At 39.9% G+C, this 55513-nt stretch overlaps 3 protein-coding genes across 8 annotated transcripts; all 3 read right to left on the bottom strand.

Moving 5' to 3' along the window:
- Positions 1-5056: 5056 nt before the first annotated feature.
- Positions 5057-18962, bottom strand: tars2 (threonyl-tRNA synthetase 2, mitochondrial). 3 transcript variants are annotated; one of them, XM_044358606.1, is made up of 18 exons: positions 18792-18962; positions 16550-16728; positions 16344-16458; positions 15729-15850; positions 14702-14810; positions 13726-13790; positions 13559-13637; positions 12680-12826; positions 12464-12562; positions 10563-10732; positions 10324-10486; positions 8799-8936; positions 8238-8315; positions 7215-7315; positions 6076-6177; positions 5901-5973; positions 5652-5766; positions 5057-5296 (listed from the first exon to the last, which is right to left on the bottom strand). In XM_044358606.1, exons 1-18 carry the CDS (start codon positions 18945-18947, stop codon positions 5154-5156), a joined length of 2154 nt encoding a protein of 717 aa, XP_044214541.1. In that variant the 5' UTR covers positions 18948-18962; the 3' UTR covers positions 5057-5153. The 3 variants fall into 3 exon arrangements, 2 of the variants coding, with proteins under 2 accessions (XP_044214541.1, XP_044214543.1); XM_044358608.1 differs by having other exon boundaries at positions 18651-18847; XR_006404439.1 differs by lacking the exons at positions 5057-5296; positions 5652-5766 and adding an exon at positions 7584-7735.
- Positions 18963-20742: 1780 nt separating this feature from the next.
- On the bottom strand, positions 20743-37454 carry rprd2b (regulation of nuclear pre-mRNA domain containing 2b). 3 transcript variants are annotated; one of them, XM_044358603.1, is made up of 10 exons: positions 37107-37454; positions 29285-29414; positions 28901-29094; positions 28685-28737; positions 28463-28589; positions 27547-27722; positions 26990-27272; positions 26605-26862; positions 25085-25252; positions 20743-24959 (listed from the first exon to the last, which is right to left on the bottom strand). In XM_044358603.1, the coding sequence occupies exons 1-10, from the start codon at positions 37282-37284 to the stop codon at positions 22954-22956; spliced, it is 3573 nt and encodes a 1190-aa protein (XP_044214538.1). In that variant the 5' UTR covers positions 37285-37454; the 3' UTR covers positions 20743-22953. The 3 variants fall into 3 exon arrangements, with proteins under 3 accessions (XP_044214538.1, XP_044214540.1, XP_044214539.1); XM_044358605.1 differs by having other exon boundaries at positions 25085-25249; XM_044358604.1 differs by having other exon boundaries at positions 26605-26859; positions 37107-37453.
- Positions 37455-38173: 719 nt separating this feature from the next.
- On the bottom strand, positions 38174-47489 carry prpf3 (PRP3 pre-mRNA processing factor 3 homolog (yeast)). Of its 2 annotated transcripts, none has more exons than XM_044358083.1 (17): positions 47403-47489; positions 46232-46384; positions 45270-45400; positions 44774-44938; positions 44573-44659; positions 44182-44456; positions 43964-44082; positions 43670-43857; positions 43375-43541; positions 43210-43292; positions 40866-41009; positions 40677-40776; positions 40433-40546; positions 40221-40339; positions 39303-39380; positions 39153-39208; positions 38174-39043 (listed from the first exon to the last, which is right to left on the bottom strand). In XM_044358083.1, the coding sequence occupies exons 2-17, from the start codon at positions 46374-46376 to the stop codon at positions 38894-38896; spliced, it is 2121 nt and encodes a 706-aa protein (XP_044214018.1). In that variant the 5' UTR covers positions 46377-46384; positions 47403-47489; the 3' UTR covers positions 38174-38893. The 2 variants fall into 2 exon arrangements, with proteins under 2 accessions (XP_044214018.1, XP_044214019.1); XM_044358084.1 differs by lacking the exon at positions 47403-47489 and adding an exon at positions 47292-47393.
- Between the last annotated feature and the right edge of the window lie 8024 nt (positions 47490-55513).

Raw genomic sequence — 55513 nt, 5'->3', positions numbered from 1 at the left:
AAACAGTTATGAAATCTTAGTTTCCCCCCCAAAAAAACACTGAACCGTATCAAACATGTCTTGGGCCGTATCTACGCCAAGGTTTTGGACATGCACTCCAGCACCCTCCCCTCCTTTAGCCTTGTATGAACTGACTGGTCCGTCTCTCCTCTCAGCCTGGTTTAAGTTACCCTCCGAAAGCTGGAATCTTGAAAACAACCTGAGGTCAAACTCGGAGGTCAGCCTCTACTCGTCTTACTCCCCAAGGCTTCACTAGTATCTGCAGAGAATACTGAGACGAGGAGAGGGAGTGAACGTTTATTCAACATGCACTACAAATAACTACATACACAATCAATCAACTGGCTATACTGGACTGAATTTCTGAATGAAAACATTCTGGTACAAACTAGTTTTAGACTGTGGTTTTAAAACATCTGCAGCATGGTTAGAAAATGTTAAATATTTAACAATTATTTCATCTGTTGTAGAATTTTATCACAAATATTTTCTTGAATCATATCTCTACCATGAACGGTATGTTCAATAACTTCTGGTAACTAATCTAATATTCATTCCAAGTTCGTGCAGTGATAGATGACCATGTCTGCAACTACTAAATATCACATTATTTAAACAAAAAGTGTTTGAAAATGTTTGGCAAGGCTGTATATCTGCTGATTTTTGCGTATGAAAATAAATAAATATCTTGTTGATGTTTCTCACATCCAAAATGTTGCATTTTTGTTACACACGCAAAAATGAATCAACTCTCGCAACTATCTGTTGCCAGTTGGGAATAGTTAACTCGCATCTCAGAAGTCTTTCAGTGTAGATTTGCATCCAACCCTAAATGTTTTCCGTCTGATTTCATATGTCTGCCTTGTTCTTTTACGTCATGTAAGATGTGAACAACACAGGCAGTACAGGATATCAGAGCGAGGGCGTCTTCCACATGGGTTGGCAAAAACTCATGCAGGCAAATTCGAAACTGATGCTCGCCTCCCGAGCTTTTCTTTCTTGCTCCTTTTCACCCCTCCTCATAAAAAATGTAAAAATTTACAGTGAGCTGCTGTGAGAGGAGAAGGGCAACTGCAAATATTAGGGGCTGGTTTATTCGCTTTGCTTACTAAACTGGCCTGAGAGTCAACATGACCTCTGACCTTCTACTGAACCCATAAACTCCTCCTTCCTGAGAACGATTCAACAGGTTGGCTAGAACAATAAACCGAGTGCCTCTTCCACACAGAGGCGCTTGATTGTAGAGAGACCTTCTCTCTCTGGCCCCTGTCTGCTCTCTCTCTAGGTATCCCGCTCTGATGAGAGCAGGATAGGAAATCAGGTCAGCAGCGTATTGAGCATAGCAGACATATTTGGGAGCAGACTGAGGCCAGATTGAGACTGTACACTACTGTGCTGAGTTATGAGTTATCTGTGTGTCTTCGCTGGCCTGGCGCAGTCACCAGCTCAGTGTGAGTCTGTGCATGCGGGAGCATCCATTAGCTTTAAACGAATCTCAAGCCAAAGTGCAAGCACAAGTCTAAATCAAAGGCGCGAGCTTCGCACCGGTGGATTAGAGTGGAGTCCGTCTGACGGGTTGAGAGAGCAGCCAGATCAAATAAGGAACAACATATGCAGAAACTCTCCTTGTATAAACTAAAAGTCGGGACTGAGCTGAGAGTTACTGGACCCAGAAGAGTGAGAAGGAAGGAGAGACAGAGAGGGAGTTGGCGAGAGGGAACGGGGCCGAGACTGTTAGGCCAGGCAGCGCGGGTGGGCTGAGGTTTTGGGGTATCCAGTCAAAGTAGAAAGCTTTCTGACAACTTAATTCCGCTGTCTTCCATTTACAAGAAGGAATGTGTTCGATTGTTGCTCGGAACAGCACACAATCAAAAAGAGTCCCCACCCGTCTACACAGACTCTTGTTATATGTTTCTATCTGCGTGCTAGTGCTTTTGCATATTTGCAAGAAAAACATTAACACCAGGCACACCTGTTGAATAAAGTAAACAGTCCAAAATAATCAAGTGATATTCCCTAAGGTGGTAATTTATGAGCCCTTATCCAAACATCACCGCTTAAACACACACGCAAACACAAAAGCAAAGGCAAGGCGGCATGAACAGATGACTTGGAATAATTAAGCCTTGAATACTGAAGGGAGAGGGAGTGTTCTATTACTGCAAGCATGTTAAAGACTCTAAATCTGTGGGTTTGTGTGTGTGTGTGCGGGGGGAGTTTAGAAGAGGTCACTGGGGGGTCTTGACCACTGGGTCCCTGTCACTGTTTGGCTCTGACTCTCACAGACCTCCTGTTATTGTTTCTCTTTCTAAGACTGCCTTGGCAATGATCACATTTCTCTCTCTCTCTCTGCCTCTGCTCACAATCTCTTTATGCCCCTACTATAAAACACACACACAAACAGTTGCATGAACACAGGGCGGGCACACACACACACACACACACACACAGGGGTTATTTATAACAGGATGGAAGGGAAAGGCAGCCTGGCTTCACAAGGTCTATTTTGGGAGGTTGAGCCTTCAATCAGTCAGGCTGACAGGTTCTCAGTGATACCAGGAGAACAATACAGCGCAGCCTGTTTATCTTCCTCCTCCTCTGCCTCGCCGCCTGGGTCACAGTCACTCTGCCTCCCTCCAGGAAAACGGGACTTCCAGGACAACAGTGATCCTAAAATCTGTCACTTAACAACAACTGTTGAGCTTCTTCATTAGTAAATACTTTCCCTAACTAATATTCTGCTGCCGCTGTCGTGTTTGTTCTGTTTGTCACTGGAGAACACGATTAACTTTAAATAAATGGACAGTTCTTAATGGTTTTCCCATGAGAGCTTTGTCCTTATATTACACTGTCGTAGATATCCATCTATCCCTCCCTAAATTAATTCTCTTTATCTTTTTTGGTAAACCCCTTTAGCTAAAAATAATTTCCTATGAACTCTGTGCGACTCTGCTAGTTGGATGAAGGATTGCTTTGTGCTATTTGTATGTGTGTGTGTGTACGCGGTGAAAAGATAGTAGGGACTGAGGGTGGTAGCAGTGGGGAAGTGAGTAGGGTGAAGGGAACCTGATATTGTTATCTTTTAAGTAAAGATTTCAGGAGTGTTTACTGGAGCTAATGGTCTATGTCATCACTACTACGCAATACTGGCTTCCTATGTCTGAGCCCTATTTCACCTCCACATTTTGCACAAAGCCTTTAGCAGACTGAGTTCACAGGCTTAAAACAAGGAGAACTATTAATACAAACATGTATGATATCAAGAACAAAACAAGTTGAAAACAGACTAAACTTATTAAAGGGTCAGTTTACCCAAATAACAAGAAAACATATCCCTTCATTCGCCTCTTGTGGTTTTATTTGTTCATGTTTTTAGTCATCAGTCTCAGATTTCTGCCACCGCCAAAACACACTTGAATTTTGTTTGCGGTGTTTATAGCATTGGGAAATTTAAAAATGCTTTCTTGTCCATGTCACTCTGGACAATACACAGACTTCACTGTGAACAGTTTTCATAGGGACTATTTCTTATTCACTGAAAACAGTTCACGGTGAGGTCTGGATTTTCCAGACTAGCATGGAAATAGATGCTGCTATTGAATTTTTTAAGCAGAAATCTTAGATGTAAATCTGAAAACCATGACACATAAAACCAAAAATAATAACCTTATTTGTATAGCACTCTTTTAAACAACAGCATCAAAGACAAATCATGAAACAAATAAATAAATATGTAAATAAAACATATATATATATATAAATAAAACATATATAAAATATGGAAATGAACATAGGAGAAAAACACTAAAATGAACATAGGTGGAAAAAAAGGTTATGACTACACAAAAATATCAACATAAAATAGAAGCTACATGAGAAAAAATGTTTAATTTGAGTGAACCAACCCTTTAATGGTCTGTTGACACTTTGATTCCCCTCTTACCTTTATTGGCAGCTAATATCTGCTCAACTACATGGATGAAACTGACTTATTGTGTCACAACTCCATACTTCAGTATATACTAATCGTCTTAGTGTCCTGTTTTTGCAGTTAGTGTCCAAAAAAAGTTTAACAAAACAGGAAATGATACAATACACTGATACGTGTCAATCAAACTGTCATCGAAAATTAAACTTGACAAATGGATTTCAAAATGTTTTTCCACTGATTCAATCTTTGTTTTCCTGTCCATCCACAAGCTGCTTCATCATTTCGCAGTCGTGTGACACCCCTCCACTTCCTTCCATTGTGGGAACATAGTATATGATTATCACAGGTACTTCATTTTAACACTTTTCCCGTGTGAAAATACTCATATGTACTCAAAACACGCTTAAATTTTGTGTGTATTCAACTGGGACTCTGATTAACTTGTAGTTAAATCTGCTGATGTGTCCAGCTAACAGCAGCGGCTTTGTCATGAACCTGACACACCTTTCCTCTCTGTCCCACCGAAAAAAGCTACGGAAGAACTAAAACACACAATCCGCTCCACCTTTTTCACAACCGGCTGAAGCAGTTGCTTTTGTCCGGTTGACTCAGTTTATTCTCTCGTAGCCAACACCTCCCTCTCTCCCTCGCCTTCTGTGTCACTGTTGTGACTGATGTCTTTTCCATCCTGCTGCCCTCTCTCAATTAAAAAGGAAAAACTTCCAATCCTTTTGACCTTTACCTTGACTTGGGTGTTTCCACTAAACACACATGAAAACACACAGCCCTGACACTGCTGCTCCCTCTCCTATTTTAGTCAAATCCCCCTCCGTATCCTCCCTTTCTTCCAGTCTTTTAAAGGTATGCCTGCTTTTCTATTCTGATATCATGACACAGGCTTACGCACGCAGGAGGTTTGCATATTTAATGGCCTTTAGTGAACAAAATTGCAACTGTAGCTGAGTAATGCTGATATGAGACTGATAGTTATCTTAAAATAACATTTAATCTCTACTCTGCTTTTTAACACGCATATTTATCAGTGAATGCCATTAATGGACAAATCAACACAGGGTGAAGAACATGGACAACTATTTTTTTTTTTATATGTACTTTTATTAAAAATTTTAGCAGCCACCTCTTCAGACAGAGCTAAAGTACTGCTTGAAACATAAAACAAACAACTTTTACATCAGTGACTCATTATTTCCACGACTTTTTGTCAAAACTCGTCTTGGTTGCTCCTGGTGTCTCGTAGCTGTGTGAGAGACGTCAGCACCTCCTCCGTCGGCCTCCTCCCCAGCTGTTTCCCCCCTCTGCTCCGCACATTCACCGTTCCACTCTCACTCTCCTTATCTCCTACAACTGGAGAAAAACACAAAGAAACACTAAGAGAACGCCTGATTATTTCAAGTATAGAAACGTTAATTGCAATGAACAAGGAGACTGATTTAGTGTAGTAGACTTTAAGAACGTCGGAGCGCCCCAGTAGCCAAATGGTTACTGCACATGCCTCATAACAGCAACGTCCCTAGCTCATTCCCAGCCAGGGACCCCCTGTTGCATGTCATATCCATCTCTCTCCCCTTGTTTCCTGTCTGCCTCCTCACTGCCCACCACCCAATAAAGGCAAAAACGCCAAAAAAAAAAAAAAAGAACATCAGTGACAGACTTTGGTATTTTAAGTAGCTACAGTTTTCATCCTATTATTCATCTTTACCAAATATGTAGTTGTACTGGGCCAGCTGAGCAGAACGAATCTTCTTATTTAAGGTCGCTCCCTGATCTTCATTCAAATCAACCATGAAGCCAGCTTCACGGAACTGCCGGACCACCTTATGAGAGCAGAGAAGTACGTCACTTAAGACTGTATCTGTCATGTGCCTCTTACATTAACAAATTAATAACGACAGCCAGAGAGAAAGTCCTCTGCTGCTGTACCACTAGGAAATCTTCATCATAGACTGACCTGCTTGGCGTATGACTCACTGTTGCCACCCACAGGAATAACCATGACCTGCGCAGGAGACAACCACAGTGGCCTTGTTGAGAGAAAAAAGACAGAGAAGTGAGGGTATAGCTATAGTGTCATAACATCCTAATAAAATCCATCTGACTCCACATTTTTATTATTGTCTTCTCACCATTTCCCTCCAAAATTTTCAGCCAGTATAGCGATCATTCTCTCCAGTGATCCCAGCACTGCTCTGTGGATCATCACCGGTCTGTGTAACTGCCCATCTTGTCTGAGAGAAAGGAAAGAAGGGTTATAAATAGAGTGAGGGTTGAGTGATATGACGATATAAACCATCAGGAGATATTAATTTGTCTACAATCCGAGATTTTTGAATGTTTATACCGTAGCATTTTCCCCATAATATCTCTGGGTTTTTAAGGACATTGTGTGCAAAGCTGCAAATTGATCAGCAGGACTGTTTTGGATCAATGTGAATAAGTAACTTGATCTGCAAAGTATTTGATCAGTTAGATTGACCAAAAACTGTCTGGTTATTTTATGCATTAAGGAATAGGTTCAAAATTTTTCAATTTATCCTAAATTAATAGTCAATGTCCAAATGAACATTGAAAATGAATGAACAGGAAAAACACTGTCTGTAGAGACACAGAGAGGGACATTATTACTAAAAAGACTGTAACTGTGGAAGATATCCACTTTATCTGACTAACTCAGATTGCTGAAGCCTCATCTTATCTTCAGATTTACTTGAAATACATTTTTCCTCAAAACGAGGACTGTGGATTTTGTCCCCCCTCACTGACATTGTAAGTTCATCTGGAGGGCATCCTCTAATGGTCAGTATGAACAGGAAGAATGATTACAGCGAGCAAAATGTGTTTCAATTGCATTTACAGAAAATGTGCTGTATCATGACAAATCAATGTCACAACATATAGTCACATATACAGTGATAAAGGATTTCATCCTTTTTGTTCACTCCTACTGTACATGGAGTGTTGAAAAACTCTTTGATACAAAGAGACCATGAAGGAAGTAGGGCAAACATATAACACGCATAACGAGGTTTAAGGCAGAAACGAGGAGCGTGCTCGCCTGAACTGATAAATTCAATAAAAGGAGCAACCTTTCATAATCAAATTAGGCCCCAATGAAGTTAGATCTGTGCAATTCTTAGGACAATTACTAGACATCATATATAGCAAGCATGTAGGTTTATCAGGCACACAAACACATGCTAGACAACTGCCAGCGTGCACTACAGATGTAAAAGGACAGAAGGTCAAATCACTGTGACGGACTCACCCGACATACTGGAGATCAAATCTGATTGGCAGCTGGAAGTCCAACTGGATTGTGGCACACTGGTGTTGTCTGCCAATGGCATCTTTGATCTGGATGTCGACCTATGATGAAACATGTAGGCGTGTTGTTATCAGGTTTCACTTCTCTATTCAAGCCAAAACCAACACATCTGTATTCAGAGCTCTGAACTCAGAGACGCTGCTGGGGACAAACTGCATTTTTGTGGACAGCGATTATTACCGACGATTTGCCAAGATAAGCTTAACTAGCTAATTGTGGCTAACACACCCTAGCTTGATGGCTACGAGGAATGTTTGTTTGTTTCATTGAGTGTGTTCATGTGTCTAACCCCACCCTGACTCGACCTACCTCAACTTTCTGTGCCTCCACATGAGCTTGATCATGTAACGTCTGCCTGTCGCCAACTTCCTCTTGATGTTTACCGACTTCTTGCACAAGTATTGTAAATATGAAATTGCCTCAAAGAAAACCAATGTCATTCTCATGTTACGCCTTTTTTCCTATTTTCAAAGCAAAAACACGGGCAACTATAAATACACTGAACAACACATCACAGCTCTCTGTTTTTATTTGTGTTTCTGTGGCTTTGGATGGTGTGATTGGTATAATTTGGGGCTCAAAATGTCTCTCTCTGCGGAGCCAGAAGGAAAACAAACACATCTGTGTTACTCTGTAATCTTTGAAACATCAATTACAGATCCTAAAAGATTGAGTTAGACATGAAAGTGAGACTATGATGTGTGCTATCTACACGCTACTTTTCAAGGAAAGGTGCAACATTTTGGGGAATACGCTGATTCCCAAGATCAAGTTCGATTAATCAACTAATTGTTGCAGCTTTTTGCAGTTGTTTTTAGCATGAAGGAGAACTCTGCCAGTGAATAAAGTGAGTGGAGGACCCAAAGTGTTTTTTGCTAATTGCAGCAGAATCCAAGACAAACAATATTTGCACTTGTGTGTGGAAATCAGTTTCCTAAACTGCATGTTGCCCTTCCCACTGACCTTTGGTCCGTAGAAGGCTCCGTCTCCTGGGTTCAACTCCCACCGCTCACCAAACTGCTGCAGACTCCTCTCCAACCGCTGCTCTCACACACACACACACACACACACACACACACACACACACACACACAGAGAGAGTAAGTAGGCATAGTAAAGAGCACATTAATGCGCGTTATGATTTGTGTGTATGTGTGTGTGTATAAAGGAGCTGTGGGACCTTGGAACCATAATGTTCAATTACACTCAAGTGAATCAGCTTAAATTGCTGCTGTGCCTATTTAAAAAGGCGTCCATGGGGAGATTTAGAGATATACATCTAACCAGCAGCTCGCCACGGAGCAGCCCTCGACTGGAAAGTACCACTCGCATAACTGATTGCTTAAGTGGATATCATTACACCGTGTCATTTTGTTTAAAGATTTTTTTCTGGAGCTGTGATTTACAAGTCATATGCATTTGAACAGCTGGCCCTGTTGACGACTATGTATGCTTGTGGCTCTTTACTTTATATGCAGCAAGTCAAAATATTTCATTATCATCGTTATCAAAATGTTTGTGTACCTGTTCAGCATTGTCCCACTGTTCAGGCTCTCCGAGGCACGGAGTAGGACGTGTAGACAGGAGGCAGTGGAAGGAAAATCCAAACACTTGATAAACACTCCTCACAAAGTCCAAACAAGCAACAATCTCTTCTTCCAGCTGGAGAGAAATCAGGAAACAAGTATTAGACAAGGGCAACAAGAGGACATAACAATGCAAACAGTTTAGCATGAAGTTTAAAGGGTTAAATTCAAACCAAGATGGGAAAAAGAAGGAAAATCTTCCAGTGTATTTACTGTAAAGCCCTGAGTGCTCCAGAGATTAAATTAGTATTTCAGAGGCTAACGTAGCAATGCTTATCATATGACTATGATCTCTGTGACTTGACAGGATGTCAACAGAGAGGCTGGAGGAGCACAATCAGTATCATGGGAACATTCCAGGGAACTATATAGGGGATCGGGATTACACAGACTGTACAGCCGCAGAGATGCACATATGGAGGTGTAATGTTTGAAGAGGACAAAGACCTTCATTCATCCAGGCTGCGGCCTCCTGGAATGTCTCAGGAGTTATTTGTACAACCCATCTAATCACTGTAATATGGTTCCACATGTGTCCCATTTTCAGTTTCTATAGCAGGTACAGCACCTTAAAGAATAGGCTCATAATTTTCCAAGTCAGTCCTAAAACGATATTGAGGTGCTCGAACGAACATTGGCCCCTTTTTTTCTTGCTGTAATCATTCCTCCTGTTTATACCGACCGTTAAGAGATTCCTTCATAATGCACATTTAATGTAAGTGATGGCGGACAAAATCCACAACCCTCACTCCATGCAAATGTGTATTTAAAAGTGTATTTGAAGATAATATGAAGCTTCACTCAAAAAGAGGCTAACTCAAGACAGCTGAAGCCTCATATGATCTTCAAATAATCTTTTGCTTAAAGGTGCAGTGCGCAGAATTTAGTGGCATCTAGCACAATGGACTTGGTAGCAATGGAATATAATATTCATTATTTTAATTAGTGTATAATCAACTGAAAATAAGAATCTTTGTTTTTTTGTTACCTTAGAATGAGCCCTTTATATCTACATAGGGAGCGGGTCCTCTTCCACAGAGCCTGCCATGTCCGCCAGACAAACCAAACACTGTCTCTAGAGAGGGCCTTTAGTGTTTTTTGCGGTCACCATAGGTTCTCTTACACGCTTGGAAGGGGATGAGGAGGGGGGGTATTCAGTTAGTTGCAATCTGCAACCTCACTGCTGAACATCAATAAATCCTACACACTGCACCTTTAAAACAACAACTGTGGATTTTGTCCCTCATCACTTACATCGTAAGCACTTTTAGAAGGGATCCTCTAATGGTCAGTATGAACAGGAGGAATGATTACATCGAGCAAAACCTGTTTCAATGTTCATATGGGCACCTGACGAGACTTGGAAAACTGTGAACTCCTTTAAGAAGTATGCTGTGGTCTAGAAAAGAGAACTTGCCAAAAAAATAAATAAATATCTGAATATTTATTTGTGTTTGATGTACCTGTTCAGGTGTGCAGAAGATGTGAGCATCATCTTGGCAGAACCTGCGAACACGAGTGAGACCTCCCAGAGCTCCAGAGAGTTCATTACGATGCAGCGCTCCGAAGTCGGCCCATCGCAGAGGAAGCTCCCGCCATGAGCGTACACGCTGCTCAAACATAAGGCTGAACACAGGACAAGAGGTGTCAAACAGAGCGCTGGAGTATAGGAATATGTGTGTGTGTGTGTGTGTGCTCTCACCAGTGTGCGGGGCAGTTCATGGGTTTGAGTGCGTAGGTCTGAGAGCCCTCTGATGTCACTGTAAACATGTTCTCGCTGTAGTGTTCCCAGTGGCCCGAACGCTCCCATAATGCAGTGCTGTACAGAGTCGGGGTCACAACCTCGGTGAAGCCTCGCCTTCGGTATTCACTCTGCAAGAGGTCAGGAAGGAAGGATGTGTGTGACAATGAGTGCAGGACACGGTCAGACTGTCACAACACTGTAATAATTGAAGGCTAACAAGAGCAATATCCTGACAGCTAATATGAAGACGTACATCCCGAGGGTGCAATCAGCGCAGTTCATTTATTGTTGTGTTAATGTATAGACATATGTGTTCAGGGTTTCCACCAGAAAAGTTGTTAGGCTACGCAGCCAAATGTCTTTTTGTGTCTGTGTGTGTTTTGGGGGGGTTGGGTGCTGAACAAAACTTGGCGGAGCGGCTTGTCACTAAAATGAAGAACAGTCCACCTTAAATGTCAGTCCACTTTAAGTGAGCCTGGGCTGAAGTTGTCGCAAACGTCGGTGCTGACCTCCTTCATTTCATTTGGGTGGCGAGCAAGACATGGGAACACGGGTTGAGTCTTGAGGAGTTGAAGCGTTTTTTTCCACCAGCAAACAGCCTAAACTGTACACACACACTGCACTGATACATTTGCAGCTATGACATTACTGCTGACTTCATACTCGCCTTCACACACACACGTTCTCTCTCTCGACCATACACACAACCTACACGCTGAGCTATTCCATGTTTAAAAAACATCTTAAAAATTAATTTTTTAAAAAATTGCCTGTTGCTTAGGACTGACAGGGAGTCAACTTAGGTCTGGCGGGCTGCCAGGCTTGCAATACACTGGTGGAAACCCTGTATGTTTGTGTGTGTCTATGTGTGTATGAGAGACTCATTATGTTTACATGGACAATCATCCAATATTAACCAAATGAAGGAAAGACTGAATCAGCTGCATTTTGTGATTACACAGACAGAATTATGGTCACAGTTGAAGTTTGCATAATCGATTAAGACATGTGGGGTTTTTCACTTTTAGTGGCATAAACTCAACACGGTTATCAAGTTTCAGTTCATTTAAGGTGGTTGCAGCAGTACAACACATAGCAGAGGGCAGAGGTGAAGTGTTGCAACCCTGTAGGATTCATTTATTTTTAATCATTTTATGAAAACTTTTACTATCTTTGCTACCAAAAAATGAGTAGAATTTATGTCTGAAACAGCCAAATATAGACTACAGGGGTTAGGGTATCTTTGGTTTCATATTTCTATCACTGTGTCATCATTTACAAATAATCTCTTCTAAGGGTTCAGTTTAGAAAACAAGCTTGTGTCTGTGTGGTCAACTGAGTGTTGTTTTTGTAGCAGTTTTCATATAGATATATATTTAGCTCTACAAGTCATAAGGGTTTACAAAAGCGACAACATGATAGTAAGATAGGGTTTGAAGTTAAGTATTAAAAGGAAACACACACGTTGAAATGAAATGAGGAGGGGAAGGTTTTGGTCATTAATCAGGCTATAATCTGTAGCATGTAAACAGGAATATGAATATTTAGAGTTAGAATTAGAGTTCCATAAACCAGGAAAATCCCTGATATTTAGGGAGTACACCTGCGTATTTGAGAAAAGTTGTATAGAGCCTTTCGTGGCTCCAGATGGAGCTGCACAAAACCTCATAAACTACCTCAGCTGGAGCTGAAAATTACAAGTTTGAAAATGAAAAAAAAATCTGGGAGTGTGAAGTTAGAAAGGTCAGTGGGGTCACCAGACCTCAGCAGCCTGCTCCTCATCTCTGCTTCAGGTTAGCAGCTCGAGGCTACATTAGCTGCTACTAGCAGCTACTAACTGCTACTAACTGTATGTTCACCTTAATAAAGTCAGTGAGGGTGTTGTAGATGTGGGCTCCTTTAGGGAGGAAGAAACAACTGCCTGGACTGACGTCATTGAAGAAGAACAGCTCCTGGTCCTGCAAAAAACACAGATACATGACATTTATGACCACAAATCCCTTTTTTCACCATTCAGTTTTACTCATTAGTTGATTTCAATCTATTCATCTCTACTAATATGAATTTGATTTTACCGTCCCGATGCGTCTGTGGTCCCTCCGCCGTGCCTCCTCCTGCTCCTTCTCCCATTCCTCCTTATCCTTCTCTCCTGGAAAGGCCACACCTAACAGACGCATCAAACTTGCGGACTCTGTGTGATTGACCAGGGTCACGGTGGACAGCTGGGATGCGAGAGGGCAGACGCAGAGGCAGAGTGTGGAGCGGTGGAAGTAAGAACACAGAGAGGAAATAATGAGTAAATAACGGAAAGAGAAAGGGAGAGTGAGGGTCAGCCAAAAGAAGGAAGGCTGAACCGATGACGGTGACAGTATGTGTGATGGATGGCAGTGTGTTTGTTACAGCCGAGAACAGGAAACTGGCCTCTGACAAACACAACATCCTGCTGCTGATATTTCCAGCATGGCTGCCATAGAATCCCAGTCTACCCAGTGACAGCCCAGTATGGAAAACTCTCCCTGGATCAATAAAAACGAGGAAAATTCCATTTACCCAGCATGCGTCCCACAAGACAGATGGTCAAACGGGTCCAAAATAAACATATTTTTAACGATTGGACGAGATTAATCCTGCATCTTCGACCATCATCTGCCACATAAATTCTAAACGTTATTGTTTGTTTGCTGCTTTTATTATAAAATAGGTTACAAGTATCGAATTATAATAAAATAATAGAATTATAATAGATAAAACAGTGTTTGGCTTTCAAGGGACTGGCCATCAATCTGCAAGCTGCAATTTAATAAAACTGCTAATGCACAAAGCTAAAGGAAATAATGACATTTAGGGAGCAGATGTGGCATGAAAATTCAAGGACAAAAAACAGAAACGGTACACAAAAGCGCACAGATGCATGCAGAGGACAGATGATTACACAGACACACACACACACACACCTGGAGCATCTTGAAGACCTTGAGGAGGCCTGTGTGTGGGAGGAGGGGACCATTACAAACTGCTATGCTGTCTCCACACCTGCGTCACACAGAAAGGATGAAACGAGCCTTTTAGTGAGCGTTTACGAGACACTGAGTCAACATCAGGTGTGCGTATTTGTACATGCCTGTATACTGAGACGGTGGGGCCATTCATCTGCTCTTCCAAAAGCTGCAGTCTCAGCTTACTGTTCTGTAACAACAAAACACACAGATAATTCATATTTATTGCAGTTCAATATGGACAACAGGACAATAAGAAGGAGTCTGACCTTTATAAGCAAACACAGGGACAGCAGACAGTATCATTTGTACTTATAAACATGAGCCACGCCTACACAGTGAGTAATATCACTGCTACTCGCACATTAGCAAAAGGCAACGTCTTTAAACGCTCAGTTACACAAGCTGCAACAGGTACAGTGTAAGTCAATATGGCAGAATGACAGCAGGTCATTGATATACTACCTACATTATTATATTGGTCTATGAATTCTTTGTCTTAATGTGCTTTGTGGTCTATTATGTTTGGGCAGAAGACATTCACCAGGCCTACATGAAGATATATTCAGCGACAAATAAACACCAGAAGGGCAGCATTAGCAAAGTGAAAACATAAACCACTGATCAACTGAATGAATGATGGGAAAATGTGAATTAACATCCAAAACAGATGTTTTTCTGTTGTTTTTTTTTGTTTGTTTTTTCTGTGTGTGTGTTTTTGTTTTGTTATGTTTTTGTTATTTCCATTGTGTAATGCTGAAAATATGTTGTCAATAAAAATTTAAGGGGAAAAAAAAAAAAACACTACTAAGTCAACAAACTATATCCTTAAAACAGACCCTTTTCAAGGCGTCACGCATTTTGACACGTCACTGCCGGAGAAGCAAAGGTGTAATTAATGACATCAGTAACGACTGCAGCTCATTTATGTGGTATTGTGCATGCTGGCTCACGCTGGGACACTATAAAAGAAAAGGAGCATTTCTTAATGTTAGTAGTTACGCCTGTGCTTTACTTGCTATGACAAGTCAAAGTGTCTGCTACGGAAAAAATTATCTATTTGTCGTCCCTGTTTCAACTCAGACAGAGTGTGTTTCTGACCTGGAAGAGCTCTTGGATCTCTTCTGCATTTAGATCCAGTCTGGACAGAGGAAGTTTGAGGGCAGCAGCTGCTTTACATCTCTCCTCTACATCGCTCAGAGACAGGCCGCTGTGGGTGAGGACAAATAAAAAACATCAAGAGCTGAAAAATCTGTGACAGAGCTTGAGGGGGGGTTGTGTTGTAGAAGCACCAGTTTAGAGAACAGAAACTTAGAAACTGAACCAAATATCATGAAATTATCACTTTTGTAACACTTAACTTTAAGTCCCTATATTTAGCTTTTATAAGCAGTAATCAAGCAGTTAATTAATTGTTTTTAACAAACTATAATGAAGTTTTACGCAGATATATGGACATATTATATAACATCTCCTATAAAGACATATTTTATAATAAACTGTATTTTACTACATTGGGCGCCCACAGGAGGAGTTACAGCTGTTGACAAACACATTAATTAACACTTATGTCTGCTTACAACTACATTATAATGTGTTATAAACAATTTATTTACTGTATGTAAAATGTGTATAAATGCTATATAGGGAGACTTGAAGTTTAAGCGTTACCATTCATTTTTCAGTTGAAGTTCTCAGTTGCTAAACATTAAGGCATTTGTCTCATCTATAAGTATAACATCATATTTTCTTGACTCAAGTCACTGTTGTTAACTCTAAAGCCTAAAAGATAAAGAGGGAAAAGACGGGAAACTGTTCACAGCCTTCAAATCAACAGCAAAAAGGCGATTTAGTTTAGTGTTAATAAAAAGAGGCATTTCATTGCTTATTAAAATGTTAAAGTTTAAGCATTTTGACATTTAACTGAGGCCGAATGACTGGAAACAATTTTCAGGGATGAAAGCAAATTTCAATTCCGCAAGTGCAACCACACAGAAATTTCTGACTTGCTTAAGTGTCTTGAAATCATCATCGACTTGAAATTCAATGCGAGAGCTGACACTGAACTCAGTGATGACCTGAAAGCGACCTGCGTTCCTTTATCAGTGTGATTACATGGACGTCTCACCTGTTCTCCAGCAGATGGTCACAGTAAAGCCCGAGCTCTGACGCTCCTTCTCTGCACACCTCGGCACCAAATACGCCTTCCAATACCCCGCCCAGGACACACGCTCCTGTCCTCCATGCTGCCTGTGGAAAAAGAAAAGCGGGTGGTACAGAGACGTTTAGATACAGAAATCTAGTAGATGTTGTGTTGTCTTTTTAGAAAAGGTTTCTATGTGGGATAACTGGTCTGGAAAGATCAATGACAGCTGGTCTCTAAATGCAGAGAAAAAGTTTCTCCAGTGCCTCTTTAACTACCTCCTCTGGCTTCTGAAACACAGCAAGCATCCTTTACAGAAGGTTTTAAGACTCTATAATCCCACAATTACTTATTATATTTGAAACAGAATGAACAACATCCACTCTTAGCTATGTAATGATGTGACTTTAGTTATCTTTTATTGCCTTCTAATGTTTCATCCCAGTTATCCTTCCTTCACTTTTAAGATGTTTTCCACTCAAGTCATGAAAGGGTGACGGGGAGAAAAAACACTTTTATAATATTTTAGAATATTAAGATCCACCTTAAAAGGTAATGTGTGAAAACAAGCTAAAGAGAACATTAAAGGAGTGCGAATACCTGTCTTCCCTCAAGTGTATCAAACCCAAGAAGTTGTAGTTCACAGTCTGCCTCTAGAGGCCGTCCGAGCTCCCACAGCTCCCCGTTCACCTTACCAACCAACGCTCCCTTCACACTGCAACAACACACGCAATAACACTGTTATATCACTGGAGCCAGAACAAAAACAACTGTAGAATATATATCTGTATGTGTCATGTATTTACCGGACACTCTGAGCGACAGAAACAGGTGTGGTGACACCAGCTGTTCCCTTTACTGTTCGGCCATCAGCCAGTCGGATACTGAGAGGCTTCTTCTCTGTAGCTTCAAATCTCTTCTGGTTGCTTTGTTTCTCCCTGAGAGACTCAAAGACTCGCAGTTGCTCTGATAAAGCAGAGGACACCTGCAGCCGGACAGGAAAAAACGTAGGTAATGAAAAGATGAGCAGGTGACAGAAGTGAAATGTGAATTAGGAGGTAGATGCAGAGAGAAGAGAGAGAGAGAAGCATAAAAGCAGTTTAAAATACATGTGAGGAAGATGTCGTTCACAAAACTACTTTGTACAGTAGAGCTGGGATATATACTGTGATACTGCAGCTGTATACACTATATTCTAGATACTCTAATAAAAACTACCTATTGTCAGGTTGTAATTTTTGTTACAACAATGTCATAAAGAATTTAAATTTAAATCTTTTTCTCAGCTTAAACTCTGAATTGTGGCTCCGACACACCATATTATTATTTATTTCTCTGTTCTTGCTGAGTGACTTCACAAATAAATGTTTCGGCCAGTTTTGACATCTTTTCTGAGTACAGTAACTGTATCCCCACACTTAGTTTGAAATGAATAATAACCTTATTGATATAAATAGGGTGGATAAAATATTAGAAGATCATCTCTCAGTATATATAAATGCTGCACCAAGTTTGAACTAAAAATCTGACTTTCATGAACATGATAATCTTTAGTTTTTGTTTAAATTGTGGATTCAACTTTATGGTCATTTTGGAGGCTTTAATTTGAAATGGTTTTGAATTATACTGTGTTATAAAAGGCAGCATTTATAATAATTTGTCCTTCCCACTTATATCAGTAATGGTAGACAAAATATTAGAAACACCTCTCAGTGCAACACAAAACAAATCAACAGCACGACAAACTATGACCTCAAAAATTACCATAGAGTTGAGTGAACACCTGTTTAAAGCAGTTTCAAAGAAAAACTGTGCATGAATTTAAACTAGGTGTACCTAATAAACTGGTGTGTATTGATACATCAAAATCAAATACTGTGATGGAGCTATCTAATCTGGTTATCAGCAATGTAATAAAGCTTCAAGGTCGTCTATTACTCAGCTTAATGGCTGCTTTCTAGTAAAATGATACCTAAAGATAATCCACTATTCTACTTAAATGTGTGAACTAACTAATGAGTAAACAACTCAAACTCCTTCATACTAGCCTAATGATTTTCTTCTAATTATATCACCCACTTAACGTAGTTTACATAAAGTAGGAGGGCTGCAACTAACAATTATATTCATTATCGATTAATCTTTCAATTATTTCCTTGATTAGTTGTTTTGTCTATGAAATGTCAGAAAATGGTGAAAAATGTTGATCACTGTTTCACAGAGCCCAAGATGCTAACTTAAATGTCTTGTTGTCTCAACAAATATTCCACAACCCAAAGACATTCAGTTTACTGCCATAGAGGAGAAAATATTCAAATATTAATGCAGAAATATTCACATTTAAGTAGCTGGAACCAGAGAATTTTGACATTTTTTTGTAAAATAAATTACTCAAAGCGATTAATCAATTATCAAAATAGTTGGAGATTAATTTTCTGATTAACTAATTGTTGCAGCTCTATAGAGTCATATATATATATAAAAAAAAGTCATAGCCAGAAAAATTACAAATTAATATTAGTTTGATTACTTCTACTTTTTTAGAGAACCTCATAAACAAATGAGAGAGCAGAGAGAGGAAGAGGAGGGTATGGTCGGGTCCATCTCACTCATATCAAACACTGTATATACTGTAATACACTCTTATCACTTTATACTATTCATCCCATACATTACAGCTGTCTGTCCAAAACACAAGTGTCAGGCCTTTACTAACAACCTGAGAATGACAGAAATTATAAATAAAAGTAGAAAAGTTTAACCCAGCAGACAAAAACACATCTGTATTCTCACTTCAGCCTTTGACAGGAGAAGCTGACCAGCAGCTGCAGCTCACAACACATCCTGCAGTTGAGGCTAATGTTAGTTAGCTCAAGACAGTGTGTTACAGTAATAACACCCTCGCACCTTGCTGTACCTCCTGTGCACGCGGATTGTCGCGCGAGCCGTCGACCGACAGACAACCAGCCGGAGCAGCTGTGTCACCGCCATCCCAAACACACCTGCCTAAACACACATGCGCTCATTTCCAAAAACACAACCACTCACATTCACTGCCACCCTTCTCTGCAAGCGGCCATAACGCCGGAAGCACGGATTAAGGACAGCGGCGGTGACGTAGTAGTTAGCGGAAACCTGCGACGCTGCGTGCGCGCTCCAGAGCGGATACACCAGAGCGCGCGTCCGCAGAGCAGCTGCACACATGGATAAAAGGATGAGACATCTGCAATTTTTTTAAAGAAAAAAAGGCTGATGAATAATAACCCGATTTAACACCTGAAGGCATGCACAGTCGGGTATTTCACTGGATTAAAAATATGCCGAAACGTTCACGTACAACTCGTTTTCACTTTGGAAGTTAGCGACAGGTGAAGCACAACACAAACCATCCATACTCATAGCAGATCAGCTAAACTGCGATCCTCTGAGTATTTGTCACACTGAGCGCCACCGACCTGATGCATCATGAGCTCCATGTCGGGAAAACTGCGCACTTATCTTTACGAGACATCCACTGTATTTATATCTGCATTTAAAGTCTGCTGCCCGAAGCACAAGATCAATAGATCAATAACTAAATGAATGCAAGTTATATCTCACTCTCGACAAAAACTAGTTTAACTGTAGCTACTGTTCAAATTGAAAATATTACCTTGTGGAAACTACTGCAACAAAGACGCAATGAAAAAAGTTATAAAATGTTAAAACTTAAAAACTGAGCGCATTGATCATTGCAGGATATTTTAAGCAAGTACTAACTCTCAGGTCGACTACTGTAACATCAGGACGCCTTCTGAAGTTAATGAACAACTCAGTGAATACGGAATAGGGGACGTGATGTTTTGGTTTTCACCATTTTCAAAGGGACTGGCCTGGTATGTGTGACGCCTGAAAAATAAAAAATAAAAAACTAAAAAAAGATGGAAGTACCACGGATTGACCACATGGGGGCGCCACAGCACTTCTACATAAATACTTGTGCATTCAAATAGAGAAGTTTTCATCTCACTGAGTTAGTGACATCACTCCAAACTTCCAACATCAGGACCATTTCACTGTGGTTGGGTTATCTGCATTTACTGCACCCTTTATGGGGTTTAAAACATGTGTCTGAGTCCAGTATGTTGTCACATATCATCACATGTGAAAATGATTAAAAAGAACAGACTGAATGTGGGATTTAGTGGATAGAAGTTTGATATGTAAACAAGTTACATGTTTACTAGCAAGATGTCTCTAAGATAACTACCGAACAAGGAGAGCTGGGATATGAACTCAGCATTAAGAATTAACAGTTTGTCTAATATCAAATATTAATTATTTATCGGCAGAATGATGGCATACAGGCCAAAATTAAACATTTCCCTTTGAATGTTCACTATCCCTGAAAGATTGTGCCGCAACATGAATGCAACAAGTTCTTGCATCCTTATTGTGATAATTTCAAAAAGTGGTATTCCAGTAAAAAGTTCTGAATTATGGCTAAACTGGGTTTACGTCACAATGTGCACGAGGTGTTAAAGCTGACATCACTGGTGTTACATGACATGTCTAGTATGTGGCTCTGCAACAACAGTGTGCATTGTAGTGTTCAGGTGTTTAAAGAAAGAAAAAGAAACAAAAATCTGTCTTCTCGAGGAGGTTAAGTTATAGAAAAAATGTTAAAGAAAACAGCAAATAACCTCTGATGTTAATCTAAGACAGAGCACCTGCTGCTTACAGTCAACAGTGCAACCACAAATGGATGTGTGTGAAAACTGGATACAAGTATTTCCATGAAAGCACTGAGACTCGAGTGATGTCTTTAAAAAAAAAAAAAAAGAAGAAAGAAAGAAAAAGCAAAGTCTTCCTCACATTACTGTGATATACTCTGTGTGGGGGGAAAAAAAAGAAAAGAAAAAGTATCCACCCCTTAACGTATGCATATATTCACTGTGACAAATACTTGCTGCAGAATGTGTGCATGTTCATCACACCAGAAAGGATTGGACACTCAAACACCAGTGATATAGCATCATTGATGAGAACAGCAATAGCAGTTAAACTTGTCAGATACACACAGACCATCAGCTTTGTCACATCTTCAGTCATTTTCAAACTCAATTTGTCAAACAAACTTGTCGTGAGGTCAATATATAAAAACAACTCTAATGTTAAACTCGGCAGGTGATGAGTAAGCTGTCTATAACAATTGATTCTAGCTTTCTCGCTCTTCTCTTTCAAACAAATGTGATCCAGTGAGTGATTGCCGAGATGACAGACACCATTTACAGACAGTAACAGGCTTGTATAACATTCAGTAACACATCATGACTCTGATGAAAGTGAGAAATGTGATATTTGTTGTTACATTTTGACAATGTAAGTATCTATTCACTAACGTTATGCAGGAACGTTTGCAAGTGCTCATTGTGTCTTTTAACTGCTTTTTTTTTCTCCCCCCCCAAGTCAACTTGTAAATGAACACAGAAGACGACACACACTCCATGATCAGATAAACACAGGAGACACACGAGGCTTTGAGCGGCAACACTTGACATGCACCTCTCGCTACGCGGGTACACGTCATCTGAGTAAAAGACCTCTGCGATTCCTGCAGAGGAGGGAGGATTATTGCCAATGAGCTGACCTTTTTGTAACCCCCACGATTGTTGAGAGGTGCAGAAGTGTTTTCGGACAAAACCATGTGAGTACAAGGTAAGCACAGGGGCTTGAGGGCAAAAGCATGAAAATTAGCAAAAGAAACAAAAGGAGAGGAAGGGGCCAAAACAACTGGAGTATTTTAAATGAACCATTTTCAAAAACAATCCTAATTAGCTCAAATCCTTTCACCCTCTGATGCCATCTGTGGGTGCTGCTGCAAATGGAAAAAAATACGCCAATTCTGTCTAGTAGAAAAATACAGCGCAAAAAACATAAGAGGTGTTAATGCATTATGGAAAATGGCAGCAGCTGTGCAGGTAAATGACAACAATTTCTCTGAAAACATGGCAAGAAAAAGGTTTAGCTGTGGTTTAGCGCACATAAACTAAACAGCGCAATTCAAGTGGTAAATATTGACCAAATAAAATACCCCCCCCGCCCCAGTTGAATTGAAACTCTGGATTTTATTCAAGTCAGTACATGTTGAAGCCTAGCATGAGTGTGGTTCAAACCCCCCCCCCCCCCCCCCCCCCCCCCCCCTTCACACCACCGCCCGCTATCCACTACTGAGGGTCTTCATGACTCAGTCTAACTTGAAGCGCGCACAGGCAGACATTTATGTTTGAAATAAAAATACATAATTAATCTTCACTCTCCTCTTCTGTCTGGTGGTTTTTCGAAAAGGAGGACAGAAAGGTTGCAATAGATACTGCAGCGAATATTCTTCTGGAGCTAAAAAGCTTATCCAAGGCCTCAATCACAGTAAAGACGGGGGGGTGCGTGAGTGACCTTCATTGTCCTCTTTTTTTTTTTTTCTTTTTTTTTTTACAGAAAGAAGAGCTTGAAGAAGAAAAAAGCTGTCAGTCAAGTCTTTATATTTACAAGCTTAGAAATATACAGTGGGAGGGACAGATGGGTGAGAGAAAAGGTCTTAGCAAGAGAGGAATATTATTTACAACAGGTACTCTGGAAAGAAGAACAAGTGTTAAACTCAGCTGCAACACAAATCTCATCACTTCAAAATGAGAAATACCTTTTTTTTTAAGACACACAGCACACACATCCATTTTCTTTCCTCTGTACCCCCCATGAGACCCATACCTTCTCTTTTGCTCTCCTGCTCTCTCTCTCTCTCTCTCAGGAAATGTAACCCAAGAATTCACACAAGTAGGAAAACTGTAAGGGATTAAAACAAGATGACCAGATGTGTAGTTTCTATTCTGTGTTTACTACCTGTGTTTTCTACCAATGGTTATGTGACTCCTAATGAAACTTATCTCCTGTGTATGGAAGGATGGGAAAAATAAGGGTAGATTTAGGGTTACATGACACTCTGCACTATGTAACTGATAACTTCTTACTGTACTGTACAGTGTAAGATGACTGGCTGGCTTGAAGCATGATTTAATCAGCTATTTACACACAACTGAAGGTAGTTTTAATTCAAGCTAATTAACAGAGTAAAAGATATCTAGGCTCATACCAGCAGGGCTAACACACACACTGCGCTGGGTTTAGCTAGATGTGTGGCTTGCGCTTCTCATTCAGCATGTCGTAGATGACCACTTCAGTAGCGCGGGGGTAGGAAGGGTCTCTTCTGCGCATGGAAGGGACCGCCTGTGAATGGAGGACCGGGTCGCTTGCCGCCGCGAAACCCCCCTACGGGGAGATCTTTGTTAAACTGCTGAGAGGGGGTTCGGCCTCGCAGCAGAGGTCTCTGCGGGATGGGGACTGAGAGGATGGGGGGGCGAGGGCTAGGTAGGTTCAGGAGGGGGACAGGGTTAGAGGTTTGGTTGCGGGGCTGAGCTGGAGGACTGGCGGGGGGTTTCTGGAGAGAAGGGGCACCGGATTGAGCGAGAGGGCGAGCAGGCATGGTGTCGGCTGCGGGGGAGTTGGGAGTGGAGGGGGAGGGTGTGGAGGATGTGGGAGACGGGGATGGAAGAGGTAGATTCAGGGGCTCCTTCACTCTGCCCAGTAAGGGTGGAGGAACACCGGGGGTGCCTGGGCGGTGGAGTGGGGGTGCGTGGCGGGGGACAAAAGGCTCTTTAACTGTGCCGGGACGGGGAAGCTTAGGAGGCTCGCCTAACAACGACGACATGAGGGGAGGAGGGGTCACTTTGTTTCCTCTGGGCCCCATTCCCCCTCGCTCTGCACCTTCAGGTCTGACTGGGGGAGGAAGAGATAGGGGACGGTCAACGGGGACCAATACTCCCCCAACCATGACCGCTGAGGGCACAGCGGAGAGTGTAGGTGGAGGGGAAGGGCGCTGCGATACGGGAGGCGGAGGGGGTCGAGGGATTGGCGGAGGGGTGCTGAAGAAAGGGGATGTAGGAGGAGGATGCTGGTGGAGGTGTGATGGAGGAGGAGTCTGCATGTTCTCTGTGTGGTAAGGCATTTGGAACGGCGCTTGGGGGGGAGGCGGATGCGAGTGAGGATGGGACGGAGGAGGGTGAAGATGTGGAAGGAGGAGATGGGGGGGAGGAGGAGGCATGGAGGGGGTCATGTCCTCAGTGTTAAGAGGAGGGGGGACAGAATGTGGTGAGGGAGGCTGAGGTTCCATGTATTCCTCCTCTTCATACCACATCGCGCCGCCTGGCCGACTGCCGCCCCCTCCCCCTCGCCGAGAGCCTCGGCCAATCACGCGGATGCTCTCTACTGTCTTGATGCGCTCTCCTGCAAGCGGCCGGTTTGAGTAGCCCAGAGTTTGGATGGGTGCCCCTTCGGTGCAGGGCGACACTAGTGTCTCAATACGATGATACTGGCCGTCCTTCCCATCCCCACCTGGTGACTCATGACTTTTCCCCTTGTCCTCTCTTTTTCCGCTCAGACCGCCATCATCTGAGCCGGTGCTCGCCTTACGAGAGCCTGCGGAGGGTCTCCTTTCTCCCATCACTCTGGCGTTTCCCATCATCTTCAGCTGGCTGTGTTGTCCATCTTTCTTACCCTTCATCATCTCATTACTAGGGGAAGAGGCGACAGCAGCCTGCTTCCTCATCGCTTCATCGTCCTTTAACTTCGTGCCGCTCCTTTTCCCAGCTCCGTACCGGGAGAAGGAGGAACCCGCAAAGTCTCCGTCGTTGTTGCTTCCTGACGGGGTGATCACAGCATCCCAGGGTTCGCTGCGGTACGCCGTGGGTGAGAGATTATGACCTCCGGATGACCCTAGAGACTCTGGCACACTCCCGGGTGTGTCCATGATCTCATCCTGGGTGGGGGTGCCAGCAGCCTCATCTCTCACTGGGGTCCCATCCACGCCGTCTGGACTGACATCACCTAGAGCCAGACTAAAACCTGGATTACCCTGCAAGAAACTGTTGATTTTGGATTCTAGGCTGGGGGGAGAGGCAGACAGAGCTGAGGGACGAGGAGGGGGAGGAGGAGGGGACAGCTGTCTCTCTTTCTCCCAGTCTCTGGTTCTCTCAGGTGTGTCTCGTTTGAGGCTGTTCCCCAGTGCGGGTTTTGTTTTTGGGGTGGTTGGGGTGAGTGGGGTTTTGACTGTTGATGATTCTGGGGAGGTGCGGGTGGGAGGAGTGGGGGTGGTGTTTGTCACACTTTGCAGGAGAGAGGACAAACCTGCAACGAGACAGAAATAGACGGGGGCAGAGAAGAAGAGATGACAACATACGAGACGATTAAATAAGGTGATTAGTAATCATTTTTTTCATGTGAAATACAAGAAAAGTGTGCTTGTGTCTTACCTGGTGTGTTTGTTTTAGACAAAGCATTGAGTATGCCTTCAGGTGTGATGTCAACACGTGACAGGATGCTGGCCAGGGCGGGGCTCGGAGGAGTCGCTTTGGAGGCTGCTGATTGGCCAGACGGGGTGGTGGGTGTTCCCGGAGACGGTCGAGGTGACGAACTAGCTGCTGGGATGCAGACAAGAACATAAAGCGATGGCATCAAAGCTATAGCACAAATTCCAGAAATGACTAAAATGCATAAAATTTATCTAAAAGTCAAAGCTACGTTTTTTATGTTCTGTAGACAACATGCAGGTCACAGATCCGATTTTTATAAGACCAACTGATCTAAAATAACTCAAATACTTTTGAAATACCCCAAATCAGAAATGTATCTTTTGATCCATTTGATTTTGTCCAAATAACCCATGTCAGCCATTTTACGAGCAATACATTAATACATGGTATAAAATGACATATAAACGGTATAAAATGGTAGGAAGAAAAAAAAAAAAAAAAAATCAGGTTATAAAACTCCAAATGGTAAGAATTGCCTCTCATAACAAGAATAAAAACAGGCTTTTACGATTTTTTGTTTCATGTTTAACACACTGAATTGGCAATTAGAAAACACTCAAAACTGTATGTCGCCCAGGTTATAAATATAGATGGAAATAATGACATTAATTCTTTAATAAGTAATTTACAGCTAAAATGAGTCGAATAATTAAAAGATAGGCCTTCCATGTTTGGTTTATGATGAGTCATTCCAGTAGTAATAGTTATAATTTCACATAATTAGGCCAAAACGCACTGAGAGCGATAACCGACGCCTCATTTGACGCGCGTCATTTAATGTTCCTGTGGCGCACTGCGGGCATCAGATTTGAAATGCCAACACCACAGAACCGACACACATTCGTCCTGTTGTTCTTTGTGTTTACTGCTGTGTTAGTTGGACGCAATGAATGAATGAAAAAGAGAAATGCAGAAGAGGAAAATGATACTAAGAGCTTCTGTTTCCACAGTAAATCATCTGTGGAGCGCTTTATGGTTATTTATTTGTGCTTTAGAACGTACCCGCTGTGAAATAATCAGAAAATACCACTTTATTTCTCTCATTCACTACCGCTCGCTCTCCTCAGCCACTGCCACGCTGTCTCTCTCTCTCGCTTTCACCATGTCTCTTTATCGGCTGCAGAAAAAACAGCTTTGGTTTCTGGGTGCTCATTTGACGCTCCAAAATTGAAACGAGGTGGGCGCCTCTTAACGCTTTTAATACCTGTTCGGCCATTTAAAACGATGAGGTGTACTTCAAAACGCTTTCAGTGCATTTGGGCCTTTCCAAACTTGCTAACGCTACACTGATGAGAAAACAACAGTTGATTCTGGCTCATACAAAGTGAAAATATCATCTGTGATATTTTATTCATTCAGTCAGAACTGGGAATTGAACTATGCCACACACATTTTTAAATCCCCACTTTTAGCTACAGGTTTTGATCATTGTTTCATGTTCCCTCAATTTCCAAACGCACCTGTACTCTTCATGGCAGATGTGAGTGAACTGAGAATGGAGCTGATCTTTCCCAGGTCCACCTTCGCCAGATTGACTCCCAGAGGGTTGGCTGCAGTATTCTGAGCAGTGGTCGAGGTGGGAGTCACTGGGCTTGTGGCAGCAGCAGTAGTAGCATTAGTCTTAGAAGCTTTCGTAGGTGTGGTTGGAAGCTTCGACACGGCATCCAACTTTGTCGTCTTGGCAACAGCAAGGGACGCCTTGTCTTTCTTGTCATCTGCTCGTGAAGACAATTCAAAGAGGTCATACATTTTCAGATATGAATCACAATATTGAAGCTGGAATATGTACATTTCTCCACAGTGCAACCTCAAATCGGACTAAACAAAACTATTGTAGCCACTAACCCCCTGCTGAGACAGCGTCTTCTTCATCAGACACGTCCATGTCTTCCATGTCTCTGTTGTCACAAGGTACTTCTCCTTCATCCATGGCCTTTCCATCCAGCTCTGGATCCACCTGGGCTCTGCTGGCCCCTAGTCCCAAAAAGGGTGAGTCAGAGCCTGTGGGGGAGGGGGCGTCTTCAGAGGGCGAGGGGACAGGAGAATCTTCAGGTCCAGGTAGAGTGGACTTGAGTGAATCCAGTTTTCTTTTAAGACTGGCCACACGGTTGGCGAAGGCGTTGTACGCCTGAGTAGCAGAAAGAGAACAGAAGAAACAAAAGTAAATATGATGTTGTTACCAGTTGTCATTGTTACAAAGAAATATGGGAACAATGGGTTTAAATGACAATATTTTTGAATATTGAAACAAAAAATTACATGAATCCATAATTAAGAAATAACTGCTAAAACTTTTTCGAATTCTTTGCTCAAAACTAAATCTACTGATATTTATGTCGCCAAAGCGTCGTCCAAGCACGACCCAGAAAGAAGATGATGAAATCGTTTGATCCAACACTCACATTGGCCACGATCTTGACCTCCTTGTACTGCATCTCGTAGAAAATGTCTGCGTTTCCCAATGCTTCCAGCAGAGGAGGCCCTGTTTTTAACTCTTTCTCCAGGAAGCTGACGAACTCCTGTAGCTTCAGACTGCCATCTTCAAAGTCCTTCGCAAACTTGTTCCCTCCTGCCTTGTCTGGAACGAGAGACGACGGACACACACAGAGGGCAGCAGATAAACACAAGGTTTTCAGTTAAATACAGTCAATGTCATGATGGGTTTGGCTGATGTATAAGTATTTAGTTTAGCCACAAAGATCTCACTAGAAACAAGGGGAGCTAAATTTTTCAACTAAAGTAACTGTTGGAGAAATAAAATATCATGCAAGATGAACAGGACTGCAACTAACAATTACTTCCATTATAAATTATACTGCCAATTACTTTCTCAATTAATTGTTTCTTCTATGAAATGTCAGAAAAGTGAAAAATAACAAGGTGAAGTCATCAAATTACTTGTTTTGTCTGATCAACAGTCTGAAACTTAAAGATATTCATTTCATGATCACATTAGACAAAGAAAAGCAGCAAATCCTCACAATTAATATCTGGAACTTGGGAATGTTTGGCATTTTTTGCTTGAAAAATTACTGAAATTATTATTCAATAATCAAAAAAAGTTGCAATTATTTTTCTGTCAATCAGCTAATATATTAATTGACTAATCGTTCAGCCCTAAAGCTGACCACACACACAGTTTACTTGTGTGACACACATGTAGCAGGTGTACAAGAAATAGTCTGATGTCTCCACTATGATGTGTTCTTTTCTGTTTCAAGATATCATATAAAAAAGGAGAAAAATATTGAAGTGCTTGTTATGTTTAAGTTTAAAACATAAATCATAGGATAATAAATGTGTGTGATGACGTCTGACCTTTGAGCCTCTTGAGGGCCTCTGTGCTGCAGACATCCACTCTGAGAGTCGCCAGCTGCTTCTCCCTCAACTCTTCCTCTGCAACTGCTCGCTTATATCTGGACAACTGTTCAATGAGGGAGTGGGGCTAGAAACAAAGAAGAGAGGTAAGTAGATTGCAATGTTTTAGACACGTTTTAAACATAAATGCAATGTAAGGCAAGATCTTTAAATAAGACTTACTGTGAACTCAGCTACAATCTTGGACTTGAGGGCAGCTTTCGTGTTGGCTGGTGCTGCGGATTTCAAATGAAACATGAACTTTAAAAAAAAACAAACTCACAGCTGCATCTGAAAATAATCTGATGTATATGATTAGCTTCAGGAAGTGACTGCACTTTCAGATTCACATGATTACTTCAGGGTGGAGAGTGGAAAACGCTGAAGTAACAAACTGACCTTTTGCAGGTGGAGCCTCTTTGTCTTTTTCTTTCTCCTTTTCTTTTTCCTTTTCCTTCTCCTTCTGCTTCTCTCGCTCTTTTTCCTTTTTGTTCAGGTTGGTTTTAAACTGGGCGATGAGCTCCTCGGGATACACACTGCGCTCCTCCCAAATCGTAAAGATCCTTTCTACCGACTTACGGACCTTTCCGTCTCTGACAATGCAAAATAACAACAACACATCTCAATACCAGCAGAAAGGGATGACAGAGCATTTTTTAAAATTTGAATACCAACACAGAGAAGGTTCAATTCAGCCATGTAGATTTAAAAAAAAACAACAACAACAACATACAGATGTGATGTCAGACCAATGCTACAGATGTATACAAACTCTGTACTCACTTGATGAGCTGAGCAGCGTTCGGCAAGACCTCTGCGAAGGATGAACGAAAGGCAATGGCGTTCTTTCTTTTGCAGTTCTGTATCACATCATTGGCAAGGTAGAAAAGATTCAAGCAATGATTGTTGTCAGCTGGGGAAAAAAAAAAGGAGAGGGAAAGATAAGATTAAGAGTATAAATTACTCCTCGGGGTACACAAAGATAAGAAACGGTTTTGGATGCAAGAATCTAGACAAACAATTCACGTTAAGCTGTTTAAGATCATACAAACAATACACATGTGTCTGAATAGAACCGGATTCATGACGGCAATGCAGATATTTGGGGATTATACTGCATATATTCTGACAAATGACTGCCACACCTCCATACTTACTACAATAAACACTCTCAGCTGTAATATGCTGCTCTGCAAACTCAGGCAATATGTAATGTTACTGAAACTATGTAATAGTAACATTAATATTCAAATAGTTGCCCTTTAAATTACAAGTTGCATTTCTCTTTGCAATATGTAATGTGTTTGTTTTGTTTATGCGTCATCATATAAATGGATACAAAAACAACCGTCATAGGTAAATAGCAGCTAATGATGAAGCTTTTACTGACAGGCTTTAGTTCACTCACAGATTCGGATGTCTGTTTCCATAGTCACGCATCCATTTCCAAAATTAATACAACATTGACTAGAACACAATGATTTCTGCTGCAGTGCTTCCTAAAATAGATTAATCGGTATCCTGATTTCACCAGTTCGATTACAGCCAGCGAGCAGAATGGTTTCTTCTTACAGTGACTTTCAGATCTAAATCCCTCTACTATGACACATTTTGTTAGATTTCAGCAGGTGTTGCCATCTCAGTTAGTCTAAAAGACACCAGATTAATACTTTAGTAACAACAGCAAATCATTTCCATAGTCAATGCAAAAGGGACTGTATGTTAACCTCTAGTTTCAGCTGATAAAAAAAAAGAAGAGGCAAAAAGCAAGACGGCAAGGTGCAAAATTAACTTTTTTGTCCACTGGCCAAATCGTTAGTGAACGTTCGTATTTTACCAGCCACTCGATAGATTACCATTGGTTTTTTTGTTGGCTGGTGAGTGAAGTAAATCTACCAGCCACTACCAGAAGGTGAAGTAGACAAAAGGAAAAAAGCAACTCTGTGAAAATACAATTATATCTGTGGTGATGTGCTATTACACGCAATAGGTGAAGCAAATATTCAGATTTTGTCAAGTAAAAACTAGAGTCCTACCGATAATGGAGTTTACATCATTGGCAAACACACGGTTATCACAGATTCAGTATATCTGTGCATATACTGACAATATGCAAACAGGCACTCCACTGTTTACATTAACAGATCCTTGCTAAAAATTGTTTTTGAAAATATTTTTACCTGAGTTCTTTTACCTTTAAATATCAGTATTAGCATTAACACCTTAAAGTAAGTATTCCGGCTTTTAAAGTAAACAAGCATAAAAAAAAACATGGAGGTTTCTGAACATTTATTTAAGCCTACAATAAGTGTCATCCAGTAGTACCTGGATGACTGTTGTTTTCTTCTACCAAACTGTTTACAAAATAGATTCACAATCATGCTTGAAATAAAATGAGTGTGACGCAAGTTGCACATACAACCTTGAGTAGCCAGAAATAACAACAACAACAACAACTATCAGTCCTCTATTCAAAGTCAACACACACACTCATGCACAAACAAACAAAACAAACTGCATTAATCACTAAAAAAAATACAGTTATGATACCCAAACTGCAATTCAAGATTTCTGAAAAACAATATATCTGTACAGAAACTACGTCTTAAATATAATTTCATCTCACCCTCCGGGACTGACACACAGTTAAATAATAATAATAATAATAATAATAATAATAATAATAATAATAATAATCTTGAAAAGCAAAGAGCTTCACTTCTAAATGACATTACAAGCATATAAAACACTGAAAGAATGAAACATGTTTGTAACTTGAATGAGCCAATTAGTTTAGAAAATATCCACAGATATGCTGAGGAAACTATGTTTACATGTACATACATAAAAAAACATGAAATATTTAAAGAATCATAACTTCTGTCTCTCATTAACTGAGACTGAGATCAAGTTTACAACCGAGTTTGTGACGTCTGTATATGATCCTTTTTTTTAACATTATAAAATTATTGCTTCTTCTGCTGAAAAAATACAATTTTGAAAATGTTTTCTTAAATCTGGTTTTGTCACTGAAAATGTTACACCAGGGCAATGCCATTGAGATGAAAACAAGGGAGCGCTTTATTTAATATAGATTACATATAAATAACAAAGATTGTGAGATTATTTTTGAGGTATGTGTACACTATTGATGTAACAAAAAAATAACACATTTATGTTCTACTTGGGGTTTAGATATTAATGACTGAAAATCATTTATTGTGCATTTTCTGTGTTGCATATTTTTTAAAAAAAAGTGATTTCTCTGAATATAAAAATATATATAATACTTAATCGATACATGATTCAGTCCAATGTAATTTCAAATGTGTAACATACATTCAAAACTTATCATTGAAGCAGTAAAACGAACAAAGAACAATATTTTCCCCACAAAACTGTTTTGCATCCTCTGATATTGTAAACACTTCTCTGATGCCAAGAATTAATTTGAGCACTAATTCAAGTGATCATGTTTCCACATGTGAGTAAATGTGTAGTAAATTAATGTTTAGGTCACTTCTGTTCATCCCCTCCTAAAACATAAACACACAGAAAAATCTATACTGCATCCTATCAGGCTGCATTTGTATCATCCTAACTGAAAGTAAAGTCATGAGTCATATTTTTAAACTCACACTGGATCGTGTTTATTACTCGGTGTCACCGCAGTACGTTGTTTAAGCATTGATTAGACAAGCTCACTTGCCGAGCGACTAAAATACAGAAACACAACTTCTGCTACAAATATCTCAGGAATGATGTGTTGTCAGTGAAGTTCGGAGACACACCGCAGTTTATAGATCATTTCTGACACTCGTCTCACACACCTGAAGAGCTTTTTTTCCTCCGTCGTGCACAAATAACAAAGCCTAACTTTGAACTAAAATAAAAAGATGACGTGTACTGGAATGAACACAAACAAGCAAAGTAAGAAAAACAAAACAAACTGTTGTCTTCTTTGAAAACTGGTTGGTATGGATCATCTTTAAGATGCTCAAAATGTTTTAGACCTTTTTAGACATTTAGATTGTTTTTTGAGAAAAGACCAACTGTGTTGCAGCCTACAGCCACCAGCATGGATGACTTGCCTCTTGGTTAGTTGGCACAGCTCGCTATCAGACAACAGCGGCTTAGCCAGCACACAGCAGTTTTATAGTCCGTCGTGTTTTGTCAGCACAAGCATTATCGTGCGTTGATCTGTGGGCACTGGGCAGTGATGCGGTGGGGATAAAAAAATGCCTACATGATGATCTGACTGAGACACTGATGATTCAAGTAGGGAATCCCTGATTACAACGGCCATATTTTAACAGTGAAGCCTTTGAAAGATCCGGCAGATCTACATGACAGAAATAATCAGGGTACACATGTTTTTCCTACTATTGTCACTGCTGCTAAATTTGCATGACACCGTCCTGGAAACTTCACATTTAAGAAAACTACAATTTTCCTCCAGAGATAATTTCATAATGTGGCTTTTTTTCCATCAGCTTTCAATATATTTTACTCATTTTGTTTAACTTAGAGTAAGACTGGTAAATGATTTCTGAATTAACACATCGATGCTGTTAAACTGATAATCTTTGCATCAATGTCACTATTTAGTTTTCATGTACATTTTCTTATAAAGTGTTCTAATAGTTGATCTTATTAACGTACATAAATTGTTTTACAAACATATTAACATCCAAATTGGCAACTTGTAACAAAAATTCAAGCAAATACAATCCAATAAATCTGTGAAATCCTGTTTCAAACACATTTAACTCATATTTTCCTATATTTCGCCCCATTTATTAGCATTTTTATTAGCTTCATCATAAACAGGCTATTCTTTCTTCATATCATATCTAAGCTGCTATGTAAACAGTTTCAATCAGTCTAGTATTAACTTCATGATCAATCCATCAATCCTTACACAAACTAAACTACAATATATTTTTATTGTGAATTTCTATCTTATATTATTTATTATTACTTGATTTTTTGTGTATATTTTTAATTGTTATGCACCACAACACCGAGGGAAATTCCTTGTACGCGTAAAGCTGCTTGGCAATAAACCTGTTTCTGATTCTGATAAGAAACCAAATTTCTTTCCAAAAAGCGATGAGAAACTCAACTTTTCCAACACCTGCCACAGTGACAACTAAACACAAAAATATTTCCATGTAAATGAGTCAAGTCCACTAAGTAGTGAAAACAGAATTATTCTCCACAGATTAATAAAAAACTAATTCCTGGAGTGATGAACAAAGTCATCAACCAAAAAACAAAATATTCCAACTATTAGTCTGTTAAAGCTCTCACTCTATTCTCACTCTACCAAAAACAACACAAAGGCTCAAATTACAAACTATGTCTTCATCAAGCACTATCAACATCCATTTGATTTAATCCTCCACTCGCCAACATAAATGACCAAAGCACAAAATATGTGGGATACTCCTCCGTTCTCCCACACTCAGCTGAGAGCCTGATGATGATCTGTAAATCTATTGAACCATTCTTCAGTCTAGGCTTTAAAAGCAACCATCTTAAAACACAATAATCCCTCTAAAACATGTTTATTATTCTTCTTAGTTTCCACAAACTGGTGTTAACTTGGAGACCATGCTCATTTCTGTAAACCTATGCTGTTGGACTCTAAATGAATCCTTTAGTTGTATATAATAGAAAAGCAGCATCATAGAAATATTATGCACGAGTCAGAAGGTGGATTCTTAGAGTGGATGGACGCTGAAGCAACAGACGAGATGAACTATGACTTAACAAAACAACCAAGTGAAAATAAAGTATGTCCGTTAAACTGATGATATTGCATTTCGTGCACGAGCTCAAACTACATGAGGAAGTACTGTTCAGTGACTTTTCCACCTTGAATTTATTACCTCTCCCAACAATGGGTTCTTTCATATTAATAATTAATTGGTTAGATAACTGAACAGATGTGTATATAGTTGGGAACATATCAAAAATAATGTTCAAAACCTATTCAAAGCCACTTCTTTTTTAAGATCATGATCATACACCACTACAATAATTTATACAGTGACTCCAGCAAGTTTGGCTTTTGTCGAATATTGACAACATTACTACAACCTCTGATACGTCTAGTCCAAAAAGTGGAGATGGACTTTTAAATCATCATTTGCAGTATTTTGCAGTATTTCATGCAGGCCTCTCAAATAAGAAAAAGCTATATGGAGGACCTCTGTTGACACTGGCTGGATCTATGTGCAGTTTTGTAATATCTAAAATGTCTTGGTACAAATGTAGTTGCAAAACAAGTTTTCAGAGATGCTCATCATAAAGTATAAAGAGTTGGGTTTTTTTGAGACAAGAACACTTTTCATCCACTGCAAATTTGTTTCTTGATTATCAGCAATACAGCTTCAATGATTAGTTAATTAATGGATTAGTTGCCAACTATTAAATTAATCGCCAACTATTATTGCAACAAATAACTAATAATGCCAAATGCTAGAAGTCTATTTCAATTGCTAAAACAATGAGTTTCAACAAAAAGGAGAATATGTTTGACTCAAAATTGAAAAATTTCTCAGACAAGCTCTGTAATAGAAATTCAAGCCCAAGACCTGTCAGACTAAAGTGACACTAGTGACTATCTCTGCTTGTGATGCTTCACTGACAAGAGACTTCAAAAGGTCTGCTTTGTTTTAGGTTTGACATAATATTTGAATGTACATAGCTGCTTGGTCAAAACATCCAATTCTAACATTAAAATCACAATTACGTAAGTTTATCTGCACCCAGTTTGATATTTTACAAATATTGATACTCTCTAGTTTAGAGAAACCTTTGTGAATTCAAGACAATTTGACTAGCGAAGCAAAAACCAAATATTTTGAGAGCATTACTGTAAAGTTCATCAATAATTTACATTGTGACATTGAATTGCGCCTCAGTATCTCTCCAAATACTTTTTTTTTTTAAACCAAATTAAAAAATCTGCTTAAACCTACTCAGCTCTGTAACCACTGACTCTAAATTTCATCTCATAGTCTTCTCATGAACGCAAATAATCTTGCTTTTAAATTTGACATGCTTACATTATTAATTTCTGGTTGACATTGTGGGTGTGTGTGATGTGCTATTGTGTGTAGCTTTGTATTATGTGTCCTGTGTGGGTTTTTTTTTTGCTTTGTACTGTTTGTTATTGTGGTATTATATGTTTTAATTGTGACCTGCTAAAGGAACTGCAGATGAAAATTAGCTATAAGCTAACTCTGGTACAGTACATAAAATGGTAACATTTATGTTTAATACTGTACGTGGTCCAAATAAATACATAAATAAATCTTAAATTGGAAAGAACTAATGCTCATGATGAATGGGGAAAAAAAAAACACCTGTCAAGCAAACTGAAGGTCAAAATTGGATTTTTATACAGAAACAAATCATGTTTCTCTTCTGCTAGTTGAAAGACCATCATACAATCTACAACTCTGTCTACATTTGATTATGATGATAATATATATACACAGTATGCATGCTTCTCCCTCCACCTGTATTTCTGTGCACTGCTCTTCATCACCAGTGATACATTCCTCACTCACTATTGTGTCTTATACAAAAAGGTGGGACAGTCCTCCATAACAAACAGAAGAGAGCAGCATTGTTTATTTATAAGGCTGTACTGCAAAAACTGCCTAATTCCCTCTGCTTTCTGCTTACATTTAAATACAGTACTTAACAATGTCAGGTCACAGGACGTTTTAACATTAGTTGAACCTCCTGTTCACACTAAATTTGGAAAAATTGGGTTCAAATAATGTGCTGTGTATAAATGGGATGAGCTGCAAAAAATGTGTAGTTACACTATCTAATTTCACTTAAACATTTTCAAAAGGCTGTATGTATGTATTTGCAATCTCTCTTATAATCTGCTTTTTCTTAAAAATGTGTGTGTGTGAATTATCTGTGCATCTGTCCATGCTTAAACTGTATAAATATATATTTATCCTTACACACAGGTCTCTCTTGAAAGTTAAAGAATAAATTAAAATAAAATAAACTATGATTTCTGTTATGGTACACTTTCCATTTACCTTGTTCAGCTAGGTGCTCTACAGAAATATTAACCACTGCATCACAAACACAACCATGCATGTTAGGCGACTAGTCCATATGCAGAGCAGAACTTGCACACAAAAAGCAGCGACTAAAGCCTAAATTTAGCTTTAACTAACTCTAACTAAACACGTTGCGAAGCACCTTGATTTAAGGAGTTAATTGCTTAAGATATATGGCGACGTGCACGGCAATTCTTCGTTAAAAAAAAACACTATCAGTCCATCAAGAGTAACGTAACAGGGAGGCCCGAGTGTAAACAGTCACTAGCAGCAAGACGTTAGCGGCTAATTTTAAGTAACTTACTGACAGCAATGCCAGCATTACTTTTTTAAAAATGTAGCCGATTAAAGATTGAAATTCAGTTTAGGAATAAAACAACAGTGTTTAAAAATGGACTGCATTGCCGTGCACTTCACCGGAAAGCCGATCGCGATCAACTGCATTTGAATTAGCTAAAAGTGAGCTAGCTTACGCGTTAGCTCCTGTAAGTTAGCAAGCTACTCACATTTCTTGAGCCACTTCATCCAGTAGCGAACGATAAGGCCGTGGTGCTTTTTGTTTTCAATGCACCAGCCTGAAAGTCCCTGTATTGACTCCATAGTGTTGGATATTCCTTGAAACCGCCGGTCCAAAGACGCTTCCAGAGCAGCGTTGGAGCTGCGGGCTCCAGAACCGGCCGCCATCTTTCCCTGTTGTCTTTTCGCAGGCTGGTGATGAAGATGAAGAAGCTAACGTAATGAGGACGACTCCGGAGGGAAACACGCCCCCCATGTATGAAGCTGAACTTAGCTACGGGGTTGAGGGGAAAGTTAAAAATCCTCTCCAGACTCGTATTAAGACGTATAAAGATACTCTGCTTGGAACAATAATGTGTGTCTGATACGGTTTTAGCTCATTAAAATCATTTAAATGTCATCTCCTGTTTCTCCCTCTTTTAAAGAAAAAAAATCCAGAATCTATAAATATGCAAATATTGTTCATTTCAAAAGTTTTAGCTGCTGGACACAAGATGTACTTCATGGTAAAGTTTGATTCTCAGTGTTTGTGCACTGCAGGCTTCCACATCAAATATATGCAGGATACTCATTCATCCCATGATCATGGCCATCAATCCAGACATAAATTATACTATAACATATTTTATATATTTTTAATGTAAAGTTCTATTTTATATTATTTATGACTACTTGATTATTGTGTGTATTTTTAAATGTTATGCACCACAAGACCAACCATTTAATCCTCCACTCACCAACATAAATGACCAAAGCACAAAATATGTGGGATACTCCTCTGTTCTCCCACACTCAAGTGAGAGCCTGATGAAATCTGTAAATCTATTAAACCATTCTTCAGTCCAGGCTTTAAAAGCAACCATCTTACAACACAATAATCCCTCTAAACATGTTTATAATTCTTCTTAGTTTCCACAAACTGGTGTTAACTTGGAGACCATGCTCATTTCTGTAAACCTATGTTGTAGGACAATAAAGAAAACCTTTAGTTGTATATAACAGATTTTTGGTGGAGGGGAACTTTAAACCCAACTGAGAGAAGACAGACACAAATCTGTTAAATTTTCTTCTTTTTATTTAAGGCTGTGACTGAAATGTTACAGAGAAATATAGCTACAAGTGAGTCAAAGATTTGTCTTTCCTCCAAAAACAAAAAATATGGATTTGGGAGCTCTCCATATGAACACAATAACTCGTATAATGTTGTAACGTTACTCAGGTATCTTTTCAGGTTGACTGTAAATGTGTTAGCACAACAGAAGTGCAGCCGTTCTTCACTGATGGGGTGGGCTTTTATTATCTGCTTGACTCAAACAGGGGTTATTATCAGTGTACATGGGGGGTTTCATCACAAAACTTCAATCCTAACATAATCTGACACCATTTCTCATCATCACATAAAGCCTCAGTAAGTGATTTACATCACACAGTGCAATCTGTCAGGTTGTATTCAATAATAGATAACAAAATATCTGACAGAATACCCTTCCACCAAAGAGATGAACACTGATGCAGGCACACACACATACCGCCCTACACATAACACATACACACTCTGATCTGTCACACATTCTCACGCACACACACGTCCACACAGGTTTATTGTTCCTCTTTTTCTATGTTCAAGTCTCTTGATTAACTCTGTTTCAGCCCCAGCTGAAGCGAGCCAGTCAGCAGGAAGGTGTGGCTGGCTGTGAGGCTGTGGGTCTGGGGGCTTGTAGGAAGGGGTGGGGTGGGGAAGGGGACTGACTGAAACTAGGAGCTCGACTGGCAGGTTTCAGTCATCTGTGCTATCCAACACGCTCTGACTGAGAGCAAGATCCCAGTAGTGTTCTGTGCCGTGTTTCTTGAAGTGTTCCCTGGCCATGCTCTCGGTGGGGCACTGCTTGAACTTCATCTCCCCAAAACTACGTTCTTTAGCTGTGCCCTGGAGAACCAAGAGGAATTATTAGACTCGAATGAGGTCGCAGACAAAAAAAAAAATCCAAATAAATGTTAATATATTTAAGTAACAACATGACGATGCAGATACTCACCTCCCAAATCAACCAACACTTGTTGTTCCTCTTTGTATCATCATCACCATCTGGATCTAATAGAAAATCAATAGTAAGGAGTTTAGTATCCATGAAATAAGCACCAAGATAAACTAGCAAAAAAAGAATCAAGTGTCAAGTCACTCTTACCGTCTCTTTTAGAGTTATGTTCCTCCCATTTGACTCTGTGCATCATCAGCCTCTTGAACTTTTTCTGGGATTTGGGGCCTAAAATAAGAGGAAGAAATTCAGATACAGCATACTTTTGAAAGACTTTGATTGTCCAACCATTTTTTTTTTTTTTTTTTTTTTTTTAAATCAAGGGCTAATATAGAAGCCAAACATGGTAGAACTTAATTCCCTTAAAGGACCAGTGTGTAATATTTAGTGGCATCTAGCTGAACAGACATGACAGAAATAAATAACAGTCATAAGCATGTTTTAATTAGTGTATCATCACCTGAAAATAAGAATCTTTGTGTTTTTGTTACTTTATAATGAGCCCTTTATATCTACATAGGGAGTGGGTCCTCTTCCACAGAGGCTGCCATGATGCACAGCCATGTTTCTACAGTAGCCCAGAACTGACAAACCAAACACTGGCTCTAGAGAGGGTCTTTCAGGGTTTTAGCAAGTGACCACCGTAGGTTCTCCTACATGCTTGGAAGGGAAGTGTGAGGGGAGGTGTATTCCTTTGGTTGCGATCTGCAACCTCACCACTAGATGCCGTTAAATCTTACACACTAGTCCTTTAAAATTAATATAGAGACTTGTAAAGGTGCAAATATTAAGTATTAATTACATTACTATATTTAAATATAAGGGGCAGTGGTGGCCTAAAGGTTAGAGAAGCTAGCTCTCCAATATCCTGGACCACAGATATTTTTCTCCTCACAGCAAATGTTTATTACAACTCACGTCATTAAAAAAAAAAGGTATCAACTGTGGTATATGAAAGCTAAAATTTGATTTTATTGCAAGAACTAACAGGCTAGAATTAGCAACAATGCGGATGCGACAGTAAGCTTGAGAATCATTTTCCTATACACATGTCAGTTTTATCCTTACCTCCCTCCACCACAACAAGGTTGACATCTTTGTGGAGAACTACTGTGCCAGTCAGGTACAGCTGGTTGGCATTAGCCTCCACTTTAAACTTCTTAGCAGGATTTTGCAGGTTACGGATCCTGTATGGGGATGGTACGGTGCTTAAATTAGACACAACATACAATACAGTACATTTGAACTACAGTATGTGCTCTCTCCCTACAAATACACACCTGTACACTGCGATAGAAACACCATTAGTGAGGTCTTCTTTTAACTTCTTGACCTTCTTCTCTTTCCTCTGCTCTGCTGTGAGCTTGCGAGCTGCATTAGCCTCCTCATGAGCCCTGCAGGGAGGGGGACACAATTAGAAAGACTGTTAAGAAAGCTTTTGTTTTCCATGGATAATCATTCAATATGTTGAATGGGAAAATTCAGAATGGTGCAAGCAGTGTAGAGGTTAAATGTGTTACTAACTTCTGTCTCTTGGCCATCTGTGCTCTGACGTGGGCCTCTACTTTTGTAGGGTCCTGAACCGCCTCCGTTCCCAACACTCTCATCAGGTTGGAGATGCGTACTAAGAAAATTCAAGCAAACATTAGCTATGTTCTGTTTGATCTTGCATTGCAGTGATTTGGATTAACAGTTATTTGTGTGCATGGCTACCTTTTGGTTCTGGTGGAGGCATCAGTCCGAGACGGACCTTTTCTTGCATTTCTTTTTGGCCTTCCCGGCGTGTCTGTCTTCTCAGTTTCTTCTGTTCTTTCTTTGTCAGGTATACACCCAGCGTTACTGGCTTATCTGTGTCAACTGAGGGTAAAAACACAAATATGGTAATCATTCCAGCAAATTATTATGGTAGTAATGAAAGAAATACCATTATTGTTACATTATAACACGATTTGAACGACCAAAACAGATTTCAAGGGAAATTTGAACATCTACAATTCCATGACAAAGGGACAACTCCATCTGCTAAGAAAGACTGAGACAATTTAAAGCTCTGGAAAAGCTACTGATTAGAGATTGTTGTGTCAACAAATTGGCTCAGGACTTAGGCCCTATTCACATCTCGCATTAACATGTATCTTCAGTGATCCAATCACAAGTGGACACCTCTAAGGCTACATGTGCTGTTCTTCCTCATAGTACTTTCTGTAACTAAGCAACCAACCAAAGAGTAGACAATCTGCTTCCTGTTAACACCGGCACACGTATGTCCAGTGTACGTGAATGGTCATGTGATATGCGAGATTATTTCTGAACGGAGGTCGTTTTCGTTTTAACATGAAAACGTTTTAATGTGAACGTAGTCTAAGTACATCAGTTCACACCTGACATTAGAATGCGTACCCTCATTCATCTCGGGTCACCACTTGTGATCAGACCTCACTTTCTCACTGTATATGCAAATAAACATGTACATCGTTTCACTTTGCAGTGCAGTAGAGACTCTCAAACTGAGCTAAAATGAAATGAGTACACATAAATTAGGTAAATAAACATAGTCTCTACTGCGTTTTGCTGTCATTTATGGTCAAGCTAGGTTTCTTCTCTTCGAGTGTTTTTTTTCTTCGAGGGCAGGGCTTAGCCCCTCTGGCTCCACACACAAAATGGAGCAAAGGAGAGACAGACAACGACAACTACTGGGGGGGGGGGGGGGGGGGGGGGGTGTTAATGCCATCTGTCAGTGGATCAGTGGATCACCAGCGTCCTGACAGGCAGGTGAGGCTGGGAGAATTCACTTCTGGTATACAGTCAGCTTTGGTGCTCCCCAGGGATGTGTCCCCTCCCCACTGCTCTTCTCCAGCTGTTAAACTCCTTCAGTTTACAGACGACACTACGGTCATCGGACTCATCAAAGATGGCGACGAGTCTGCATATCAGCTGGAGGTTGAACAGCTAGTGCTCTGGTGCAGTCAGGACAATTTGTAGCTGAACACGCTAAAGACTGTGGAGATGACAATGGACTTTAGGAAATACCCTTCAGCACTGCTCTCCCTCACAATATCCAACAGCCCTGTGTCAACTGTGGAGACCTTCAAGTATCTGGGAACTACCATTTCCCAAGACCAGAAGCGGGAGACCCATCAACTCCATCCTCCAAAAGGCCCAGCAGAGAATGTACTTTCTGCGGCAACTGGGGAAATATAGCCTGCCGCAGGAGCTGTTGAGCCGTTTCTACACACGTGCACATCAATCACAGTCTGGTTCAGAGCAGCCAAAAAACAGGACAGGAACAGACTGCAGTGAACAGTCAGGACAGCAGAAAAAATGTCCTGCCCACCCGCCAGGACATGTACTCTTTAGGAAACAGGCAGGGAAAATCATTACAGTTTCCTCACACCCTGGACACAACGTTTCTCAACTCCCCCTCTCCAGCAGGCGCTACCGAACCCTGTATACCATAACTACCAGACAAAAGAGCAGTTTCTTTCCTCATAAATAGCTGACCAGTATCATCTGCTATGCCATAACTACCCATGTCTTCAGACAGTTATTACACCCTGCTTCACATCTACAAATACTCATACATAATCACAATTTCATTCCTATATGTGATGCACATTATTGTTATTTGCACTACCACACATGCACTAACACTGTATGTATATTGTTTGTTTTTTATATAATCTGTATATTTCTTGTGTATTGTCTGTAAATAATATGTACACTCACTGTATATTTTCGGTTTGCTTGAGAGACAGCAATAGCCGGAACCAAATTCCTTGTGTGCGTTAACATACTTTGCCAATAAAACTGATTCTGATTTATTAAGCATGCACAGCTGGTATCCAACACACCATGAAATGAGACTACCTGTGCACTATATGTAAATGCTATATTTCATTTCTGTAGACTGTTTCACTGCCTGATGGTAGCTTTTTGTAAGCATACTTCTACCTCCTAAAGAAAATACTTTTGGGAGAGAAATATTTTTAAAACAAACCTACTTCTGAAGCAATTTTAACAACGTACAGACAATTTATTAGACCTTATATACACTTACCTGGAGGGCTAATTTGAGCAGGATGTTCTACCAGGTTGGTCACACCAAAGAGCACCAAATCTTCAAATTTTGTTTCTGGAGTTCTTCATAGGATAAAAAAAACAACATGTCAGATAACTACAATCAGTTTATCAAAGTCCATTCAGAAAAACTGTAGTTTCTTACATTTCTACGTTGGTGGGCAGGATGTAAGAATCCCACCACTCAATGCTGGGCACCTCGAATTCTCCAATCTCCTTCTTAGGGGCAATCAGGGCCAGTTTGGTGGATGCCTGGATTCCTGTCTTCTTAGCTGCCTGGGCAATCTCACACTGTAACCTATCCAACTGGGCCTGATTGACCAAAAAAAAAAAAAAAAAAATCAACAATGCAGGAGGAACAAAAAACAATTTGCTGTGAATCATCCAACAACCAGGTTGAGACAAGCACCGACACAAAACTTTTATGGGTTATATCCAACCTTAGTTCTAATTCTTTGAGCAATCTTCTCAAATCGCCCCTGTTCGTGGAATTTGAAGCTCTTGCGAGGGCGCTGAGATGCTGCTAAAGACAGACGTTGGTCAAAGTAAGAAGTGGACTCCAAGTCCTCCCCTGGTTTCTCCTTCAGCTGCTGTCGGAACTGTTCTCTCTTTACTGCTCGAATGTTGGCTACACAGAGAGAGAGGAAAATAAAGCAGTGAACATAAAAACAAGGAGATAAGATTGTTTGTGTGCATGTACGTACTGTGCATGTATTAAATCACTGAATACATACCTTTTAGTGTGGGCATGCGGTGTGTGAGTTCAACCTCTTTGCCACTGGCATCCACAGTTCTTCCTTTGTCATCCAGAATAAGAGGTGTAGGCTTATTCACCTCCTTGACTTCCACTTTCCTGTAGAGGCACACACATAAAAAGCAGTACATTTTCACACTGCCGCAATTATTTCATTTTTGATCTCATGTCTTCAGATTTTAAAAAGACATTACTCACGGTGGAGCAATTCCCATGGCATGCAGGTTAGCTAGTGCCACTAGGTTGTGAGGCCCAGTGTTCCCCAGGGCTCCGAGGATCCCAGGTTTCATGGACAACTGGGACTGGATGCGAGCCTGTAGCTCAGCAGCCTTGCGAGCCTTCTCGATAGCATCATTCATGAAGCTAGCAGCCTGGGAGGGAGCGATAGATGAGCCACCACTTGCAGCTGCAGAAGCGGGAGTGCCAAGAAGCCGCGACGCTGGAGGGGCGTCCATCTGCGACTGTTGTAACCGCTAATGTCAAGAAGAAGAGAGAGTGGTGTCATTTGAATGGACTGTCTGAAATTATTGATATTTGGTATTCAGTATGAACAATCCTAAACATTAAAAAAAAAAAGTTATCTTATTACTGGTGCAGCAGGGACTGAAGAGGCAAAGCTCAGCTGTTTCTTCCTCTCTTCTATCTGTCTTGTGGCTGCTTCCATCATCTGTTTGATCTAATAATACAGAAAACCGGTTAGTAAATGCATAATAAAAACCTTAATTTTTATTGATAAAGTAAGCACACAGTACACATGTGCTGCACTCATGAGAAGGCAGTTATCTTGTACCTGCATTTTGGTGAGCATGCCAGGGCTCTCTGGAGGTCCAGGTATGACCTCAGGTTCCTCCACCTCCTCAAAACGAGGGACCCGTTTCCGCTTTGCAGCTGTCCCATCTCCTGAGTCCAGACTCTCTTGCACTGCAACTGTTTCAGCCTCATCACCGAACACATCCTGAGACCAACCAGCAAAAACAGAAGAAATATATTACATCATTACTATGCCAAACATGAGTGTTTGCACTTAGTATAATAATATAATTAAATGATTATCTAATATGATTTTCAGCATTTGTCAATTATCTCCACACTAGTTTTGTGTAGTAATCTGACTAATTAAATACATGCATTAAAGACATTGTATTGCTGACTGCTGATTGCTGTGTGTGTGTGTGTGTGTGTGTGTGTGTGTGTGTGTGTGTTTAGTCACTGTAATCTATGGTCAATAAATGGATAAGCTTTAAAATGATGATGAATAACAAAGATCCAGTTGTCTAACTGTTTACCTTCAGTTCCCTCTTGCGATTCTTTTCTCCAGCTCCTTTGTTGCCACGAGCACTGCGGCTCTCCTCCAGAGCTTCAAAAAGACGTTCCACAAAACCTCCAGCTGACTCGTCAAGGAAGGGACGCAGTTGGTCTGAAGAGAAACAAGCATCAAATAATCCAATACTCCATTAATCATTGCCGCAATAAAATAATCTCTTACTCTCATTACAGAGTGCTTTTACATGCACAGAAATAATATGATCACTGTCATTCAGATTCAGCTGATATTTACATGTTTCACACCAACCTGACTTCTGGCAATAACATGAGCAATGTCATTTTGGAAGTCAGTGCCTGACATTTGGGTTTGTGTCCAGAGGGATGTGCAATAGACAACAAGCAATCACACTGTCAACAAGTTATATTACTTGCAGCATTAAATGTTAAATTTGCTCTTGTGCACAGATATTATTTCCCCCGATTATGTCTGATCTAATAACTAAAATTGTGTTAAGAGGATCAAGTAAATGTGAAAACACATATAAAAGATTTTGTTAACACATGCAAGTGTCCCTGATCTATTTAATCAAGTCTGTGGTGTGCCTACAGCATTAAAATCATTGCTAAAAGTGATAATTTACCCAAGCAAATTAAACAACTTCTTTTAAAAGGTTGTACCTAAAGTTTAGATACCAAATAGTGACTGCAATCTTTATCTTTGATTCTACAGCCAAGAGAAGAACATGTATAATTTCTGTTTAGCAGTGTTCCTATTGATAAAATTAAACATGGGGAAGGAAGTGAACACATTTGCCAGTGGCCACATGAGCCATGTAATCTTACATTTACATTTTGTCATTTGACAGACGCTTTCATCCAAAGAAACTTACAAGGGAGGTCAGACAATCAATCCAGTCTTATATCAAATCTTGATGTATCACGATACAAAACACTATGTTTCAACTGTGCAAAAGAAAGTTACCTATGGTCTTCCTTTTGTCGAGTCCTTTTCCGACACAGTGCAAAGCTGCAGTAACCACAGTGGGCTCTGAGAAACCCAGCACCTTCTTCACAGTGCGCTCCACCCATGGCCTCAACTCCTCCACCTCCCGCTTAGGAAGAGACATCCTCTGATCTGCAGGACAGCAAGCAATTTATTACATGTTCGTCAATGCATACATTTGTTTTTTGTATGATTATTCTGGTTTTATTTGTCCTTGTTTGTCTGTTGGTTTGCTTGAGTGTGATCTGTTATTGCATGTGTTTTAACCAGTCTTGCCATCTTACCCCTTTTCCCCTTGGAGGACCACAACAAAATTTTATCTTTATTGTGTTGAGTGACTACAGTTTTGTATGTACCTTCTTTATTGTCAAATAAATCTGTCTGTCTGTCTACTGAACCAGATGATCACTATCACAGTGTTTCCTCTGTATTCATTTAGCAGCGGTGCGCCATCACAGCAAGAACATTACCACTACTGCAAGAGATAATGTTAAATCCACATTAAGACTGTAACTTGGCTTTAATGTTATCTAAAACATAAGTGTAATCCAGATCCTTTAGAAGCAGTGATTATATAATGATTAAAACATTGTTAACACTAGACCCTCAACTTTTAACATAAGTTAGACCCAAATACTTAGTCAGATATGGGAGAAAACTAGAATTATTACCCAGAGCACCACATCTGTATTAAAATTACAGAGGAATCACTGCTATCACCTACATAGCTCATGATCACAACAGCCTCGGTCGGTCAGTCATTCAAGCCGTGTTAGCTTCAGCTGCACAAAAACAAACCAGCTACTTACTATCTCTCTCTGTCACACAGACACAGTCAGTCCAAAACCTGCCGGTGTTTGTCAAAATGGCAGATTTTTTGTTACACTGGTTAACACATTTGCTAACCAGAGGTAACGTATAAGGTAAAATCCAATCACATCCGCCAAAACTCCCGGGTCGCATGCTAACTAACGTTAGCACACATCTAGTAAGCGAGCTACCAACAATAGCGAATAACTGCGTCGTTAAACTTACAAACCTGCAGATTCTCTTTTTATCCGATGTCAGATCACTTACGGTGCAGAAGTCATACCGAAAAAATCCAAGTTAGAAAAGCGTTAAACACTCTAACCGCTTAGTTTTCTCTTACCTGTGTGAAACTTTTCTGTTTTAGTCGCGCCGTTCACACGACGTTTCTGTACCAAGACCCGGAAGAGGAAGTAAACGCTTTGCTTCTTCTTTGCAGTCAGACTGCGCAGTTTCTGCCCTTTGTTTCCACTTAGCTGCAATGAGAGGAACTGCACTGTTTGTCTCTCCCTCAAGGTAACGCTTGTCTTTGAAAACTATGATGAAAAGTCAGGTTTGTAGACAGGTCAGCTATATTTAGAGGTTAATATTTGTACTAAGGTTAGTATTTGTTCATCCTATATATACAAATAGGTGACAAATTAAAGGAAAAACCAACATTTGGTTTTGGGCCACCATGTGCCACCACAACACCTCCAACGTGCTTTGGCATTGATTCTACAAGTCTCTGAACTCTACTGGAGGGATGAACACCATTGTTACAAAAGGTATTCTCTCTTTTGGTGTTTCAATGATGGTGGTGGAGAGCGCTGGCCAACACGTTGGACATAGGAGTTCAATTGAGTTGAGATCTGGTGACTGCGAAGGCCATAGCATGTGATTCGCATCATTTTCATACTCATCAAACTATTCAGTGACCCCTCATGCCCTGTGAATTGGGGCACTGTCATCCTGGAAGACACCATTCCCATCAGGGTTGAAATGTTTCATCATAGGAAAAAGGGGATCAGTGGACCCAAAACACAACAGCAAGTGCCCCCCACAGCATAACAGAGCCACCGGATCCCCTCACTGTAGGGGTCAAATATTCAGGCCTGTACCGTTTTTTCATTTAATTTGTCACCCATCTGTATATTTCTTATTATTTGTTACCAGTAGTTTGTGTTGTTTTGCCCAGAGCATGATATTTTTGAAAGGCTGGTGAAGGGTCTTCCCTGATTTTACTTGACTTAAGTTCTGCATTTTATACAGTAGATCACAGTATCTTAATTTGTTGTCTAAGAGACATTGTAGGGGTTGCAGACACTGCTCTTGAGTGGTTCATCTCTTACATCTCAAACAGTTTACAGTTACTCTTCTTCACATCATCTTCTGTCCCTATGAACTATGGAGTACCTCAAGGCTATGTCCTAGGTCCCCTTTTATTCTGTATCTATATGCCTCCACTTGGCAGAATAATACACAATCATAAGATTTCTTTTCATTGCTATGCAGATGACATACAACTTCATGTGTCTGTAAAACCAGGTTCCACCAGCAGTCTGACTTCCTTGAAGAACTGTCCAATGGATATGAAATGTTGGATGTCTAATAACTTCCTCCAACTCAATGAAGAAAAATCTGAAATAATCCTATTCAGGTCATTAAACACATCAGATTTTAATGATACATTTGTTAACCTGCCCCCTCTGTTAAGCCTAGTGCCAGAAATTTGTCTTCGTTATCTTCGATTCCAATTTAAATTTTGATGTTACATTTTTTGACCATGTCAATAAGGTAGTTCAGTCCAGTTTTATCAACTTCGAAGAAAGTGGAAAAAGTTATTCATGCTTTCATTTTCTCAATAATTGATTACTTTAATTCACTCTTAACCTTCCTGAATGATGAAGCACACTCACACCCTCAAGTTATACAGAATGCTACAGCCAGACTGTTAACTGGAACAAACAAAATAGATCACATAACCCATGTTTTAGCCTTTTTGCATTGGCTTCCAGTTCATTTCAGAATTGACTTTAAGGTTTTCCTCACTACTTTTAAAGCACAACATGGTCTGGCTCCAGCATACATTTGTGACCTTTTGTGCCCCTATTTACTTGCATGCAACCTCAGATCTTACAACAAAACTCTGCTAACAGTCCCGAAGATCTAGACTTAAAACTAAAGGAGACTATGCTTTTACTGTCAGGGCCCCAAAACTCTGGAACAGTCTTCCTGTTGAAATTCTTCTTGTGACCCCACTGACTTCCTTTAAATCACTATTAAAAATTCATTTTTCCTTTTGTGCATTAACTTTAAATTTACTCTATTTTCTTTGTATTGTTTTGCTTTGTGCTTTTTTTGGTGTGTGTGAAGTAAATAATTGGAAAGTGCCATACAAATAAAGGTTATTATAAGTTTTTATATAATTTAAAAAATAATTTTTACAGCGTTATACTGTTTAGCTTTATTGTAGAATTGGGTATAATAGTCAGTGCTTTCCTTTTATGCTAACGCCAAATAAAGCTAGTGCAAAATGTTGTCATGTAAAAAAAGATGGACAAAAAAGTTATTAAGTATTTTTTAAAACACTGTAAAACTTAAAAAATCTAACTAGAAAACAAGTCTCAATCAGTTGTTGCCCTCTTTGATAACCAGTGGTGGAAGAATTCACATTAAGTATTCAGATCTTTCACCACCTAACCAACTAATTTACTGTTCCTTTTCTGAAATATAAAAGTATAACGCAGCATAAAAAGAAAATACTAAAATAAAGTATAAGTACCTCTAAATTGTATTTAATTACAGCACTTGAGTAAGTTTACTTTCTGCCACTGCAGGTGTTAACACAGCAACTGTACTGTAACTGCACCAGAGGAGTGGGCTATAAATGTCAACAAAGTTAAAGAAAATAATTATAAGTCCTTGAAACACATACAGAAATGTCCAAAGTCAAGAATAAACTTCCATGCTCAAGTGTAAAAACAGGTAGGGGAGTGAAAAAAACAACAATAACACATAATATTCCTTAAAAGATAAGTTGTGTCATTTCAAATGTAAAAAAAATACAGTTGAAATATGCTTTTTAAGCAAGATTCAAATTGCACGTCTTATATGTTTTTGATTGAAATTGAAAGAAATGACCATGTTGGTCTGAGGCAACATTTATCCATAATCAAATCTCAGTAGGAAAACATTTGATGCATCATATTTCCATTTTTTGTATTTTTCATGGCCATGAGGCCTGGACCTTCTACTCTGTCCTCAGCTTTGATTAATTTATTAAGATGTTGAATTTTGTCACAGCCAGCCAAAGCTGTTCATGCTGAATGACTAAATTTGGCATTACAAAGCCTTTATAGTACAGCACAAGGAGCTGATGTGAATCAATAATTATGATTTCTGTTTATTTGCTTCTAATTATTAATAATGTCAAATTAATCACCCTAATCTTTCTGTGTTCTTTAAAAGTTGTCAGCAAACAGTTTTTGTTTGGACTGTATCACATAATGATATATTGAATTAATTTCAGTTCAGTTTATAAAGCCCAATGGCCCATTAAATAGAAAATGGAAAGATAAGATACAAGATAGGTCTGATTACTTTCTTTTTCCAGTTGCCTCCCCAAAAGGAATGGCTCAGGTCTTTGTTTACATGTTAAAACTACAACTTACCCCCTATCTCATTTTATCAGTACTCAGTCTAGAGTCAAACATTGCTTAACTATTGCTCAACTAACCATTTAAACTAGCCATGAACCCATTGCCCTGGTAAATACATTATCAGGTGATCTCCATTTCCTTCCACTGTAGTCCCACCCCTTCATTTTTTTCTCTATCCTTGCATGATGTGGGTCAACTGAGTGCATTTGTAGTAGTGTGAGCATGAATGCAGTAGTGAGCCTGAGGCTACACCAGTCTGCCACATCTCCTCCTCTCTTTACAATGGTTTCACTCACAGTGCTAACTTTGTCCATGATCATCCAGTGTTGGTATATGCTGTATACAGGATATTAGGGTATCCTGGGTGCTATTAGATCAGAGCTCAATTAAAGCTTTTACATCGTTTGTGGTACTAAACATATCCCCCAACAGCCCAATCAGTACTATTTGATGAGAGTTTGGTATCTAAAAAGACGTGTGAAAGCTCACACAAAACATCTCATTGAAACCACAAAATAATAGGAGGAAATTTGAGACTTACATTGTATGTTTGTTTTTGGGGTTTTTTCAATGCTGAAATGTGAGCTTTTTCCACCACCACAAGGCCCTTTGTGTGTAGAAACAGTACTTTGAATAAAGTTCACTCAGTGACCTTTCTGGTGCAGTGCAGAATCAAAACACCATAAGGAAACAGACTAAGAGTTGTACACGTACACATCTACATGATCTATTTTCATTATGTGAGAAAAGAGTGAAAAATGTCAATTCACAATTTCACAGTTTCCTAGAGCCCAAAGGGACAATTAGTCAAGACGACAGTCATAGTGACAAGCAGTTAGTCCTTTAATTGATTTGTTGATTGACAGAAAATTAATTTGCAATGATTTTGATAACTGATTTATTGTTTAAGTGATTTTTTAAAGCAAAAACAGAACAATCACTTGTTCCAACTTCTCAAATGGGAATATTTCTTTTTCTTCTTTTGCTCTTTGTCCTACATGATGGTAAACTGAATATATTTGGGATTTGGACTGTTGGTTGGAGACATTTTAAGTCGTCACCATGGGCATTTTTGTAAAGGGCATCTTTTTGCTATTTGCTGAAATTGTATAGAGCAAACAATTAAACATTTAATCAAGAAAATAATCAATAGATTAATAAATAATGAAAATAATTGTTAGTCTCAGCCCTTGTTATATATCTTCAGATTGATTTTTATGTTCTATCAACAGTCCAGAACACAAAAATATTTACAATTTACAATGATACGAAAAAAGTAGCACATTTACAAGGGTTGAATCAGAGTGTTTGGTATTTTTGCTGTATTAAATTAAAACAATTATCGAAATTAGTGTAGATTCATTTTCAGTTGATTGACCAATCACTTCAGCACTATATGAAACAGTAATTTCAAGATTGACCTATAAATCTGGTCAGTCTGTCAGCTAATTCATACTGTGATTTCGACCTCAATTTTGGTCAAACAACCTAGTTAAATGTCTATATAACATTTACAGGAGTGCCTCTTTAATGTGGTTTTAATCAAATGATCAGTGTGCAAGTAAACAACACACACACACACTCATTCACTCACATTTGCCCATCCACCACCCGTGATCAACCTGAATTCCTCGTTGGCACCTCACATGTGCTGTCTGCTCCCCCCACCCCCCTCCCACCCCTCCTCACTCACTAGCCAACTCTATTATGTAATGACACCTCAGCACATAATATGACAATACCACAGATATTTCTATACAGCTACACACAGAAAAACAAAACAAAACACACACACAAGCTCAAACAGACACGCGCGCGCGCACACACACACGCTCACATGGACACACACACAAGCTATTACTCACACTGGCAAACACAGCGCATAAAACAAGCGTAATACAGCATCATGGGGTCGTGTAGAGAGAGCTGTATGAATTATTCTATTATATTACTGGAATGCCAAGTATTTAGTCTGCAGCTAATCCTCGTCCAATATCGGCAATGCACACATTGTTGAGACTTTCACAAGTATTTCTTTCATTTCCCACAATTTTCTTAACATAATAAAACATAACATGATGTCAGCTGTTATTAATGTGCATTACTGCTTTGCTCTAAATATTACATAAGTGTATAATTTATTACTTCAGTAAAGATATTTCCTTACGTTCCTTCACACAGCTTTTTGATTCATCAAGTGTGTGGTTATGGTATATTTCATCATGCTGACCCAGTTTTATTTCATTGTATCTGACAGGGGCCGTAAATCATCTTGGAAGACACTATCTCAGGGGACTCTGCTGTCTTTACTTCACACATGGGCTGCTCGGACCTCAGCGCGGGTGCACGTGCGTGTACTAAATCCCAAATCGTCTACTGAGAGTGTAAGCTTTTATCGCTCACTTTTTTTTCTCTCATTCATAACCCCTATTTGTTTGCAAACTCTGCCTTCTTTACGCACCTTTCTTTATTCTGTCCTCAGTATAATCTACACGGTGTTTCCCTTTCACTCATTGTACTTGAATAATGGTTGGAGCTAGATTGGATTAGCCGGAGGGATGATTTGTTAAACTCTTGTGAGATTTGTACGTCTTGTGTTTCCTCGTGTGCCCATAACCCTAACCCCTAACCCCTAACCCTAACCCTAACCCTTAGCGCACTCACGATTGATTAGTCCAACCTAACATGTACCTTGAATAATTCAGAAGGTGTGTAGGATTGCGTCATCGTGAGCAAGGCTCCCAAGAACACATCCAGGCCAAAGAAACTGATGAGGATGTTATTTGCCTGTAGCTGGGCTGTGCCCCAAATATCACACACAATGTCATGAGATACACGTGCGTCCTTGAAAATGTAGTCCTGCTATCTATGCCTTTACTGTGTCCCCTATTGGTGACATCATGGTGATGGGGACCACAGATGGTTGGCATAGCAGCTTCTTCAACCTCACACACACACACACACACACACACACCAAGGCCCGTCATCTCTGTAAGCTCCAGCAAGGCAGAAATGACTGCGAAGTAGCTCTGATTTCCATTGCAGGGCTGGCCCCTGTGCAATTTTAATGAGCATCAAGGCTGTTTTGGGACTAGTCGGCACTAAAACCCCCTGAGGACTTTGGGTGAGTAAGAGCATGTGTATGCGTGTGTGAGTGTGCTCCTACCATCTCTTTATGTTTGTGTGTGCATGCGAGGCCGTGTGTGCAGTTGTAAAGTCACAAGAGTGGCTTCACCTCACGTGAGTTTTACTGGAGTGCAGCGGATGAATTATGGGGGAGGGGATTTTAGAATAAGTGAATAAGCACCTCATTGTGCCATTCTTCCGCATTACGCTGTCTCACATGCAGAAGAAGCGGACAGACACCCTTAAATCATAAACTTGTTCAAACCAATAAAGGGATGCGGGACCACAATTTAAACCTACACAACAAGGGATAAGAGGAGCAGTAAGTTCATTATGTACAATCCTATTGATGCACGGACACACATGCTCAATTAATCCAACACATGCTTTTGGATTCTGAGAGAAGTGAAAACAACTGAACACATAAATGATGTTTTTCCCTCAACCATCTGCTGAGTATTTGTTATAATATAAACTATTACAAAATACAGCATGCTAAATTGGCTGTATTGTAGTGTGGGGGTTAAACTTTTTTTACAACCAAATTGTAAATTGTCTGAAGTGAGGTCAGGTCTCCTCCCTGTGCCCTCCATACATCCTCTTCCCGTCCTTTTCCTCTTGCCCCTAGTTTCCTTCTTCCAGAGGAGAAAGGGGGGAGTAGTGGCAGGAGGGAGGGAGTTGGAGGGCAAGGGCTTCTCTGCTAAAAACTGCATGGATACAAGGGGGGGCCAAGAGGGAGGCAGGGAGGCAAAGGGGAGGAGGGAGGGAGGGCGGTCTCTGTTGTTGTAATGTAGCACAGTCAGTGTGTCAGAGACAGGCCCATCACAAAATCAGCCAGTCAGTGTGTCAGAGCGTGCGGTGGGGGAGTGGCACACGTGTGTGTGTGTATCTCTGTTTATGAGTCTGGGTAAGTTTGTGTTTGTGTGTGTGCGTGTGTGTTCGTGTGTGTACGTGCGCCATGGCTGATTTCATCCTGTCTGAGCAGGGAGAAATCAAACCACACCCTCTTAGAATTTGCCACTCTCGTGCCCATGTGCAGGCAGTATCTATCCATGGATGTGATGCTGGAGTGGAGAGAAAATGGTTTCAGCCTTGTTGTGTCAAGAACAAGAGCTAAATTATGAGTAAATATATGAAATTACATCTGCAACTAAAAATTATTTTAATGATTAGTCTGACAATTATTTTCTCGATTAATTGATCAATCGTTTAGTTTATAAAATGTCAGAATTAGTGAATTTACCTAAACTCAAGATAATGTCTACAAATATTCTCTTTTGTCTGAGCAACATTCCCAAATCCAAAATATTCAGATTATGATATAAAACAAAGAAAAGCAAATCCTCACATTGGAGCTGGAACCAGAAAATGTTTGGAGTTATTTTTTGATTATCAGAATAGTTGCTGATTTTCTTTACTTTTTAATTGTATCTCTATATGAAAATATTTTATTACTAATACTACACAACCTGAGTTTCACAAATGATTCATATTTTGATGTAAAAAATAACATTAATTAGTTACATAATATTATTAACTAGAGTGTGTTTTTGAATTTTAAGTTATCAGCAATTTTTAGTTTTTCTTTTATCATGTTGCAAAGATATAAAGTCACTTTTTATATTTTCTACACAAAATACGTCACTGGCAACAGTCCTTTTAAAAAAAATAGTTTTCTTACAGAAGG

The sequence above is a fragment of the Thunnus albacares genome, chromosome 8 (assembly GCF_914725855.1).
Source record: "Thunnus albacares chromosome 8, fThuAlb1.1, whole genome shotgun sequence".
NCBI classification, from domain to species: Eukaryota; Metazoa; Chordata; class Actinopteri; order Scombriformes; family Scombridae; genus Thunnus; species Thunnus albacares.
This window is presented reverse-complemented; position numbering and strand designations above follow the sequence as displayed.

Bases quoted from the DNA above. Each gene is read 5' to 3' on its own strand.
- prpf3 (XM_044358083.1), bottom strand. From the start codon at position 46,376: ATGTCTCTTCCTAAGCGGGAGGTGGAGGAGTTGAGGCCATGGGTGGAG. The intron at 43,542-43,669 runs GTTGGATATAAC...TTGGTCAATCAG, and splicing joins CTCAAAGAATTAGAACTAAG to GCCCAGTTGGATAGGTTACA. The intron at 40,547-40,676 runs GTTAGTAACACA...CCCTCCCTGCAG, and splicing joins CAGATGGCCAAGAGACAGAA to GGCTCATGAGGAGGCTAATG.
- tars2 (XM_044358606.1), bottom strand. From the start codon at position 18,947: ATGTGTGCAGCTGCTCTGCGGACGCGCGCTCTGGTGTATCCGCTCTGG. The intron at 14,811-15,728 runs GTGAGACGTCCA...CCTCACCCACAG, and splicing joins GACCATCTGCTGGAGAACAG to CGGCCTGTCTCTGAGCGATG. The intron at 5,974-6,075 runs GTGAGAAGACAA...TCTCTCAACAAG, and splicing joins GAAAATTTTGGAGGGAAATG to GCCACTGTGGTTGTCTCCTG.
- rprd2b (XM_044358603.1), bottom strand. From the start codon at position 37,284: ATGGCGGCCGGTTCTGGAGCCCGCAGCTCCAACGCTGCTCTGGAAGCG. The intron at 25,253-26,604 runs GTGCGTTTGGAA...TCTGCATCCCAG, and splicing joins ATCTGCCATGAAGAGTACAG to CAGCTAGTTCGTCACCTCGA. The intron at 24,960-25,084 runs GTAAGACACAAG...GTCTCGTTGCAG, and splicing joins GTCTAAAACAAACACACCAG to GTTTGTCCTCTCTCCTGCAA.